Source organism: Geotrypetes seraphini, chromosome 12 (genome assembly GCF_902459505.1).
Source record: "Geotrypetes seraphini chromosome 12, aGeoSer1.1, whole genome shotgun sequence".
Taxonomy (NCBI): Eukaryota; Metazoa; Chordata; class Amphibia; order Gymnophiona; family Dermophiidae; genus Geotrypetes; species Geotrypetes seraphini.
Window position 1 is genome coordinate 55,666,635 of NC_047095.1, and position 53,222 is coordinate 55,719,856.

The following is a 53,222-nucleotide window of genomic DNA, read 5'->3' on the forward strand; positions in this document are numbered from 1 at the left end:
GCTTGCTTTCCAACCAATTTTGGAGATTTATCGGGGGGTAGAAGGGGGGGTGTTCCTTCTATTTATCTGAATCCATGCCCAGGTTAATGAGTTTCAAGTTTATTTAAAATATTTGATTTAATCGCATAATCCAATCCAATGCGATTTACATAAGTTAAAAGTTAGGTTAAAATAAAAGACAAACAAACATAATAATTAATACTAATTACAATAATACATTTAGGGAAATAGGAGACAGGCAACACTTGGCTTAAATACAATTCTAAAAAAATATAAAAAATGGAAGGTCTAGTGACCCAAAAGGTTGGGGAACGGATACCAGCTTAATTTTTACTAGATCTTTCTAGTCTAGTGTAACTTAGAATGAATCCATTAAAAAGCGTCCTTGAATAGCCAACTCTTTAGGAGACTTTTAAACTTGCTGAGTAATTTTTCTTCTCTTATATTGAGTGGGAGTGAATTCCAAGTTTGTGGGGCTGTAACAGAAAAGATCATATCTCTCCTTGAATAAATGAATTTTAATGAAGGGACTACTAGTAAAGATTTTTCTTCAGATCTTAAAGATTTTACGGGAGTATACGGTATTAAATATCTTTCTAAGAATGTAGGGACTTTGTTTACAAGTATTTTATGTGTGAGTAATGCTATTTTGTTTGTGATTCTGGAGTTTACTGGTAACCAATGTTTTTCCTTTAGATAAAATTTTTTCTTTTTCATAATTATTTTTATTGCGGTATTTTGAAGAATTTGCATTCTGCGTATTTCTTTTAGGGTAGAGCCTTTGTACAGGACATTGCAATAGTCAATTTTAGATATGACTAGTGAGTGTATTAATATATTCAATGATGGTTCGTCAAGGAAAGCAGATAATGACATGATCAGTCTCAACCTATAGAAGCAGGTTCTTACAAGTGAACTGATTTGCTCATGGTAACTAAGCTTTTGGTCTAATATGACCCCAAGAATCTTCACCTTAGTAACTGTTTTAAGATTAGTTATGTTCATAAATTATGTTGGTTCCTAATTCCTGCCCCTCCCTACATAGAAAAAGCATAGTTTCTGTTTTGGATGTATTAAGCGACAGCTTATTGTCGTATAACCATCTAGCTATTTTCAAAAGTTTCTCATTAATTTCTGTGATTTCTACATCTGAATTAGTATCTATAGGATACAAAAGCTGTACGTCATCTGCATAAGCAAAGGGTAAAAACCCAATTGACTGACTAAGAGTTAATAGTGGTGCCAGAAATATATTAAACAGTGGAGATCAATTCTGGATGTGTACCTTCACACTTTCTGAATGTAGCAGATGAAGCTTGTACAACATCTAGAAGAATGTCTTAGGCTGGGCATGAATCCTAGAGACCAGAGCAAGAGCTTGGTAAAAGCCTGTTGGCCCCCACCTGAAAACACCCCCAAAAAAGGTTGACAATATGAAAGGGAGCGTTTAAAGCCACAGAGTTTGTTAACCAGACTGGCTGGTGAATCTGCATCATGTGCGACTGACAACACACTCGAACACCACTCCACTCCTGAGGATAACAAAGAGCCCATGATCCATTAGAAGTACCTTCATAAACTTAAGGCTCAAGCGTAATCTAAGAAAATACTTTTGTACAGAAAGGGTGAGCGCTAGATGTGTGGAATAGTCTCCCGGTAGAAATGGTTGAGATGAAAACTGACTTTAAGAAAGCGTGGGTGGGGCGGGGCAGGGCAGGATTAACCAATAGGCCAAGTAGGCCCATGCCTAGGGCCCGAAATGGTCAGGGGGGCCCGATGAAGGAGGGCATCAACATTGTTTTTTTCCAAACGGCGATGGGCCCCTCCAGCATCGATCGCCAACGCGGGCCCCCCCCCCATTGACGGAAAGTAAGACAAGCAAGCAATGCGGGTAAGAAAGGCAACGGGAACTATAATTGTAAAAGCGGTGCTGCTTGCCCAAAGCTTCCCTCTGACGCAGCTTCCTGTTTCCGTCTGGGCGCATGGTGGGGTGGGGTGGGGTGGGGCAGGAGGCCCAGTGTACTTGTGTGCCTAGGGGCCCTCGATGAATTAATCCTGCCCTGGGAATGGGTGATTGCTTTTTTTTTTTTTTAATCTTTATTCATTTTTAAATCTTACATCAAGTGAATTATAAATAATACAACAATTTTCAGAAATCACTTGAAAATACAATCATATATTCTTATGAAATAAAAAATAGATACCCCCCCTATTATCAATATTTCAATTACCATATAATACAGTTTTCCCCCCACCCTAACCCAAAATATAAACTAACCATGTGCTTAAGACATCTGATCATTAGAGTAAGTAATCAATGGTCCCCATATTTTTTTAAAATTGTAACGCTATCATCTTTTCCATTTTGTATATGTGACATTGAATTCCACCAAAATGTATAATTTAACTTAGTATAATCTTTCCAATTTTGAGTAATTTGTTGCATGGCGACCCCTGTCAATATTAGTAAAAGCTTGTTATTATTAGCAGAAATTGGGCTCTGAACTCTCATTGCTGTACCAAATAATATAGTATCATAAGAGAGTCCGACATGATGGGTGATCTCTTAGCGAGAGTAGGAGATAGTAGATGGGCCATTTGGCCTTTATCTGTCGTCATGTTTCTCTGTTTAAGGAGCAGAGTTGGCTCTTTCAGAAGACTCAGCATTTCAACCTTTAGCTTAATTCAGCAAATTAGTGAAGCAACATGGTTACTTTTATTGGGCTAAGTACCGATCTCTGAGACTTCACTGACTGTCATGGGAGCTTTTCACTAAAAGTATGAACTATTGACTCTGGCTACACACTTGGCTAGTTTAAAAACTTAAGCTGCCAAAAAACCAGAAGCTAGAATTGGCACCTAAAGCCAGTCAAGGTTGTTTGCCACTGCTCGATCCTGCTGATGGTGACCTGGCTGTTGTCATTTTTAAGCACACTGAATGGGCGTTGCACTTGAAAATTCATCAGGAGGAACTAAAAACACTCGCTCTTCCAGAGGGATGTTGGTAGGCCTTAGGCGCTCCCTTTGAAAGAGAAGAAAAATATGACAGTGAATTTTAAAACTATCAGATGTAAAAGCCAGCCTTATATATATTTTTACCTTAAATAAAACTAACATCTTCAGAACATCAACAAGTTTCATTTCTAGTTTGTGCCATTGGTCTTATTTGTATCTGTTTGGGGGGGGGGGGGGGTTGTTGTTTTTGTCCTAATTCAGTATACAGTGGAACCTTGGTTTATGAGCATAATTCGTTCCAGAAGCATGCTCGTAAACCAAACTGCTCATATATGAAAGCGAGTTTCCCCATAGAAGTAACGGAAAGTCGCTTGATTGGTTCCACCTTCCCCCTCCATGAGGCCACCGGCACTGCTCTACCCCCCTCCCGCTCAAACTGGCATCGCTCCTGCTCGTGAAAGCCCCCCTGAGAACCGGCATTGTACCCCTGTGCTGGAAGCAGCATCCCCTGCTTGCCCAAACAAGCCCCTTACCCCATCTGGCACCGGCACGTCCTGTGCCGGTGCCAGTGAACGAAGATCCCACCTCTTTGTGTTTCACAGTGCAGTGCGTTAACAGGAGAATTTCACGCCCGTTCCATTTGATTTTGTTTTTCCTAATCTGGTTTTTTGATATTCTACATACCATCATCTGGGACCCCTGAGGAAGAAGTGTTTTTCAAAACACGGACCGTGTTGGGTCCAGTCCACATGAATACTAGTTTTTAGATATATTTATTAGATTGGTTTTATGTATGTTATACATGTTTTTATTATTTTTATTGAATCGATTCCTGCACCTTGTACATTCCACTGCAGTTTTGCTTTGGTCTTCTGTAAAGAAGTATTCTTTAAAATTTTTTTTTAGCAGTATTTAAGACATTTGTGGCAGAGTTTGGCCTGAGCAGGTGTGCCCCTAGTAAATCATATTGGTGATTTCCACAGGTGCCCACACACATTTGATTACTCTTCCCCTACAACTGGTTAGGATGGTATATACTAGGGATGGGGAAGAAAACCAGTATCTCCCTAAATCGGTGTTCTTCAACCGCCGGTCCGCAGAAATTTCCTGCTGGTCCGCAGGGCAGGCACGTGCATCGGGCCCCAAACAGTGCTCTTCAGCCGCCAGTCCACAGTACGATCAATGTGGCATTGTCTTCAGGCCGGCTCCCTCTGCCTCAGTGCTGCAGTGCACAAAGCCGTGGGCAGAGGCTTCTATGTGCGTCCTGCGCCTCATCTGGAAGCCGTCTCTCTGATGTTGCAACGTCAGACGGAAGGCTTCCAGATGAGGCGTGAGGAGCTGCTGCCCCCAGCTTTGTGCACTGCAGCATTGAGGCAGAGGGAGCCGGCCCAAAGATAATAATAATAATAATAACAGCTTATATACTGCAATACCGTGAAGTTCTATGCGGTTTACAAAGATTAAGCAAAGGTACAAATTGATTGACTTTAAGAGGGGAGGAAGAAAGAGGGTTAATAGGACAGGAAATCCATTTTTGAGGAAAGAGTGATCAATAGAACAAGTTAATCGCTATAGAGGGGAGAGAGAAGAGAGGATCAGTTGTCTAGATACTTTAGGAACAGGTAGGTGTGTTTTCAGATGTTTCCTAAATTCCTCATAGATAACACCGGGGGTGGGGGGCAGGTTAGAAGGCAAGGCACAGCATGGAGGGAGGGAGGAAGACAACAACGGTAGGGGAAATGATTTTATTTTTTAATTTAGTGATTGATTTACATCTGCTGTCTGTTCAGGAAGAAATGCACTTGTTTCTTTTCCTCTGGTGTTGTACTGCATGCAGAGTCTTCCACCTTAGGGTTTGTTTGTATATATTAGTACTTTTAGTCTTTCATCCCATATTTGCATGGGGTTATCTGTGTTCTGGTAGGAATGAATATTGAGAAGCATACAGTGTGCCTTGTGTAGTTTTATTTTGTGGTTAACCATTATGTCTTGTTAATACAATTATATTTTGTGTGTGTGTGTGTGTATGAAAAATGAATGGAAAAATGGTGAATTAGTACTATTATGGGGGTGGGGTCTGGGGCAGAGATTGGGTGGAGATGGGCAGGGTCTGGCCCACGACTTAGCCCAGTGTTCTTCAACTGCCAGTCCGCAGACCGGTGCCGGTCCACAAAATAATTCTTTTATTTCTGCCAGTCCACAGGTATCAAAAGGTCAAAGAACAATGCTCTAAATCAGTGGTTCCCAACCCTGTCCTGGAGGACCACCAGGCCAATCGGGTTTTCAGGCTAGCCCTAATGAATATGCATGGAGCAGATTTGCATGCCTCTCACTTCCATTATATGCAAATCTCTCTCCTGCAAATTCATTAGGGCTATCCTGAAAACCCGATTGGCCTGGTGGTCCTCCAGGACAGGGTTGGGAACCACTGCTCTAAATGACTGACTACTTGTATGTATGATGTCTGTGACTACTTTGCTATTGAATATGGAGTTCTTTTCCGTTTGGTTTTTTATTTAACGTATTACTAAAATCTGACGTATCAGTAATAGCGGTATATCAAGTTTACTAATAAACATGACTGAACATGCAACAGTCTAACTCAGTGGTTCCCAAACCTGTCCTGGGTGACCCCCCAGCCAGTCAGGTTTTCAAGATATCCCTAATGAATATGCATGAGAGACATTTGCATACCTGTCACTTCCATTATATGCAAATCTCTCTCATGCATATTCATTAGAGATATCTTGAAAACCTGACTGGCTGGGGGGTCCCCCAGGATAGGTTTGGGAACCACTGGTCTAACTAATTCAAGATGACCACCACAAATTTTCAAACCACTGGAAAACAGATGTTGCTTTACTAGCCAGAATAAAGAGAGCCAGCTCACTGGAAGGAGGTGGTAGCCCCTTATACTGCTCAAGTGCAGCTTTGCTGGATGTTTTCGGAAGTGATTTTTAAATGCAGAAGCGCCAGGCGGCTAAAATGGTGCAAGTGAGGCCACTATAATTAAGCAGAATGCTGCATCTGACAGCTGAAAGCTGAACACACAGATGCCTAATTGCACTCTAATCCCTAAATTATGTAAATTTATTTAAGTATTTATTATACCACTTATAGCTTAAGTGGTTTACATTCAGGTTCTCAAGCATTTTTCCCCATCTGTCCTGGTGGGCTCACACTCTATTGAATGTACCTGGGGCAATGGGGGATTAAGTGACTTGCCCAGGGTCATAAGGAGCAGCATGGGATTTGAACCCACAACCTCAAGGTGCGGAGGCTGTAGCTCTAACCACTGTGCCACACATGCCCCAATGGCACCTAACGTTATGCAAGTAGCAAATGTACATACACAATTAATGTGCAATTAACACATAATTGAAGCTAATTGGGACTAATTAAAAGTTACTCACACACAACTTGGAAAGTGTAATTCTATAAAAGTGCCGTAGCTCGGCTGCCAGCCATGAAAAAAATATGTTTACTTTTGGGAAATGCAATTTAAGTTATTATTTAGAATCTATGTATCTCCTTATAGAGCTTACTGTGCTAAATTTCGACCATCACCAGAGTGTGATAAATGTGGTTATTGGATCGCTGAGCTGGGCCATATGTTATGGTCTTGTCCAGCGGTTCAAATTTTCTGGGAGCAACTTTTTGCCTTTATAGAAGACTGTTTGGACTGTGACTATACGACCCTCCTCTCTTCTGTTATTTGGTGTTTCTCCTTCTTGTCATCCGAGGCCACCTGGACTGCAAGCTTTTCTTAAGTGGTCCATTTTATGTGCCCTCAAATGTATATTTCTCAAGTGGCGTACTCAGATGATTCAACTGCTTACTTGGGAGCGTCGAGATGTGCCTGATCTTTCAACTATGCGGGGTGAGCGTTTCACACTTATATGGGAACGTTCTTGAACTACCATGACTCCTGTTGCAAGAAGTCGAGTGCTGAATTGTTGACTGTGTCTTATTGATTTACTAGTGTTACTGACTGTTTCTGGGAACTCCGACCAGTGGGGGGGGGGGGGGGGGGGTAGGTGGTTGGGGGCGGGATAGGGTTAGGTTTATACAAAATGTTTTTTTGGGACACTGCTTATATGGTTGAGTCTTGGTATTTGTTTTCTTGCTTGTTCCAATAAAAATTATTTTACCATAAAAGTATGGCCTTGTGTGTGAATTTGAAAGGGGGCATGGCCATGGGCCTTCCTAAAAGTTTGCGCATTGTTATAAGATCCACCCGATCCACGTCAAGGAATCGTCTGGATGGGAACATCTGGAAGGAGTAAAAATGCAGTGGGCAAAACTGAAGAGAGTTATTGTAAGGGCAATGGACCTTTTTGTGAGGCAAGTTAAGTAAAATTAAGAGGGAAAGAAGGCCGCTTTGGTTCTCAAAAGTAATAGCTGACAAGGTAAGGGATAAGAGGTTAGCTTTCATAAACTACAAAAGATCGCAGAGAGAGGAAGGCAGGCAAAAATACCTGGAAAAGTGGAGAGGCTGCTCCTCTCCTGAATTCACCATAACCATACAGAGGTCTCTTTTCCGCTGCTGCAGCCACCATATTAATTTAAGCATCAGTGCTTAACTTAGTAAGTATATTCAGCATTGTTAGCAATATGAGTAGTGGTGCTGAATGTTAGGCTAGGTTAAGCGGTGACTGCATCAATGCTATCTGGATAGATTTAGGCCTGCTGAAAATCTCCACTCAACACATTAACTAAGCGTTTCATTTAAAAGTATTTATATTCCACCAATCCATTGCTCTCAAAGGCATAGGCAGTAGAACAGGGCCACAGTCTGACCAATATTTTATCCAACACATCAACGAGACAGCCTTTAGGGAAGGGCTGGAGATTGATTGATTTAGCTCTGCCAATCAAAAATGTTTTCCACTGCATAATAAGTTATTTCATCCCAACTTTGTATAAACTGATCCTGCTCCAATAAAAATGGATAATTCTGACATAGATTTGACTGAAGCAGAATCAGCAGTTGAAATTTGCCCATGCCAGTTCCTATTGCAAAATGGTTGCCAGGACCTACCCACTGCAGTACTGGCAGTCAATTTGATAAAGGAACTGGTGGGGGCAGAAGCAACTCAGGATGGGTTCCTGCCCAAAGACACCACTAGACTACTAGGGATTTAAAGGGAAGTCCAGGCAGGGCCTTCAGGGTTTTGGGAGGGGGAGGGTGGCCAACCCAGCTCCCTGCTGAGTGTGGAGGGTGTGAAGTTGGTGGCCCAATTTTGTGTATATATTTCATCCATTAGAGGGTGATCGAAATCAAATCTGCATCTAAAATTTGCCACTCAGCTTTGGTTGCAGCCCCTGAGCTGGAAAAGCTTCCACTCCATCACCCCTCGCTCCCAAACAGAAGGACCTCAACTTTCTTCCTTACCCCCCTGCCCCAAAAAGAGAAGCAGCCCTCCTCCTGGACTCACCAGAAAGCAACTCCCCCTTCCCATGCCTAATCTATCGCCCTGGTGGTCTATTGGCTTGTAGGGGAAGGAGTGATCCTCAGTCACTCCTGCCCGTACTGTGTCTATAGTCAAAATAGATGCCGCAACTTTCAGTGGCAATCTTGCGAGACTACCATTGGAAGTTGTGGCAGCCATTTTGACTGCACAAATGGCATGGACAGGACTTAATGAAGATTGCTCTTGCCCCTACAAGCTACTAGACCACCAGGTGGTATGGTAGGCTTTTTCTGTTTGGTGGAGAAGAAGGGAGGAGGTTGAGCTCCTTCAGTTCCAGGCATGGGGAGGGTGGAGGAGGAGAGCCACAAGACACAGGACCAAAGGTTTTGGTTTCAACCAAATATGCACTTGCATTTTCAACTGAAACAAGGCTGAATACTCCCCAGCCAAAACCAAGATTCAGTCAGCCTCCATCTTCCATGAATATCCAGTTACTGACCTTCCTGAGAATATAAGTGATAAATGACTTACTCCCAATATTTGTCCTGCTTTAAGTTGCTCAGATAGCGTCCAGACTTGGACATAAATTCAGCTTTACAGCATGTGTCCGATTTATCCAACATTGGCTTAGCAATATTGTAGCGACCGACTCCAACTGGATTCTGAAATGAAAAAGGTTTTCAGTAATTAGCACTCTGTCTTTATTAAAAAACAAACAAACCAAACAAACCCCCCAAATAACAGCAAGAGTATATCAGGACAAGTCTGAGGACAAAGGGAAGGTGGATAGGTTTAAAGGACTTTTAAAAAGGTGGCTCTACAAAGATGCTTTTGAATCCTACAATTCGGTTTCCAGATTTTGCGTAGTCATCTTTTCTCAGAGATCTACTAATCCTATAAAAGAAAATTAATGGGTAACAATTCCCTACCCTATTGTTTTGATCCTATATGTTTCTCCTTTTCTTTAATACGCTGCCTGCCCGATGTTTGTCGTGTAATTTACATTATGTTTTATTAATACCCTGATTTTACATTTGTAAATCGCTTTGAAATAGGATATTGCGAATGAATCAAATTTTTAAATAAACTTGAAAGTATAAGTGGGTGTCTGCGCTGACACGCCACTCACGCGTGTGTAAATACACAGAATAGTAAGTGTACGCTTACATCTGTGGCAGCAAATTGAATAAATAAGGATACATGCAAGTGACAGAGTATAAATGCAAAGGGGATATTCAAATTGGCCTGGGCAGGGCTGCCACTCTCTTGCTGTACGTAGGCATCCTTAGTTATAGCAGGTCTATGGCTGGTATAACTGCGGGCACCTAAATATTAGAAGCAGTGATGCCCTAATGTTCAGAATTTGGGTGCCCAGATGCTTTTATAGAATAGGCTCTCGCTGCATGGCATCGGGATGCCCACTTACAGAATTGCCCTCATAGTAGCAGCCTTGAAGGAGATCCAGGCTGCATTTCTACCGCTGCCTCATTTTTTTTGGCCTGCAGGAGATGGGAACCATGTGTTGGCAGCAGTGACCATCAGGGACATTAAATGATGTCACCTGTTGGCTAGCATTGGGGGCAGTCAAGGGCCACAATTTACGGGACCTGATCATGCCATAGAGACAAACGTGAAGGGAATAAGAAACATTCAAAACAAAGTATGGCCCCCATGGCCCTTACTCTCCTCCCTATATCAAGTTCTTCCATTGCTCTCAGTGGCACCAGCCTCATTCCATGTACCACCATGTGGCATATCTAGGTTTGATTCCCCAACCAGGCGTCTGGTCCCTACGCTGGTTGAAACGGGGGTTGCTGAAAAGGCAGTATAGGTGGTAGAAAGGAGTCCCAGGTTTCTTGAATTTGATTATTCTGGCACTGGGCAATTATGTTTTGCATGTTTGAATCACTAAATTAAAAATATAACCTAGCAAAATCCTTTTATTAGTTACAGGATGTACAAAATGATGTTTGTGGATCATTCCTGCAATGCACTCTAGGGCGCTAAGGCCCCGATTCTGTAAACTGCGCCTAACTTTAGGCGTCCAATTTAAGTGGATAATGAGTGATTTAAGGGTCTTAACAAGCGGTAATTGGGACTTGGATGGAGTTAGGCGTCCACAGAACACAGACGCGAGATAGATGCATATTTAGGGAATAGTCGCGTCCAAGTTTGTAGACATGGGCGTAACACGGGCATGGTTAAGGGTAGGCACCACATAGACGCTAGGTAGGCGACAGAGTGCGCCTAAACAGCGTGGAAAATGTAGGCGAAGGAAAAGCTGGTCTAAGTGTAGTTTTTGCTTCATTTTAATGCAGTTTCAGCTTTCTTAGTCGGAGACTTCCTATAGACGTAGATTAGGCGTGCTTTCTGCTTCAGCAATGATATTTCCTATAGTGAGTTTGAATATGGGTTGTTTTTTTTTTCCTTCTTTCTCCCTCCTAATAGATTTAATAAGCCACTAAGTCGGGCTGCTTTGACACGCAGCTCCTGATTGGATAAGGCCCGACTTAGTGCAGGAAGAGGCGGTTGGAGCGTACTGCGAGTGATTTCCTGCACTTGTGGCGCTTCGGCTGCTCTCCTGCTGCCTCTCCCACTGCCCTCTTAAGGCTCCCCCATGAAAAACCGTATTTGAGGTTTTTTGGGATTCGCGACCCGCGAATCTCGGGGGAGTACCTTACTTTTAGCTACAAAATTTTCAAAATTGGGAAAAAATAGGATTCATGTAAGCAATATCCCCAGACGCCTACTTCAGAAACTGAAGAATCATAAGGTGGAAGGAGACGTACACAGATGGATCAAGATTGGTTGGCAGGTAGGAAGCAAAGGGTAGGAATGAAGGGCCACTACTCGGACTGGAGGAGGGTCACAAGTGGTGTTCCACAGGGGTCGATACTCGGACCGCTGCTATTCAATGTATTTATAAATGATCTAGAAACAGGGACGAAGTGCGAAGTAATAAAATTCGCAGACGACACCAAACTATTTAGTGGGGCTAGGACTAAAGAGGACTGCGAAGATCTACAAAGGGACCTGAATAAACTAGGAGAGTGGGCGACGAGATGGCAGACGAAGTTCAATGTAGAGAAATGTTAAAGTCTTGCATGTAGGAAACAGAAACCCGAAGTACAACTATATGATGGGAGGGCTGTTATTGGGTGAGAGTACCCAACAAAGGGACTTGGGGGTAATAGTGGACAAGACAATGAAGCCGTCGGTATAGTGCGCAGCGGCCGCTAAGGCGGCGAATAGAATGCTAAGTATTATCAAGAAAGGCATTACAACCAGAACGAAAGAAGTTATCCTGCCGTTGTATTGGGCGATGGTGCACCCGCACCTGGAATACTGCGTCCAATATTGGTCGCCGTACCTTAAGAAGGATATGGCGATATTCGAGAGGGTTCAGAAGAGAGCGACACGTTTGATAAAAGGTATGGAAAACCTGTCGTACGCTGAAAGATTGGAGAAACTGGGGCTCTTTTCCCTGGAGAAGCGGAGACTTAGAGGGGACATGATAGAGACTTACAAGATCATGAAGGGCATGGAGAAAGTGGAGAGGGACAGATTCTTCAAACTTTCAAGAACGAGAGGCCATTCAGAAAAATTAAGAGGGGACAGAACCAGTTTATTCAGAACCAGTGCTAGGAAGTTCTTCTTCACCCAAAGGGTGGTGGACACCTGGAATGCGCTCCCAGAGGGCGTGATAGGACAGAGTACGGTATTTGGGTTCAAGAAGGGATTAGACAATTTCCTGAAGGAAAAGGGGATAGAAGGGTATGGATAGAGGATTACTACACAGGTCCCGGACCTGATGGGCCACCGCATGAGCGGACTGCTGGGCATGATGGACCTCTGGTCTGACCCAGCAGAGGCATTGCTTATGTTCTTATGTGCACCAAAACTTGGAAGAGCCAGATCTATGCTTTCCAGACTGAAAATAAAGCCAATTCAGATGGGGGCTGCGGACCGGAGGGATCGCCAGACTTGATGAAAGGCCAGATTAAGTTGTAGAGTTCATTGCTATACATATGCTTGACTCACATTACTTGGAAAGGACAGGCTGCGCTTAGCGGATGAGCAGAAGGGCATGAAGTTCTGTGTCTTATCGGGAAAAAAGCTTGTTATGTTGTGTGCAGCTGGTCCTGGGCCCTAGAAAAAAAAATACTATAGTTTACTGCACAGTTAACAAAAAAAACATTAGTTTCCAGTCAAGTGTTTGAGCCAGTTCTGTACAAAGTTGAAAGCTAAAAAATAAATTCCTCCTTTATAGGTCATTTCTTTGAGTGATGACCCAGAATGGAGAGCTTCCACATACCTTCTTGCATGCCTGCATTATAGTAGTCTCTTTCCTTCCTCTGAAGGAGGCAAGAAGAGAGAAGAATCTGGGAGGGGCAGAAAGGTTTTCTTTTCTGCTCCTGATGGTGATCAGCTGGAAGGAGAGCAATTGGGGGGAGATAAACCCTTCCCCTTTGTCACCTTTTGCTGCGAGACCAACAGAAAAATGAAAGGAGGGGAATTTGGGGGGCTTTTCCCAGATTCTTACCCCTTTGTTTAGGCAAAGAGGAGGCAACCTACTTTAAAAGAGGAACTGACAGCTAAAAATCCTGAAAATATATGTTTTCTGCCTAAACACAAACAGTGCCGAGTGGTCCCATCAATTAGTTTCAAGTTTATTTAACATTTCTTATACCGCCCAATCAAGCCTTCTAGGCGGTGTACAAAAACGCCAAAACAATGTGCCAAATAAAATACAATTTAAACAGAAACAGACCAGGGGAAATGACAATTTTTAAAGACATTGACGAACGGGCACAAAAGGGAAGAAGGGTTAGAACTACACTTGATAGAGAGAAAGAGAACAAAGAAGGGAAAGAATGACAAAGGGAGGGGAACAGAAGGTAAAACCTTTCTTGAATCTAAGTCGTCCTTAAAAGGACAGTTTAAGTTACAAAAGCATCAAGGAAGAAAAAAGTCTTTAACTTCACCTTAAAATATCATACCCTTGGGGGGAGGGGTTCTGCATTTAATGTACACTGTTTTACTACTTTTCTGGTTATATGCCATTTTGTTGTATGCTAGGGCGCAGTGTTTAAATAAAGAATTTTAAAAAAAAATCATACCCAACACTAAAAAGTAGATGGATAAAAAGACTTCAGAATGGGAGCTTGAAACAGTGCAACAACTGCATTCATTATATGTTCCTATAATCATTGTCAGGAAAAATGCCACCGTGCAGAAGGGTCAAAATCGTCAATTGTGCACGAACGACAACCAAAAATGCAAAACCGCAATGGCTAATTGCAGGAACCAAAACAGTACTCAGATCAGAAGTATAGGGTAAAAATACAGCCTACCGAATAGTCAGCGTTTCCAAATTTACAGAATATATGGGAAAAGGGGAAATTTAATAAACCGCCTTTCTGTAGTTACAATCAAAGCGGTTTACACATTATTATACAGGTCCTTATTTTGGACCTGGGACAATGGAGGGTTTAAAACCCTGGCCTACATTTCAGGTGCCTAAAGTTTTACATAGGCACCGCTAGCCAGGATTCTGTAAACGATGCCTAAGTGTGATTGACATGCAGTTGGTGCCATTTCTTTTTTGGTGCCAGCTGATTTAGGTGCTATTTATACAATCAGCCCCTATGTGAATTCCTGACATGGGGCCTTCTGTTTTGCAAAGAAGCTGGCACCTATTTGGCAGTAGAGTGGGGGTTTTGGGTGGGCTAATACTTAACACCATAGACGTTGTGGTTAGAGTGCCTTATGGGTCTGGCTCCTCCTCTCTATGGTTCACTAACCTACCCGCCTGGCTACTTAAGACACCTGTGTGATGCTCTGCTAGGCTTTCCCATACCAGATGCTGCTTGCACTTTTTCATTCAGGCCCAGATTCTCAAAACTTTTAACGCCGTCACTAAGCTGTTTTCCGACGGTTTAGCCTGCACGCATTTTAGCGTCGGATTATCAAAACGGCTTCTCTCTGTCTTTAGCGAGGTTACTAGCAGTCCCCGACACTGACATGCAAATGGGCTCTTCAATGTTGAAATGAGCACTCCGGTGGATTCTTAATAACTGCCGAGCCATATTCTAAGAGCGACGTCGGCTTCTGGCGACAAAAATCAGCAACTGGTCCAGGGGTGCCAGTACAGTGACAGCACTGTTTATAACCCTGGCATGGCAGTGTCGGAGACTGCTAGAAAGTCAACTGAAACACCCCCCCCCCCCACCCCAGTAGGGGGAGAAATACAACCATAAGGTTGGCCTTAAACAACCTGGGCCAATCAGAGCCTCAGGCCCCCCCTCCTCCGGATGCATCGACTTCAATGTTCTGATCCCTACCTAGTGTCTTGTTATCTAATGTCTTCCCCTGGATTTGAATAGTCTCAATACTGTACACTGCTTAGACAAAATTCTTTTAACTAACCTTTAAAACTAGACAAAATAGTCAACCCGAATTTATTAATAATCTTATTTGCTTTAGTTCTTCTAAGACTTTAAGATCATCTTCTATAAATCTTTTATCTATCCCGTTTTTGAAGTTTATCAATACAATGAGGTCTACCATTTTCTCTGTCAGCGCTCCATCTCTTTGGAATAATATTCCGGCCCACTGACAGGAAGAATCAACTCTTCACCATTTTAAGACGAAATTAAAAACATTTTTTTTTCTTGATGCTTTCGAGATCTAAATGTCCTTTTCAGGGCTACATAGTTTTATTCTACTTTTTAACACCCCTCCTTTTGTTTTTCCCTATATGTTCTTTCTTTTTACTTGATAATTGCAGTTCTACCCTGTTTCCCTTTTTGTTTCTGTTTGTTTTTAAATTGTTTTTAATAACTATTAAAATTGTTTTAATAACCTAATGTTATCTCATATAGGTTTTTAAGACAGTGTACACCGCCTAGAAGGCTGACTGAAAGGTATATGAAATTTTAAATAAACTTGAAAGCGGTATATCAAATTTTAAATAACACTTGAAAACTTACAACTAGACACATGTCTTTCTGAAGTACTGCAAAGAACATAGACTGAAATGCTTTCATTCAAACCAGGTGCAAACCAAGCATTCTCTTTCAGACAACTCTATCATTTTTAGGAAAACATATACACTTTTTTATTTGGATTTTTTTTGTCATAGGAAATGGTAGACATTTTTACTGCTCCAAAAGGAGAAAGGAAAGGAATGCATAGGGCACAACCTTGTGTCAGCTGTTAGAAACATACATTACCTCAGATCGAAATTGCTGATCTCGAGTGGCCTTTGCAAACTTCCCATGGATGCTTTTCTCCTTGCTTTTCATTTCGTCCATAAAATTTTTGAACTCATACGGACCACAATCACTCAAGCGTTTCTGAAGATGACAGGTTATGAAACATTTTAGCTTCAGTTTAATACAATAGAAAGGCCTAGGAAATGGCATATTTAAATCAAGATCTTCTATTCTGTCTTCACGATCGAAAGGTCATACAAAGCGGATTACAGATTAGCATAATCAAAAAGGAACATACAACAGGGACATTACAAAAAGTTTCTGAAGATTTGCAAGCCATTGCCAAAATTTTGCAAAGAGGGACTGTTGATTTTGCCCTTTGGTCATGCACGTCCAGGGTGGATGGGTAGGAGGGAGGGTTGGAAAATATTTTTTAATTCTTTAATTTGAGTGCAATATTTGAATATGAGTATGGGGGGTGATATATTTTTTTTGTCATGGATTACAATTTGATTGATTTTAAGTGCTTTTATAGTGTAATATGATTATAGAATATGTTGCACTTATGTATGGCTTAAAAATGAATAAAGATATATAAAAAAAAAAAAAGAACATCCCCCCCGAAACTTCATCAATGAAAATACATTAAAGTGCAGAATAAAAACTCATTTAACATTTCATAACTCCCACATCTCTCCCTCTACCAAAAGTAAAAACATTTTTCCTACAGCATTTTAAACCCCAAATCACATCAGTTCAACAAGTCAGGATCAAACATCAGGGTTTTACAACACTTTGGAATTTCTAGTACTCTCGTACTGGCCTTAATTCATCTGGCAGCCAATTCCAAACATCTGTACTGGCCCCTGCAAATGCCAGAGATCTCATTTTCACCAAGCTTAACTCTAAAGGTCCTGGAATAGCCATGAGAATATAAGAATTGCCGTACTGGGCCAGACCAAAGATCCATCTAACCTACTATCCTGCTTCTAACAGAGACCAGTCCAGGTCATAAGTACCTGGCAGAATCCCAAAGAGTAGCAAGACTCCATGCTACCAACCCCAGGGATAAGCAGTGCCTTTCCCCAGGTCTACCTTGATAATGGTCTATGGACTTTTCCTCCAGGAATTGTCCAAACCTTTTTAAAACTCGGTTTTGGTAACTGCTTTAATGACAGCTGAGGGGAGATATGATTGTTCTAATTGGGTATATCAGGGAGCCCCATTCTAATTCTTCATTTAAACCATAGGGGGCTACCGTATCCAATTGGTAGATCTACCTTTTCTCTCTAAAATTAATTATTTCTTCTATATTCCCCCCTTCCCTGCCTTGTATATTATCAATAATCCGCCATCTAATATCACTAATATGATTTGATAATATACAAGGCAGGGAAAGAAGAAATTCTTAATTTTAGAGAGCAAAGGTGGATCTACCAATTGGATACAGTAGCCCTATGGTTTAAATGAAGAATTAGAATGGGGCTCGCTGATCTAACCAATTAGAACAACTAACACAAAAACAACTAATAAATGAGGTTGTGGGATGGACAAAATTCGTTAAGCATAGGGTCTTTCGTTCAGTATAGGAAAATTTAAATGTTATAGAGAGAATTAGTACCTCCGTGCGACTTTTGAGTGAGGACGTCATTACGTATCCAATGCGTCCCACTCAGCTGTTTCGTATTGTGAGGCAACATAAAAGGGGAGTAAACCAAACCGCCGCCATCTTGATTCATTGAGAAGAGTGGTCTAGATGGAAGGCGTATAACTGTTTAGGTAACTATAACCAGCTAAGTTTAATGGATAAAGCTGTTTTAGTTACATGATTTTGTTTTTAATATATCATTGTCTTCTCATAGGGACCTGGCCTTGAAAAGGCTCTTTCCAGCGAAACATGTTGGCAAAGGTGAAGTCCCTAAACAAAGAGAGACCACAAACTGAAAGATAAATTTGAATTAAATATTTATAAAGTTAAAAATAAAGTAACAGATGTAATTATAATAGGATCCGGTGAAGACAATGCACATTAAGCTTAATGTTATGAAACTGAATTGAACGTGGAGTGGTGCATCTGAGGATCGAGTTGGCAATCTTTTATGACCCATTTCAAAAAAGGGAACAAGTTTGATGTATGGTTGTAGATGAACGATTGCTGAGTAAAGCTTATATCAACAAGGTCCAGTTAGTTTGATTACAGCTGTACATCATAGCACATTGAATGGATTTCAACTGCTGACAGGCCCCTGTTCTGAAGACAAAAGTTTTGCTGCCCTTGTGACACTGGATATCGTTAGTGGGTTGAGACAGCAAGATAAGTAAACTGACTTTTTTGTTTGGAGAAACGCTGAGGATGGCAGGCAGGGTGCGCTATGATGTACAACTGAACATCCCTGCCAGCGGCTGGATGTTTATTTAACGGAGCACAATATTTCACTTTTATGTTAACGTTCAGTGGAGTTATTTATTAAAGAGGATCTTAGTATGAGTCAACAGATCCTGGACTACCTTTGAGCAAGTATCCGATTCGCAGGTCCTCAAACTCTGCCTGAAACTGAAATCCTGTAACTGCACCTTGGATCCATTCCCATCCTATCTATTTGAGAAAATACCCACACAGGCCATCTCTTCTCTCACCATACTCATAAATTCTGCCCTATCATCGGGCCTCTTCTCCCCTGAAATGGGACGCATTGCACTGACCCCTCTACTGAAGAAAGCTGACCTAGACCCCTCCTCCCCATCCAATTATCGCCCAATAGCAAACATTCCGCTCCTAACCAAATTGCTAGAGTCCATCGTCTCCTCCCAACTCTCAGCCTACCTGGAAAGATTCTCTGTCCTCCTACCCTATCAATACGGCTTCAGACCCAACTTCAGTACCGAAACCCTCCTGGCCTCCCTAATCTCGAAGATCCAACAATTTCACTCTCACAAAAAATTTGCCGTTCTCCTTCAATTCGACCTCTCTGCTGCCTTTGACGTTGTCCACCATGACATTCTAATCTTCCTACTCTCCGAGATAGGCATTAGTTCTACAGTCCTTGATTGGTTCTCGAACTTCTTACGTTCTCGCTCTTACACCGTCACCAAACATGGTTCCTCTTCCTCCCCATGGAAACCGACTTGTGGAGTCCCACAAGGCTCCCCCCTTTCTCCCATCCTCTTCAACATTTATATGTCCTCCCTGAATCTTCTCCACCTATCCCCCCTAGAAACACTCTACACTTACGCCGACGATATCCTGGTCCTCATCGAGATCGACGCGAACCTCACCAATCTCGCAGCTAACATTTCTTCTTGCATAACCAAACTTCAATCCTGGGCTCACACTGTACAAATGAAATTGAACGAGTCCAAAACTAAACTACTTTGGCTCGGCCCTAAACTTGATCAATTACCCACTTCCATCCCACTGCCCACAGGCTCCTCTCTACAGCTGGAATTCTCTAGCAAAGTTCTGGGCATCACCATAGATTCATCATTATCCTTCAACGACCACCTCAACTCCCTGATAAAAAATGCTTTTGCAGCCTTCACATGCTGAGGAAAGTGAGATCTTGCTTCCACCAAAAACACTTTGCCGTCCTCGTACAATCCATTATCCTCTCCAGATTGGATTATTGCAATTCCATTTACCTAAGCTTAACAAAGAAAAGCCTCCACAGACTCCAACTAATCCAGAACACCGCGGCCAAACTTATCTTCTCAAAAAGTAAATTTGACCTTGTCACACCGCTCCTATCCAAACTCCACTGGCTTCCCGTTATTCCCAGGGTCTACTTTAAATGTGCCTGCCTAACCTTCAAGATCCTCCACGGTATCCTTCCTCCTTTTATCCCTCTATCCTGGAATTCCTCAAATCCAACCTCCACTAGATCCACTCAAAAATTAAAACTATCCTACCCCTCCTTAAAAGGCATCTCCCTTGTTGGTAAACTTGGCTCTTCCCTCCCTTTCAGAATCACTCAGCTCTGGAACAGTCTCCCTTCCCCTCTCCGCAATTTGAGCCCCCTTCTACCATTCCGTAAGCATCTGAAGACCTGGCTCCTCTCCAGAACGTAACCCCGTCCCGCTCCTGGCACTCTCACACCAACCTCTCTTCTCTCATACTTATATAATTCCACTGGAGTTCCGTTCCTTCCCTAACCATGTAAACCGTGTCGAGCTCCATCTGCGGAGATGATGCGGTATATAAACCCAAGATTTAGATTAGATTAGATTAGATTAGGTTGGGTTATTTTAGCAGTTTAACCAATAATCAATAAGTTAGGTTTTTGGTAAAAATATCTCTGGTGCGCTAAGGGGACATGATCGAAACATTCAAGATACTGAAGGGAATAGACTTAGTAGATAAAGACAAGATGTTCACCCTCTCCAGGGTAGGGAGAACGAGAGGGCACTCTCTAAAGTTAAAAGGGGATAGATTCCGTACAAACGTAAGGAAGTTCTTCTTCACCCAGAGAGTGGTGGAGAGCTGGAACGCTCTTCCGGAGTCTGTTATAGGAGAAAAACCCTTCAGGGATTCAAGACAAAGTTGGACAAGTTCCTGCTAAACTGGAACGTATGCAGGTGAGGCTGGACTCATTTAAAGCACTGGTCTTTGACCTAAGGGCAGCCGTGGGAGTGGATTGCTGGGCACGATGGACCACTGAGTCTGACCCTGCAGCGGCAATTCTTATGTTCTTATGTTTGCAGCAAATATCGAAAGCACGCCCCTGATGAAGCCTCAGAAAGTGAAACGGTTACGGCCTCCGTTGGGTTGAAGACAAGTTTCAGGTTTTATTTAAAATTTGATAAAAACGCTTATATAAACAAATTTCTAAGCGATTTACCATATAAAATACATATTTAGGACCTTTAAATGACAGATACACACCTAGACATACTTGAGGGTGAGGGAAAAAAAAAGGTAGAACTACAATTTTTCAAGTAAAGCACATAGAAAGGGAAAAACATTAGGGAGGGATTTAAAACCTGCCTAAAGAAATGGGTTTAACCTAAAAGAATGAATATGAAAAGAAGAGTAGGTCTTACAGAATAAGCTCATTATTTTTCAAAAGTGCATTTTTTTTCTATACATAGCTGCTGTTAAAGTGCAAATTATATATAAAAAACAAAAAATAAATATAAAATAAATAGTGTGTTTGTAGTGACATTTGCGTATTTACGAAGTTTTTTTTTTTGACCCATGATATGAACAGGTGCCCAAACAGTGTTGCTTCAACATATAGGCACTGAAGCTTCGGCTTTGAGGTCTTTTTTCCTCGTATTATTTTTCCAATTTTGCCATCTTTAGTTTCTGTGTTCATGTGTTTGGATACTTGTGATATCTAGACTGAGCACTTTCTGCTTGGGCATTTTTGCACTTACTATTGTTCATTTGGATTACCGTTATTTCCCCATATATAGGCCGCGGCCTATATATGGGTTTTGCAATCCAAACAGTGGGAGCGGCTTCCTTATATGGGGCGGCCTATCTAACGACATCGTAGATAAGCTGCCCCATTAGTAGACTTCCCCCACCCCCGTACCTTTTAAAATAATGCCGCTCCCTCACTTGCCTCCTGCTTCGTTGCGGCCGCAGTGCAGGGCAGGAGCGATCTTTTCAGCGTCCAACCGCCACCAAGCTGCTTCCTCAGTGCCTGCTTCAGTTCTCGCGGGACTCATGAGTCCCGCAAGAACTTACATAAGCATTGAGGAACCAGCGCGGTGGTGGCTGACGGCTGAAGAGATCGCTCCTGCCCTGCACCGCGGCCGCGACATTGGAGGAGGCAGGAGGCAGCTGGTGGAGGTACGATATTTACCAGAAGTTGCATCAGAGGAGAAGCTTCCGCCCACACACACGCGACTGCACGAATGCTCCAGCAGCTTTCAACAAGACCAAAACCTTAAACGCGCTGTGAAGGTAAGGGGGAGGGAGGGAGATAGATAGATTTGGATGGGTAAGGAGGAAGGGGGTCACGTGCGCTCCTTCCCTTAAATGCAGGGACAAGGCCATTCACCACTCCACGGGGCAGTGGATGGCCTTGTCCCCATACCTGCGGTGAGCACCTTTCCCCCCTCCACTACTCGCAGTTAGCCGCGGGTAACATCCACCGTGTCATTCTCTATGTAGAACTGAAACACTGATATACTGAAACATAGCAATTAGGGAATTGCTCCTCTCAAACGACTTCTCCCCTCATCTTTACTCTACAAAGAAGTCGTAGAGGGATTAGAAATGATTTCACAAGGCATGCTTTGTATGTTTTCCCTAGCACACACCCCCTCACTGCTGCCCCACCTCCCATCCCTATTTGCCTGACTCTTAGGGATTCTGATCTGTATTTCATTTCTTTGCTGCAAAATCTACTGTGAAACCTAGTGACTGAACCGTATAGCTTTCTTAATGGTTCCTAGGTATGGTGGCACCTGGTGATGGAACCGTGTAGCCTGCCACTGGTTGCTCTGTGCACTGCCAAGTAGGAGTAAAGTTAGCGGAACAGTGGCCACCTATGGTGAAAACTTTTTAATCCATTCACAGTGGCAACTAATGGTTAGAAATATTATCAGACTTATTTTCATACTTTTCAAACCTGCAGAGAAGCCAAATGAATAAGCTACACTGCTACACTATCCTTTAGAATGGCGCTTTGCTTTTGGTTTTTCCAACGCAGTAAGAGTTTTAGTGCGGAAAAACCATCACACCAAAGGTTAGTGCACTTGAAATGTTAACCTACTAAATCGGGAATTGATCCCAATGTAAAAGCAACTGTGCTGAATTTTGGCGTTTATTTTCTCATTCCCTTTACGCAGAATTGTTACTTCAGGTGAATGACAACGATGGGAGGAGGTGTCCAGAGCAGCGGCGCCCCCCCCCTTCTTCTCCACCTCTCCGCTCCTTCCATGCCCCCATGCCACACTCGCGCCCTCCCTTTCCCCCCCAATACCTCTTTAAATCTTTGGCAGCACGAGCAGCTTCTCCAGCCTGCTGCTTGTGCCACGTTGGCTTTCTCTCTGACGTTACATGCGCGTGACATCATTGCACCGCATCCACGTGCACTTGGTGGCCATCCAGATGTGGCCCTGAGCTCAAGGAAGGAGAGGAGACGAGGTTTATATGGGGGTGGGGTTAGGGGTAGGAGGGGGCATGGCCACATGTCCTCCTTTTTTAGGGTAACCCTATTTGCTATACCGTTGCCAATAAAGGGTCCTTATAAGCACTACAAACTGCTGCAATCATAAAGGAGTATAGACGAAAACAGGAAGAGAAGAGGCCATTAAATGAATTTCAATATAAACAGAGCAAGTCTACATACTGGTGCAGCAAAATAGCCATGCGAAATAGGCTTGGACCTGTCTTCTGTGAAAGTTTCATAAGGACCTCGTTTGCTGACAACACGGCTCAAGTACTCGTCCAGTAGATTCTTTAAACTGTAGGTGCCTGGTCCCAAACTGGAGCCCTAGAACCACAAAAGAAGTGATAAGAGAAGAGAGCAGTACAGTCACATAGCTTCAGAAGAACAAAAGGGGAGGAGCTACTACCGATCGAGCCCAGCAAAATGTCCAGGACCACACTTTGGTAGAGGTTCCTATGGAAATGTTCTTGGGGTTTTGTTTTGTTTTTTTTTCAATCAGCTGCAAAGTGGCAGGAGTTTGCTTCTTCATCCCCAGCGCTTTGCCTGTCCTCTATTAGCCAAGGTGGTCAGCACCAGGAAACTGTTGAAATCAAACAGCAAGTACTTCCTGTATGACGCAGGAAGTAGTTGCGCTCCAACTTCAACCCCTGCACAGTGCTGTTGACCAGAGCTGACAGAGGACAGGCTAGGGTTACCAGATTTTCCCCCAAAGGAAAATCCAGACCCATGGCCACGCCCTCAGCCCACCCCGTTCCACCTGTGTCATGCCCCGTTCCACTCCCCAGCCCTGCCCCCAGACAGCATCTGCATATGCGCGGATGTCATACAATGACATCATGCGCACATGCACGTGATGTCACCGTGTTGGGGCTGCGCATGCGCGGATACCCCTTCCCAACATGATTTTGAGGGAAGCTTTTAAGCTTCTAAGGACGGTAATGGAAATCTGTTCCTTGCCATTTTTTTTTTATCATTTTAGCCTATTTTACAAAATACTAGACTATTTAATTGTTCCCCTTCCTTTTGTTTTTGTCCTTCTCCCCCTCTTTTTCTTTATACAAATTGTATTTCTGCCCTTTTCCATCCTGTATCGGTAAGTCAATGTTTGTCAGTGCGTTTGATTGTAGCATTATTTGTAATTTGTTTTTATCGTACGCTCTTTTTATACTTTGTTTTTATATTATGTAAAACCGCTTTGAATTTTGATAAGGCGGTATATCAAATTTTTAAATAAACCTGAAACTTGGACAAAGTGCCAGGTTTTGAAAGGCCATCACGGACCCCCGGACATGTCCTCGAAAAGGAGGACATGTGCAGGGAAATCCGGACAGGCCAGGCAGAGCAATAGGAACAAAGACGTGAACTCCCAGAGCTCTGCAGCTTATTTAAGGGGGAAGAGGGCTGAAGGCTGATATAGGGGAAAGAAATGCCAGGAGGGATCTGGGAGTTGAGCCATTGTTGAGGATGGCAAAAGGGTACTCATACAGGGCTGGTAAAAAGTTCTGACGCTGGGGCTTGAAGAAGGGGGTTTGGAGCTAACAGAGGAGCTGAGGATGGGCACAGAGGCAGATACAAAGCATTGAGTATGGAAGAGGAGTTCTCAGAAGATGCTGGGCCTCAGAGAAAGGGCAGATGGCAGGGAGATGACAGAGGCAGGGGAGAACTTGGAAATGGGTCTGATGTTCAGACTGGGAGGAGGAGACTAAGGACTGATGCAGATACTGGAGATGGTGGGAGAAGGCAGAGGAGCTCAGAGTGCTGGTAGGGAGGGAGAAGACCAGATGAAAGGGGTTACAATGGAAGGAAAAAAGGAGCAAAGTGGTGAGAATGGATCTAAATGAAGAAAGAGGGTAAGAAAGAAGGGATGGAAAGGGTAAGGAGTCTGGAGGAGGTGGAAAAGGGTTGAAAGGCACTGGAAAGGAACAGATCTGAGAAGAGAGTGAATAAACTGGGTAGTAGGTAAGAGAAAAAAGGGGGCTGGATGCTAGGAGAGGTTGAATGACAATAACAGCTGAGATCTGGAGGAAGATAAATGAGGGTCCAGAGAAGCTCATGAGTAGGAGAGATGTGAAAAGAGGGAAAACAAAGACTAGAGAGGGAGGAGGAGGAATATGAGCAGCTGAGTTGAAATGTACAGAAGATAGAAATAGGAAAAGAGTGATGAAGAAGAACAATCGATGCCAGAGAGAAATGTAGAAACGAAGACAGGAGAAAGAAAGAATGAAAAGAAGATCCTGGAAAAGAACCGAGATGAAGATAACAAGTTCAAGTTCAAGTTCACTTTATTTTTGATGGATCGCCTATTTAAAACATTCTAAGCGATGTACACTTAAAAACAGATTATAAAAGAACATTCAGTCATATTAGTAAAACATTATAAAAGTAAAAACCAAAAAACACGTATTTGTTAATTAATTAAATTAAATAATACATTAAAAACAAACATGAAAAAGGGAGGAAAGGGGGGAAAAGTTACATATTTTCAATTGGTGAAAAAAACATATATTGGGAAAAAAACATAAAGTAGGGATGTAAAATTAAAAAAAAGGAAAATTATTCATTATTCATAAAAGCCTGGCTGTTAAGGGATGTAAAATAAAAAGCAGAAAAGTTATTCATTAAAAGCGTCATTAAATAAAAAAGTTTTTAAGAGTTGAGAGGAGAGACTGGGCCCAGGTGAATTAATAAAAGTAAAATGCCCACAACATATTTTATTTTCAATTGTGACTGGAATATGTCATGGCAATATGTCAGCTTTTGAAATGTGCGACCTTGATAACTTTATTTTTATATACCGCCATACCACAAACAGTTCAAAGCGGTTTACAGGGGAAGCGACTGTATACAGACAGCGACATTACAGAGAACATTCGAAGTTACATTGGCATGTTAAGGTTAGTCAAGTTTATCTGGAAGTATTTTGGAAGTACACTTCTCCCTCCGTATCCGCGGTTTCCATATCTGCAGATTCGCTTATTCATGATTTTTCGGCTGCTGACTCCGCCCCCTAATTTTCATCACTTAACCTGGCATTTCACCTTGGAAAATCGCTGTTCCCGGTGGTTCATGGAGGAAAATCGCTGCTCCTGGCGTTGTACGGAGCGAATCGCAGGTTGGATTATTCATGGTTTATTATCTTTTTCAGGTCTATTTTACCGAAAAACTGCGAATAACATGCAAAAAGTTATTCGCGGTTTTTTGGTATTCATGGATATGTTCTGCCCGCATCCCCCGCGAATACGGAAGGAGAAGTGTAAATCAAGGCTGAAGTGGGGTCAGAGAAATTTGTCAAAGAGATAAGTTTTGATTGACTTCCTAAACGTTTGGTACCAAAGTGCGTTTGAGATGAAGTTGGTTAAACATTTGTTCCATTTGCCTGCTTGGAATGATAGTGTTCTATCGAGGTATCTCTTGTAGGTGCAGCCCTTTAGGGATGGAAAAGCGAACAAGAAGGTACTGCATGTATTAGTTGTGCCTGAGAATTCGAATTGGTGAGACAGATAGGTTGGGGATGAACCTGTACAGAAGGAATTATATTTCTGTTTCTCCAGTACTGTTTTTTTTTTTTTTTTTTTTTGTAAATCTTTATTAGTTTCAATTATTAACAGTGCAATACAGTGAATTTAAACATAAACGAATCAAACAAAAGCACTTTAAATATACAAATGTGCTGTTTTGCATTCCGATTTCTTGGAGTTCCTAAATCATTTGTGGTTGCTTATTTTGCATTTGTGACGGTGACAGAAACATGATGGCTGATAAAGACCAACGGCCTCTTTTACAAAGCCGCGTTAGTGACTGCCGCTCGACAACAGCCCCGAAGCCCTTCAAACCTCTATGGGCTTCGGGGCCATTAGCGCATCGCAACTGCTAGTGCGGCTTTGCAAAAGAGGCCGCAAATGGCCCATCCACTATCTCCTCCATTCTCTAAGACAGGGGTGTCAAAGTCCTTCCTCGAGGGCCGCAATCCAGTCGGATTTTCAGGATTTCCCCAATGAATATGCATGAGATCTATTTGCATGCACTGCTTTCATTGTATGCTAATAGATCTCATGCATATTCATTGGGGAAATCCTGAAAACCCGACTGGATACGGCCCTCAAGGAGGGACTTTGACACCCCTGCTCTAAGATATCCTACATCAGTGGTTCCCAAACCTGTCCTGGGGGACCCCCAGCCAGTCAGGTTTTCAAGAAATCCCTAATGAATATGCATGAGAGAGATTTGCATATCTGTCACTTCCATTATATGCAAATCTCTCTCATGCATATTCATTAGGAATATCTTGAAAACCTGACTGGCTGGGGGGTCCCCCAGGACAGGTTTGGGAACCACTGTCCTACATGCTTGTCCCACGTTTTCTTGAATTCAGAGAGAAGTGAGTTATTCTGCTAGCATTTAGTTTCTGTGTAAAGTTATGCAGCAGTCTGACTTGTTCTGTTTTCCTAGGGCAGGGGTAGGAAACTCCAGTCCTCGAGAGCCGTATTCCAGTCGGGTTTTCAGGATTTCCCCAATGAATATGCATCAGATCTATTTGCATGCACTACTTTCAATGCATATTCATTGGAGAAATCCTGAAAACCCAACTGGAATACGGCTCTCGAGGACCGGAGTTCCCTACCCCCGTCCTAGGGTGCTGCCTTTTAAAGGTAGGATTGTTGCTATTTGAGTTTTAGAGATTAATGCTGCTTTATGACAGGTTTTCTATATATGTCTGGAGCATGTATTTTGCAGGGTTTGGTTACTGGAGTGCTGAAGGGGTCGTCCCACCCACCACCAGTTCCCACTACCTTGGAAGAGATGGTGTTAAAGGGGCCTGTCTTTATTTTTCCACCCGCAGCTCATACAATCCTAGCTAAGCCACTGGGGAGGGTATTTTACTTGCCTTTGTAAATAATTGACATTTCTTGGTTTTGGAGTCCATGATTCCTCGAGAGCTTCCAGACTGCATTGCTTTCTCCTCCAGTATCATGTAAGGATTACCGTATGTTCCAGGGCCTGGAATGCAGAACTACAAATGTATAATATAAATTAATTGAGAAAAACAATGTCCAGAGTACTCTGTGGTCATTCTATAGACACTAACCATCCCAACCCCCACTTTATCAAGCCGCGTTAGTATTTTTTTTATCATCGACTGCTGCGGTAAAAGCTCATACACTCATAGAATTCCTATGAGCATTAGAGCTTGTACCACAGCGGCCAGTGATAAAAGAACCCTAATGCGGCTTGATAAAAAGGGGAGGGGGTCACCTATTCACATATCCCAGGTCTGATTCACTCCTCCCTCTTTATTTGCGGTTTCGGCACCCACAGTTTCAACTATTTGCGTTTTTTTGTTCCAGGACCTCCCCGCCCCCCCCCCCCCCATGTGACTCGACCTTACCTGGTGGTCTAGCGGTGATGCGGGGCAGAAGCGATATCCCTACACTTCTGCCCCTTGCAGAGCCGTCATCAAAAATGGCTGCTGCGAGTTTCCATGGTCTCACGAGTCTACAACAGGAACTCAGGCAGCCATTTTCGATGATGGCTCTGCATGGGGCAGGAGTGTATGAAGATCGCTCTCGCCCCGCGTCACCGCTAGACCACCAGGAGATGCAGGAGGGAGGCAGGGGTGGGTCAGAGTCGGCCCAAAAGTTATTCTCAAATTTTCAATATTCGCGGGCCGGCTCTGCCCCTAACCACCGCGAATGCGGAGGGAGGAGTGTAGTTCATCTTAGTTATAAATATCAACAGGCTTTCAGTGACAAGTATAGGAGGGAGCAACTTACGATTCAATGTGATAATTGTGTCTCATGTTATTTAATATTATTTTATGTAAGTACCTCGAATATGTTATGTCTGATATGAATGTTTATTGGACCTTGCCTTGAACTGTAGTGATGGGGCAAGTCATAAACACATAAATGTGTATATGTCGCAAACAGCAGCTTGAATGAAATTAGAAAGCAATTTGTGGACTTCTAAAAATTCAAAAAGTAAATTGTTTGATAGCTACAATGCTCCAGTTATTCTTTTGAAATATTACATAGTGCATGCTGGGGGAACTTTTGGTCCACAGGAGACCATAAACTCTTTGGAGCAGAGACTCTTGTACCTATATAACTTGTGTAAAAATATTGCAATTGCTGTATTAAATGAGCTATGTTAACTTTGTATAGCATAATAAACTTCATCAGTATGATACAGCCATAAAATAATAGGTTATTTCCCCCATCACAAAGCTTAAGGCATTTCGCAAAGTGGTTTACTGCAGTGTCCCCTATTACTCTGTGTAATTGCATGCCCATACATTACAGGGCTTCTGACAAATGTGTCCATTAAATTGTGCCAAAAGGAACACAAGCTATCCCTTCTGTACCACAGCTAAGCTGTGGAAGGGAATGAGATCATTTCAGATTTTCATGCAATTACATAGTTGGCCTCTACATGTCACTATTGCTTCAGCCGCACACTGTCATTTGCATATACTATATGTTATTGTTCTTCATGTGTATTTATTGGGCATCTATTGATGCGGCCGATGCATTGTGTCTGGTGATCTATGATTAGAAGCGGCTGAAGTGACTGCGACCTAAAACTGGGACACACTAGAAAAGTACTAAGGTTATCAAATATTGATAGCGTCTAAGATTTAGAAATGTGCTTATTTTTAGCAAGTGTTTCTCATAAGTAATCTCACGAGACTTGAAGAAAAGAAATATCGCTGATAAAAGAGACCGTTAATACTGGCACCCCGAAGAAAAAGATCTAATCTAATCTAATCTAAACCTTAGGTTTGTATACCGCATTATCTCTACATTCGTAAAGCTCGACACGGTTAACAAGAGTTAGGGTAGAAAGGAACTCCAATATAGGGAAGAGGAAAAATGAAGAGAAAATTTAGGACTAGATTAACCAGAGAGGGAGGAGGAGTTACATTTTTGAGAATAGCCAGGTTTTCAGATGTTTACGGAAGAGTTGGAGGGAGCTCAGATTCCTAAGAGGGGAGGGGAGGTGAGGTTGTTCCAGAGCTCAGCGATTCTGAAGGGGAGGGAAGAACCTAGTTTTCCTACATGGGAAATGCCGCCTTTTAGAGAGGGAAAGGAAAGTTTCAGTTTTTGGGTGGATCTGGCGGAATTGGGATTAGAGGAGTTCCAAGAAAGAGGAATGAAGGGAGGGAATAACCTGATATGTTATTGATATTAATTCAATTTAAAAGAAGTAAATATTTATTGTTTTAGAAATTGTTGGGAGTTTGAAGAAGATAAAAGATAATATCATTAAAATATTAAGTTGATAAGTTGATAAAAAAAGAATAAAGAAAAAATAAATATAAATAGCTTTTTTTTTTTTAAAAAAAAAGGGAGGTTTTGGGGTCGGCGGTGGTCTCCGACCCCAGGAGCGCTTTTTGGTTTCTATGATGTCGTCTCTCCAAAACCTAAAGGCCTTTCAGCCTTCTTGGCTAGAGCTATATTACTTGGTAAAAAGGCTATACTAATAAAGTGGCTGGCTAGCGATGCCCCGACTTACAGTCCATGGAAATCATTGATGATCATCCAGGCCTCCTTGGAATGTAGACATTTCATTGATCTCGAATCGGGACTGGGGCGCAGATTTACTGTGATTTGGGAGCGATTCTGGATGACCCTTACCTCGGTGGCCCGGAATAGATTTTTGAACTCATAATTTATTTATTCTGCACTTTCTTCTCTCCAGGGATTTTCTGTTTGGGTTTTTGTTGGGGGGTGGGGGGTTGGGAGGGGCGATTTGGATATTGTGCAAATATGTCTGTATTCTGCATTCTTTTTACTATGGTGGTTGTTGTTTTCTGCACGTTGAAATTGAATAAACACATTTAAACATAAAAAAGGGAGGCTGGTGGCTGGTGGTTGGAAGCCAATGATTACAAATAAGAGCAACTAAAAAGTGGAATACTAACAGCCTTTGATGGAGATGCTCTAACTCAGGCTATTCCTCCACCTAGTGAATAGATAAAAATAAAGAAGATAGTTTAAAGGACATTCTGGGGTGGCTTTCATGGTATTTTTCTCAATGGAACAGTAATTTAGGGCTCCTTTTACAAAAGGTGCGCTAGCGTTTTTTAGCGCACGCACCGAAATAGTGTGCGCTACACGAAAAATGACCGCCTGCTCAAGAGGAGGCGGTAGCGGTCAATGCGCATGCTTTTCCGTGCGTTAAGGCCCTCACACACCTTTGTAAAAGGAGCCCTTAGTGTGTAGTGGTTATTCCATTGCGAGTGAATTGCAATACTGTCCTTCATGTGGCCGGGCATCGCTCCTGAATCTGGAAATGCTGCTCAGTGAAATCCAATGAAGCTGCGACTAAGTTCTTAAGTACAAATCATACTTAAGTCGGGCGTCTGTAACTCGGGGACCGGCTGTACTTGACTCACACATGAGAAGAGTTGCCATACTGGGTCAGACCGAAGGTCCCTCAAGCCCACCATCCTGTTTCCAACAGTGGCTTACCTAGGTCACAAGTGCCTGGCAGAAGCCCAAAGAGTAGCAACATTCTAGAACTGAGATTGTGATGTCATAATGCCTCATTCCGCCAATGTCTACGAGCTAACCTCATCAGTGATGTCACAATGGCTTGATTATTTCTATACAGGCAGTCCCCGGGTTAAGAGCGAGTTACGTTTTTAAAGCTGTTCTTAAGCCGGATTTGTATGTAACTCAGAACCTGTAGATTTTAAGATTCTTGCTGCTTCCCTCTGCTCCCAGCGGACAAAAGGGCCAATTGTCCGTGTTCCCTCTAAGATACAGCTTGCACAACCACACACTGTGCTTAATGTGGCCAGGCATTATTCCTGAATCTGCTGCAGGAAAAGTGTAGGAGTCTCTGCCACTGGAAATACTGCTCAGTGAAGTCAAAAGAAGCCGCAACCGCGTTCTTAAGTATGAGTCGTACTTAAGTCGGGCATGTGTAACTCGGGGACTGCCTATATATACTATATGCAGGTACATTTTTCTGCCCCTAATGGACTCACAATCTAAGTCCTGTACCTTGGGCAATGGAGGGTTAAGTGGCTTGCCCAGGGTCACAAGGGGCTGCAGTGGGCACTGAACCCGGTTCCTCAAGATTACAGTCACACTGCATATACCATTAGGCTACTCCTTCACTCCAACCTTGCACGAAAACGTGCACGCAAGATTACAGAATGAAGGGGCTAGTGCTGTTGAAAAATCATCGATAAGTTCTTCTGAATCTGTAGGTTGTAAATCAGGCTGTACCGTCCCCCCTGAAGGCCTCCACCCCACCCCTGAAGGCCTGCCTGTCCCCCCTGTAAATGGACACTTTCCCTCTCCTTTCCAGTTACCCTGTTCCTCTCTCCTTGAACTTCTCTTTTGAATATTGCATTTCCTTTCTGCTCTGAATCTGTATCTTAACCATTCAAAAGGCGATAAAAGGCAACCAAAAAAAAAAACCAAAAATACATTCACACCACTAACATAAGTGCAATGTGAACAACTGCCCTTGGTCAGATCACACACCTGATAAGGTTCTCTAAACCTCTCTTCTCCAGCACTACACAGCCCTCGAATGCTAGAAGGTCTCGTCTTCTGCAGCTCCAGGAAATCCTTGAACTCATATTTTCCTGGACCCATCTTCTCTTTCTGGTTCACAAAAGAAAGATTTTTCACGTTGCAATAATATTCTGTTACACAGAGCACATGCACTGTTACAATATTCACTTCATTCCTTTTCAGAAAGTGTCATCCTAGTAGCCCTGCAGGAAGTTGGGGAGCCAGGCTGGTGCAGGTACAAGATCCTTTAGCTGAAATTCCGAAAACCGAAAAGCTCCGAAAACCGAAATTTTGACATTTCATTTATGTTTGAAGGTACTGTTCCAGTCCCATAGTTTGGAACATGTTTGTGTTTGAAGTGTTTAATGTTTGCCTTATTTTGAAATTAAAAAAAAAAAAAAAGTCCGGTAGCAATTTTATGGTCTTCTGGTCTGTCTTTTTCTGACTTAACATTTACCATTTCAAAATCTGAAAAATCCCAAAAATCAAAATGTGCCTGGTCCCGAGGATTTTGGATAAAGGATCTTGTACCAACAGGCTTTAATTTCCCAGAAACCAACCAAGTCAGTACCAGAAGGCTGGTAGTAGCTAGGTCCTGACCCATAGGTCCAAAGGGATCTGTGGTGAGAGGGGAAAGTCTCATTGGCTTTGGTAGCTGTTTGGGTGGGGCGGAGGGGGGGGGGGGAGAAGACTCACCAGCTATAACATAACATGACATATTTATTTGTATACCGCAATACCTTCCAAGCGATTCACAATTCAAAAAGACTAAACAGATTCAGGAAATTACATATCTTAATCTTACAAAAATTTCCCCCATGAATATGCATGAGATCTATTAGCATACAATGAAAGCAGTGCGCGCAAATAGATCTCATGCACATTCATTGGGGAAATCCTGAAAACCCGACTGGATTGCGGCCCTCAAGGAGGGACTTTTGACACCCCTGTTAGTAAATGAAGCAGAACATTCCAACATGTAAGAGTCAAATCAGGTTGTTGGTTTTTTTCACTCCATTAGTGATGTACACAATGGGTCCTTTTATCAAGCTGCAGTAGGGGTTTTAACGTGCGTAATACCGTGCGTGCCCTGCTAGCCGCTAACGCCTGCATTGAGCAGACGTTAGTTTTTTAGCCGGCCGCGGGGGGGTTAGCGGGTGATGAAATGTCCGACGCGCTAATCCCGCTAGCGTGGCTTGATAAAAGGACCCCAATGTGTCAGGGGCGGCATTTCCATCCTCAAATACAAACTGTGTTTGCATGAAGTTAAAACTCTTTTCCTAAAACAGGCTGCTAGTACACCTTGCAAATCTTGTCCAAGTGTTTTCATCGCACTATAAATCCCTAAGAGCTTACCAGAATCTGTTGTTTTTTCCACATCTCCCGGTACGATGCGTAGGCCAACTGTACCGATTTCATAGATTCCTCGTCCCTCCTTTTCTCCATCTGCAGGCCGATCCCCTTCTGTGGAACACAACATATAAAATCTCCCGTGGCAACATTGTATAACCCAGGAGCGAAACATTTCTCCTTAATAAAGAGAAGAAGAAAAAAAAAAAGAAAGAGGAGTCAAAATCTTGCCTTTCTTTCGTAACATTTGCATTGCCAAGAAAGCATTGGATAATGGAAATAAAAACGCAGCCATGCTCGACTGGTGGCTTAGGCCCGGGAGCCCTATGAGTGGGAAAAACAGAAGAAAACAGACAAAATGGTGAATAATCAACACAGCTATAAAAAAAAAAAACAAATTCAGAATTTGTTTGCGCTATGTATGCTATACACATTCGTATACAAGAGAGATATAGGACCAGTTTACTTTTCTCACACTTTTCCACATAATGTGTCCGACACAAAGGCAACTTGCGTTAGAAGCATTCCCATATCGAAATGGCAACCTTTAAAGGTCAGGAGAGGCTCAGAGGTTTAGATTCAAACAGTTTTACTGATGCAAACATCATCAAATACAATAAATACAACATCAAAGCCCATCAATAATGCATCAATTTTATAATATAATATACATAATAAAAGACTAATTCCAATTTCAATAAACCCCCATTTTATCTATATGTGTTTGAACCCACACCGTCCCTCTTCACACCCACCCCTCCCCACCCAATAGTACCTTCTACCCAATGATACTCTCTTCATTTAACTAAATATAAACCCCAATTAAGAGATCCAACTTAAAATGGCACTACGGCCCTTAGGATGTAAATCTTGCAAATATGAATCCCAGATTTGTATAAATAACATCTTTCGTTTTCTTACCATTCCTGCATCTCTAGCTTCCCAAATGGCCAACTGATGTAATTGGTTCCGCCAATGCCAAAACCTCAGAGGATCAGGGATCGTCCAATATTGTAATATACATTTTCTAGCCAAGAGACTCATTTTCCTACACAACACCCTATTTCCTTTAGGTAAATGGCCAAGAGCTTCTGGCAAATCCAAAATAAAGAAAGAAGGAGAACAGCACAATGATCTACCAATTATTTTTGACATATAATTTATTATTCGCTTCCAAATGCCATTAGAGAATGGGCCCATGCAGAGGTGGGGAAGCTCGCTTTGTCTAGGCTGCAATGGGGTGTGTGATGGGTGGAAAAAGGGCCTGGTCTGGGTAGGACAATGATACAGACCTACGTTCACTTTTTCATAGCCATGGCTGCATGGAGAAACCTGGACATGGGAATTTAAACCTGCTCTAAGGCATAATTAAATGTCTTTTGTAGGGGCAGATGTAAGGGGTTCCCTTTAGTAAAATCTGGACCCCCTAGACCCGCCCCCAGTTCCACCCATCCCCGCCCTGTTATGCCCCAGTCCTGCCCCCAATCCGGCCCCATCCAAGCCCTGCCCCCCCCTGCATGCTCTCATTGGGCAGGAGGGCGTCCGCGCCTGCACGGAGACCCTCCTGCCCGACGCAAATTCGAGGAAGTTTTTTAAAACCTGGACAAAGTACCGGGTTTTGAAAAGTCGTCATGTCCAGGAACTCTGGACGTCTGGTAAGGCCTTAAGGCCAGCAATCCCCCATCCCCTCTAAACAAACACACACATTCCATTCCTGATGCCAGCCTTGAGAATCCTTCCTCATCTCTGATGGCGATATAACCGCTAGAAGTCTTAGTGGCCAGTTTTAAGACCCCGCAGACACAAGGTGGGAGTGGGCATCGCTTCTGCCCTCTTAAGACACTATGAGACCCTGGTAAGGCCAAGGACTGAGTCAGGAGGTAAGAGAAGAGGGCTTGCAGCCCAACATCAATTTGGGGGGCACTGAGTCCCAAGGAGGGGGGCAGCGGGTGAGGCTGCAAAGTGTTGGGCTGATGCCCACATGTGGGGGGCTGTCGGTGTGGTGATAGCATTGTTGGGGGGGGTCAGGTGATAGGGGTTTCACTGTGCTGTCAAGGACTGGGATATGGAGAGACCTGCTTTTGGATGGAGACCACCTATGGGGGGGAATCAGTGCCCTTTGCAGAGGGTGCTGGGAATTTAGAAAGCTGCTCCTATGATTATATGGGGTGGGGGAGTACATTTGTTTCCCCTATGTCCAGCTGCCTGCATTCAGTGCTCCCTGGAAGCAGGGAGTCTTGGATATGCCGTTCTTCTATTTTATAAAAAGCCTTTACATTTGCAGAGCCTCTTGTCAAAGTGTGAGAATCCCACATATCTTGACTTGGACACTGGTGTTCCCCTCTGCCCCGCCTTTCTAAAATACACCCACAAAATTAAATCAAAAAAAAAAAAAGGGGCGGCGATAACCATCCAAATTAAAACAATTCTTGGCGTTCTTAAATGTAAACATCAAAAATGCCCACTTGATCATAATCAAATTCAAATTCAAATCTGCACCCACATCTAAATCTAAAGGAGGGAGAGGACATCATAGTGAATCGTGGATCAGCTCAAAGAATCTCTTACGAACACAAAGCCATTCCAGATCTCCACTCCATCGACCTAGCCGCCTCCACCTGGCGCTCTGGGATCCACCTCCCTAACAGCAAAAGACCATAACATAACATAACTTTATTTTTCTATACCACCTTAATCAAAATAATTCTAGGCGGTTTCCACAAAAGAGAAAAACTGGACAATCAGTGAAATGCAAAATAATAATGATAAGAATACAGCCTATTATTTAAAAAGACATTAAAATTTAAACTGATACAGTAAAATTATTGTTCGCAACCTCGGAGTGATACTAGACGGCCACCTATCCCTCTCAGCCCACATCTCTCAAGTGGTCTCCACGTCTTACTACTACCACCTTCACCAGCTCCGAAAAATCAAACCTTACCTTTCAAAATCAGATCTGGTCCAGCTCCTCTATGCCTGCGTGTTCTCGAGGATGGACTACTGCAATGCTATCTTCAACGGACTCACCTCGAACGATCCGAAACACCCTTCAACGGAATCCGCCTCCTACACAATCTCAACTTCCGTCACCCCATTACTCAAGCCCTGCGTGATGCGCACTGGTTACCAGTCAACAGACGTTGTGCCTTCAAAGCCCTAGTAATAGCACATAAAAGATTCCACCACAAAACCCCCAATCTACACAGCAGCCAAACTACAACCATACTTTCCCCATCGCTCCCTCCGCTCTGACTCGGAGGGACGACTCTGTATCCCCGCAGGAAGATCTCTCAGGCTAGAAACAGCAAGCAAACGCTCATACATCCTCGCCTGTGGAACCAACTACATACTCAGATCAGGTCATTGGACTCGCTAATGGCCTTTCGGAGAGCGACCTTCCCTTTTACCAAAGATATTGGCTCCTTCTAAACTGACCCCTTTGAAAGCTTCTATCTGCATCCTCTCACCCACATATAGTTAGGAAATTGTTTCCTTGTATGCTTCCATCAGTATCCCCTCTTCCTTTTTAATACTTTTGTCCTCTGTGGACCCCGTCTTTAACTTCATGTCCTCCTCCTACACTGTGAATGTCAATTTGTAACCCGTTCTGAGCTATTGGGAGGACAGAATAGAAATCTAAATAAATAAATAAATCCTGCTAAAACAGGCTCTGATCATTTGTCCAATTCCTCCTTTCTAAAATGCCACTCCATGTCTGTCGTCAATCAGTCAGCTTTCGTGCTGGTTGCTATACAGCCAGGCAACCCCACTGCCAGCCAATTTATTCTTTGGGTTGCTGGAAGGAGCTTCTCCTAAACACAAACACACACACAGAGGACGGGTGCTGGATTTACCTATAAGCTGAATAAGGTATAGTTTAGGGCCTCACAAAAGTTCAGAATTTTTGGTGGGGCTCTGAAAATTTTATGTGGCTTTTTATCAGCCTTATTTACCGTATTTTTCGCTCCATAAGATACACTTTTTTCCCCCAAAAAAGTGGGTGGAAATTAAGATGCATCTTATGGAGCAAATATACCCCTTACTCCCCCCCACCCCGTACCTTTTTTTAATTCCGCTGGTCCAGTCAAGCAGACACACCCTCCCCCGTACCTTTTTTAAATTTCAGCGGTTTCTCCTACCACTCCTTCGCTGGACGGATGCCTCTATGTCTTGTGGCAGCGGCTGAGCGGCGCACAAGGCAGGCGCGAGATTTTCACGCTCCTGCCTGGTCCCGCGCCGCTCCCTGAATGGCTGCCGTCAGTTCTTGCGATTGGCCACCGTGAGAACAGGCTACTGGGCTTGATGGACCATTGGTCTGACCCAGTAAGGCTGTTCTTGTGTTCTTAGGACACTGAGGATGAAGGGTGCCAAAATCCCAGTTCGGCATCTATCCCTTTAAAAGTCTGAAGGTAGACCAGACTGGGACTTCAGTACCCTGAGCTAGGGCCTCATCTGGTTCATAGGTGGAGTGAGCCCTGAGGAAATAAGGCTTTGGGAGAGGACATCTGAAGTACACTGAGGAAGCTCGAAAGAGGGACTGATGATCCATTTTGCTGAGATAAGGACATGAGCTGTCCAGGCAGTAACAAACTGGGGGCACAAAATTAAGGCCTGAGGAGAAGTTGAGGATGGGGGAAACCTAGCTGAAGGAGATGGGGATTGCTTTGGAGGGGTCAATGAGGGAGCAGAGGAAGTAGCGATAAGGCCAAGGATTGAGTAGTAGTAGGGATACCAGATGTCTGGGAAACCCGGACATGTCCTCTTTTTAGAGGACTGTTCAGGTGCTCGGATGAACTTTCCAAAACCTGGCAGTATGTTCTGGGTTTTGGAAAGCCCCGAACTCCGGCCGCATCTGGAGGGCCTCCGAGCATGTGTGGATGATGTCGCACGCTTCCGCACATGCTCAGAGGCCCCTCAAGACATGACCTGGAGGTTGAGGAAGAAGAGACGAGGCTTTGTGACAGCAGGGCTGGGGGCAGAATGGGGCTAGAGGCGGAATAAGGCAGACGGGACGGGTCCTTGTGTCCATGTTTTTACGTCGCTAAATATGGCAACCCTAAGTAGTGGTGGAAGAGGAAAAGAAAAATCTGGGGATTGAGCAGCCTCATGCAAGACAGACAGACAGACAGACACACAAGTAAAGAACTCATTGTAAATTTTGTGCATGGGGCACACTGTCCCAACCTTACAAGGAAGGAACACTCAAATCCTGTCTTTTAGATTTTAAATAGAAATAATGCCGTATTGCAGGGGTAGGCAAACTCTTTGGCCTCAGGACACCATGGTGTTGTTTCAAGGGGCTGAGTGAAGAAGCAGGGAGAGGACCCTGTCTAATCATCAACTCCTTACACTTACTTATAATGTTTACAATGGAGCCAGCACTCGTTGGATCGCTGGCTGGATAAAATAACCATGTAAGTGTAACTGGATGTTCAGCAGACAACCACTGCCTGTTGGGCTCCATAGCAATAAAGAAACCCTAATAAATAAATAAAATAATACATTTTAACACTGTAGGCACTTTTCATTCCTCCTTTTCTGTGGGTAAACAACTGTTTAGCTGTGGAAAAGCCTTATTAAAGGGACCAACGTATTGTAAATTTATGAGCGTCGGAGCTTTCACTGCTGTGGCCGGCGATAAAAAGAACGCTTTAACCCGGTTTCATAAAAGTGGAGGGCGAGTGCATCGTAATGAAGTTGACGTGAAATGTGGTACATATTTCCCACCGCACCACAACACTACCTTGTGAAAATGCATTGTTGCTATGGGATACGCGCAGAAGCAGACGATTGTAAACAGTCTCTGTATTAAAATGGTTTTCACCGAATTCTGACAGAGAACTTGGTACTAATAAGAGGTTTCAGCAGTCGAGGATTGTTGAAAGGGTTCCCACAGAAAGGTTGGAACAAAAACGGCCTCGACGTGCTGCTGCGTAAGATCCGAGCAACAGGCACCGAAGACAATCACGCTCGATTCGCACACGAGTACACTGACGCTGTACGTGGTCTTATCCCGAACCAGGAGGATATGCTGCAAACACACCAAACAATTTGCCAAATAGCAAGAGAAGAAGGAATACGCCAGACAGCTGTGTTTAGGATAATTCACAATGATCTGAAATTAAAGTGTCTTAAAAAGCATCGTGCCCAAGAGTTAACTTTACACAACAAAGACACACCTGAAACGGTGCAAGCAGCCTTTGACCAAGTACCCAGAGCACAGCGTGAGCTTCATCTGGTTTACAGATGAAAAGATGTTTACAGTAGCTCCACCGATCAACACACAGAATGAACATAAGAACATAAGAAGCGCCATCTCCGGATCAGACCTTCGGTCCATCAAGTCCGGCGATCCGCACACGCGGAGGCCCTGCCAGGTATACACCTGGTTTATTTTATAGCCAACCATACTTTATATGCCTCTCTCAAGGAGATATGCATCTAGTTTGCTTTTGAAGCCTAGGACTGTCGATTCTGCAATAATCTCCCCTGGGAGAGTATTCCAGATGCCAACCACTCTCTGTGTGAAGCAGAACTTTCTGGCATTAGTCCTGAACTATGTACCTTCAACAATACCGAAGTGAGAGGTTAATGCCAAACGCCTACTACGGACCCGCCCAACCTTCAGCCAATCAGTTATGATCCTGGTCGCAATCTCAAAATTCACAAATCTGTCCTTCATCAATCCTGGGATTAAGATCAACGGCGCATACGACCGGGATGTCCTCTTGACATAGAAGCTGTAGTCGCATGTCGGGAGACTACTTTATCTTCCAACAGGACAATGCCCCAGCATGTCGGGCAAAGGACACCGTAGAACTGCTATATCGGGAGTCCCCAGACTTCATTGGTCCAGACCTCTGGACTGCGAATTCACCAGACCTACACTCAGTTGACTACTGGATCTCGGGGCTGATACAAGGATGCGTCTACCAGACAGCGATGCCCGACGTCAAAGACTTTAAACAGTGCCTCATCTCTGTTTGTGCTGAGCTGGAGCACTGTGCCACTGACAAGTCCATAGATCAGTGGCGGCCAAGGCTGAGGGCTTGCCTTCGCGCAAAGGGAGCGCACTTCGAACATCTGCTTAATCGAAACATTACTTTTGGCCTTACATTTTTCTGCATGAAACACCATAAAACTTTTTGATGTGTTTTTACTCAGTTCACAATTCATTTTTCAGAAGGTAGTGTTGTGGTGGGAAATATTTACATCAACTTCATTCAGGACATGACGCACTAAATTTCATAAGAATCAATTGAGTTCTGTGGAAGATACGACAAAAAAAACATTTTGGTGTGAGTTTTTTTTCAATTCAAAGTGTATATATATATATATATATACATACTATATTTTTATTAATATAACTTTCAAACATTCTCTGAAATGTCTGTTTGCAGAGGAAATGCCCTACCAAACTAATCAAAAGACCACTGAAAGACAGTGCAACTCCTGATAAACCCCCAAAAGAAATTACACAACTATTTTTGTAACACAGACCGAGACCAGGGCTGACAGATTTCAAGGAGGTGTAGGGCTAGCCCTGTTTTACCTTTTGGAGGCTTGAGGCCTGACTTAGGCCATGAACCATCTTCTCTCCAGGAGCATTATGGACTTGTTTACAAAATGTGTGTGTTCACAGCCAAGGTCATCTACCAGCACAGGGCCCCTCTTACTGTGTGAAGATGTGTAGGAGAGCGAGCTTTGCAGGCTATGTTATGAACTGTGTCTTGTGCTCTTATCTTGGCAAGACATGATGTCTGACCAGCGGATTTTACAAGCCTATTCACTGTTCTTCTGTGTGTCTAGACAGGTCCTGCCGGGGGCTAGTCAGAAGCAGCCTGTTTATGGCACTTCCTCTGCTCACCGGCTGCTGCTACTGCTTCGGGTAAGTGAGGGAGGGAGGGGGTTGGGGTTGTCAGGACCGGCTCTGCTTCGGGGCCAGAGGGAGGGAGGGGAGTGTCAGGCCCATCTGCCTGCTGCTTCAGGGGCCAAGGGAGGGGGTGGGGCTTATCAGGTCCGGCTGCCTGCTGCTTCAGGGGCAGGAGGGAGGGAGGGAGATTTGTGGCTGTAAGGCAGTGGTCTCAAACTCAATCCCTTTGCAGGGCCACATTTTGGATTTGTAGGTACTTGGAGGGCCTCAGAAAAAATAGTTAATGTCTTATTAAAGAAATGACATTTTTGCATGAGGTAAAACTCTTTATAGTTTATAAATCTTTCTTTTTGGCTAAGTCTTGATAATAATATTGTCATTTATAGCTAAAGAGACCTATGATCAATAAACTGTTTATTTTACTTTTGTGATTATGATAAACATGCCGAGGGCCTCAAAATAGTACTTGGCGGGCCACATATGGCCCCCGGGCCGCGAGTTTGAGACCACTGCTGTAAGGGAAGCCAGATCCATGCTGAGGGAAGGAGGGCAGACCTGTGGAGGGAGGGAGGAAGGGACATAGATACTGGTCCTGTAGGGTGAATGGAAGGGGAGATGGATGGATGCTGGACCCATAAGAGAGAGGGGGAGAAGGGACATGGATACTGGTCCTGCAAGGTGAAGGGCAGGTGAGATGGATGGATGCTGCCATAAGTGGGGGGAGGGGGGAAATGTGGGGAGAGAGAAGGAGGGGGGAGAAAGAGAAAATGACCCAGAAAGAAGGAAAGAATAGATGCTAGACCTACAAGCGGGGGTGGGGGATGTTAGAATGAGGTGGGAAGGGAAACAAAACTATTTTTACAGGAACTCTCAAGCAACCAGAAACTACAGTTATCCGGCATCCACCAATCCCGATGGGTGCCAGATAATGGAGAGTCTACTTGAAGAAAATGATTTCTTTATTAACTTTTATTTGAAAATTTTGCTTCTTTCTCATGCTGTATATTATAAAAATTTTAAACTTACTAATTTAAAAAAAAACCAACTGAGTTGCAGACCTCGAGGACCATCATTGAATAACCATGCCCTTTTTTTCTTAAGAGGGTGTGTATTACATGTACATTTATAATTCAAACCTTTGAATATCAGAATATTCGAGTGCCTCAGATTCAGAAAACTGCTTCTGTTTGTCCTACTCACCAATTCTGCAATCGCTTTCAGGCAGTAAGGAGGTTGTAAGTAGTAACAATTCTTACGTTTTGGATGCAGGGATGAGTGAAATCTAGTAGAAGAAGTTCAGAAGGTGTTGTTATTTCAGAAGAAAACAAATTGCTTCTGTGTCAAGAAACGGATACTAAAAGGGCTCCCAGGGCCATCAAGGCAAAATTCAGCAGTTGTACCTGAACCCAGAGGTAGAGAATGACATGGGGACAAATTTTTCCCCATCCCCGCAGGAACTCAATTTCACCGTCCTCGTGAGTTTTGTCGCTATCCCTGTCCCTGCCCCATTCCTGTAAGCTCTGCCTTAAACGCTTATGATTTTAAAGTGTTTGAAGCTTGTGCAGATGAGGACAGAGCTTAGGCATTGGTGGAATGAGGCATTATGACGTCACAATCTGAGCTCTAGAATGTTGCTACTTAGGATTTTAAAGTGTTTGAGGCTTGGGCAGATGAAGACGGAGCTTAGGCATTGGTGGAATGAGGCATTATGACGTCACAATCTGAGCTCTAGAATGTTGCTACTTAGGATTTGAAAGGGTTTGAGGCTTGGGCAGATGAAGACAGAGCTTAGGCATTGGTGGAATGAGGCATTATGACGTCACAATCTGAGCTCTAGAATGTTGCTACTTATGATTTTAAAGTGTTTGAGGCTTGGGCAGATGAAGACGGAGCTTAGGCATTGGTGGAATGAGGCATTATGACATCACACTCTGAGCTCTAGAATGTTGCTACTTAGGATTTTAAAGTGTTTGAAGCTTGTGCAGATGAGGACAGAGCTTAGGCGTTGGTGGAATGAGGCATTATGACGTCACAATCTGAGCTCTAGAATGTTGCTACTTATGATTTTAAAGTGTTTGAGGCTTGGGCAGATGAAGACGGAGATTAGGCATTGGTGGAATGAGGCATTATGATGTCACAATCTGAGCTCTAGAATGTTGCTACTTACGATTTTAAAGTGTTTGAGGCTTGTGCAGATGAGGACGGAGCTTTCAGAAAGTAATAAGCAACGGTCCTGGTTCTTAAAGAGCATAAGAGCACAAGCAAGCAGCACTTGGAACTAAAAGAGTTTACAGCACAAATGCACTTTTGGTGGGGGATGGGCTGGGGAGGGCTTCAGTGGCTGGGAGGGTGTAGATGGGCTGGAGTAGGTTTTAATGGAGATTTTGACAGTTGGAACCCAAGCACAGTACCAGGTAGAGCTTTGGATTCTTGCCCAGAAATAGCTAAGAAAAAAAAATTTAAATTGAATCAGGTTGGGCAGACTGGATCGCCCAGACTTTATCTGCCGTCATCTACTATGTTATATGTATGTTACAGTTTATTACATCATCTCTTATGTTGATTCACAAACCCAACATATTTATTCATGCTTTAATGGGAGGGATGGGGTGAGGCAGATGGAAATCTGTAGGTAGATTCAATAAAAAAAGGAGGAGACTGGGAACTGAATAGCGGGAAAAGGGGGTACCTCTGAGTGGATAAAGAATCAGAAAAATAAATGGAAGAAAGCTATAAGTGAAAGATCAATGTCAGAGATGGATGAAGGGAAAACAGTAAAGTGACAAGAGAAAAAAAGAAAAGAAATGGCAAATGAAGTGAAGAGAAAAGCAGAAACAGAGAATGGGAATGAAACAATCGGAAAAAGAAAATAGCCGGAAAGTAAAGTCAGAAAGAATCTTATTTTCAATGTCGTGATTGGAATAGGTCAGTTTGGGGGGGGGGGGGTCTAAACCCGCTGGTTTTCTATGCTGTTTCCGATTTGGTTTACAGTTCAATTTTTGGCTACATGTTTCTATTTTCACTTTTTAGCCCATTTCCGGATCTAGGGTGCTTCCCTTTCCTAGGGAGGCTCCTTGTGTGAGTTCTAGTCATAGGTTTTACATTTTTTGCTCTGGATCTAAAGTACTGGGAAATATAAATTTGATTTGCCAGTACAAATCCAGAACAAATATAGATACAGTATAAAATTACCATATATTATAATGCTGTAGGATATTATTTTGAGATGTACTAACTCCAACTACATAACTAACCCCCCCCCCCCCCCACACACACACACATACACACACACGTAAGACGTCCCGGTGGCAGCTGGAGGCATGCTGCCAACTTCTACATTAAAGAATCAGCGCCAGGAAGACAGAAGCAACTCAAGAACTTGCTGGCGGGGCTTCGGCATTCCAACTAGCCAAGTGCACATGAGGGAGGCGGAGAGGAATGTATCGACGCCCCAATACATCCCCGGGCACCCCCAAATTGGAGGGCTGGCTACGCCCCTGCTTTGGCAGCCATTTTTATGGAGCTGCTGAGGAGGTGGGGGTCAGTAGTATGGCGAGGGAGGTCGGCGGCCAGCATCGCCATGCTGTGTGCGCCTCCCCCCTCTCCCACTCTGCCCCGCCACTTGAGTACCTCCTCACCACGTTCCTCTTTAAATGTTCACTGCACAAACAGCACCTTCCACCGGTGCTGGCATCGGCTCCCTTCTGGCGTCATGTCTCGGTCTCACGAACATTTAAAGAGGTATGGGGGGGCAGAGAGGAGGCGAGGAGCTGGTGCCCCCCCCCCCCCACAAAGATGGTACCCAGGCATTCCGCCCTCCCCTTACTATGCCACTGGGTGGGGTTCATATGAAGGGTGCCAGTGAGACACAGTTTGGAGCTAAAGCTGTCCCTTGCTCCAACTGACCCACCTGGGATTTGGCCCCGTGGAGTGAGCCTGGCCCCAGGGTTGTCTGACCCCTTTAAATTTTGATGATCCAGCAGAGCCTGCATCCTGCCACACCCAGCAGTTATCATTTGTCTTGCAGAAAGGGGCCTGTGAAACCTACTGTGCATGTCCGTTTTCACAAAATCAACATTAATCGTCTGCTCTGAATGATTTTGCAACTCATTAATCATTAATCATTTATGAATCATTAATGTTGAATCATTAATGTTGAATTTACATAAACCTTTGTGCTTAGGGAACTATCCCCCTCCTTTTACTAAACCACGATAGCGGTTATTAGCGCAGGGAGCAGCGATGAATGCTCCGCGCTGCTCCCGACGCTCGTAGGAACTCTAGGAGCGTCGGGAGCAGCACGGCTCCCTGCGTTAATAATCGCTATCGTAGGGTATGCAATAAAGTTTATAACGAAACTGGCTGACTTGCAAAGTTTTCCACAAAAGCAGCTTTGCATGGTAAAATGGTGTGGGGGGGGGAAACAGCACAGGTCAAAAAAGCAAACAGAACAATGTCCCTACATGTACAGCAAAACCTCAATATCTATAGGGGTCAGAGCCGGCCTGCGAATAGTGAAAAATCACGGATAATTTTTAGGGCCGGCTCTGACCCACCCCCCGCCTCCCTCCTGTGTCCCAGACCTGCCCCAGATGCGGGGCAGGATCGATCGGCCTATGCTCCAGCCCTGTGCAGAAGAGCCGTCATCAAAATGGCTGCCATGGGTTCCCGTTGTAGTCATTTTGATGACGGCTCTGCACAGGGCAGGAGCGTAGGACGATCGATCCTGCCCTGCGCCACCGCTAGACCACCAAGTAAGGTTTGGGGAAGGTACGATGCAGAGTTTTGTTTAAAAAAAAAAAAAAAAAAAGTCACGAATAACCGAATCCACGGGTACTGACACCGCGGATTCAGAGGGGGAACTGTATACACAAAACAAAAGACAAAAACGTAGGGGCAAAAAGATGACTTTTCTTCCTGGGTTCAGTATCCAAATTGAAAAACTGAAGTTCATTACATCATCTTATGTTGACTCACATAAAATCTAGGCCAAGTTTCCAATATCAAGGACATTCGTAAAATGTCATAAAATCATCGACAAAACAATATTCATTATCTGCATATCTGTAAAAAAAACATAAACTTAAGCAATAGTCATGATTTACATGTACCTTGGATTGCAAGTAACTTGGTTTTGCAAGACAAGCAAAACATTTGATTAAATTTTAACTTGATATACAAGCAATGTCTTGCAATACAAGTACATACGGTATATGCACATCGCAACTGAGCTGATGGTTCTTCTCTCTCCGACCCGCAGGAGTGTAGTGACTGTTCTAAATGAGCAAGGTCTTGCAATACAAGTATGTATCGTATTTTGTATTAAAGTTTTGGGGCTGTGGAACAAATCGTCTGAGTTTCCATTATTTTCTATGGGGAAATTCGCTTTAATATTCGAGTGCTTTGGATTACAAGCATGTTTCCGGAACTAATTATGCTCGCAAACCAAGGTTTTACTGTATTTATTTATTTATGCTTTGATATATATCTTTATAGTTTGTCCATATCTACCTTAGGGCTCCTTTTATCAAGCAGCTGTAGAGCTGGCGAGGTAAATGCTACAACGCTCATAGAAATTGAATGAGCGTTGGACCATTTACTTCATCGGCCCGTGGTAAAAAGCTCTACCACTGCCTAATAAAAAGAGCCCTTAGTTAGTTTATATTGTTGTATCACGGGGTTTTTTAAATTATTATTATTTCTTTATTAAATTTTAAATTGAAATATAACATATTCATGCATTAGGTAATAGAAATCAATAAGCCATATCAAAAATTACATAACAAAAGTTAGATAAAGAGAAACTTCATACAATACAAAATTTAAATGGCTATAATTCCCCCTATAAGCCCACAATATTGGGGAGATTTCAGGTAAGGAGACATCTTCCAAGAGATCAAACATAAGAAAAAATTACAAAATACAAAAATGAAAAAGGCATCTCAAACTGATGAGGCTTTCGCCAGAAGACGTATGAGGAGAGACTGGAAGCCCTGAATATGTATACCCTAGAGGAAAGGAGAGACAGGGGAGATATGATTCAGACGTTCAAATACTTGAAGGGTATTAACGTAGAACAAAATCTTTTCCAGAGAAAGGAAAATGGTAAAACCAGAGGACATAATTTGAGGTTGAGGGGTGGTAGATTCAGGGGCAATGTTAGGAAATTCTACTTTATGGAGAGGGTGGTGGATGCCTGGAATGTGCTCCCGAGAGAGGTGGTGGAGAGTAAAATGCTGATTGAGTTCAAAGAAGCGTGGGATGAACACAGAGGATCTAGAATCAGAAAATAATATTAAAAATTGAACTAAGGTCAGTACTGGGCAGACTTGTACGGTCTGTGTCTGTGTATGGCCGTTTGGTGGAGGATGGGCAGGGGAGGGCTTCAATGGCTGGGAGGGTGTAGATGGGCTGGAGTAAGTCTTAACAGAGATTTCGGCAGTTGGAACCCAAGCACAGTACCGGGTAAAGCTTTGGATTCTTGCCCAGAAATAGCTAAGAAGAAAAAATTAAAAAAAAAAAAAAAAAAAAAATTTAAATTGAATCAGGTTGGGCAGACTGGATGGACCTTCGGGTCTTTATCTGCCGTCATCTACTATGATGTTACTATGTTACAAACTACTTGTCTCATTATTTCCATACGTCACATTAGATAACTATTATCCAGTTTCTTTCCTCGCATCCTTAATCTGGACGTGGACCTTACGCTTATTTTCAAGAAAAGCCTTTACTTTGGGCTCGTAGAAAAGATATCTGTTAGATTCCAAAAGAATTAAACACTTGCAAGGAAACGCAAAAAGAAATGTGCCCCCAAATATTATTACAGGGTTTTTTAACATATTTTTTAATATATTATTTAATATATATATTTTAATATATTATTTATGTTTTGATTCATTGTTATTTACGACATATATTTTTCCTCTTTTTAGAGTTTTTGATTTCTTAACCCTTGAAGAAGGTAGTCCACAGCCAAAACATGGCATCGTGTTGTGTTTATGAATCAATACGAGACAATGTAATAAGCATCACTTTGGATACTGAACCCAGGAAAAAAGTCGTCTTTTTGCTCCATCTTTTATTTTTGTATATGTGCCATGGTGTGAAACACTCAAACCTATATAAATGCACTAAACTTTCACTGTCCAATATTCAAAAACAGTCCACCAGTGCATATAAGTTCAAATCACACGTTGTTCCTCAGAATGCCACACGATGAAATTGTGTGGTAGCCGTCCTCATTGGAACTTTTTGCAGTGTGATATTATGAACAAGTGTGCAACTATTTGCAATTTATAATAATATTTTAGCACAAGTCCAAGGCCGGCTCAGCCTCTGGACTAGGTGAGGCCCTGGGGCGGTGGCACCCCCACGCCCTCCTCTCCGCCACCCTCACTATACTCAAGCCCTCACGTATCTCTTTAAATCTTTGCCAGTGCAAGCAGCTTCTCTGCTACTCGAGCTGGCGTTAGCTTTCCTTCTGACATCACTTCCTGGCCCTGCGACCAGGAAGCGATTTCAGAGGGGAATCAGGCCGGCACGAAGAACCGGCCGGAGAAGTTGCTCACGCTGGCGAAGATTTAAAGAAATATGGGAAGAGGGGAGGGCATGAATGTGGCATGGAGACGGAGAGGTGTCGGTGCCCCCACCAAGATGGCGCCAGGGATGGGCTGCCCCACCCCCTTACAAACTTCTGGAACAGGGGTGTCAAAGTCCCTCCTTGAGGGCCGCAATCCAGTCGGGTTTTCAGGATTTCCCCAATGAACATTCATGAGATCTATTTGCATGCACTGCTTTCATTGTATGCTAATAGATTTCATGCATATTCATTGGGGAAATCCTGAAAACCCGACTGGATTGTGGCCCTCGAGGAGGGACTTTGACACCCATGTTCTAGAAGAATACACTTCTCCCTCCGTATTCGCTGTGATAGGGGATTAACAGAACTGCAAATACTGAAAAACTGCAAATAACTTTTTTATATGTTATTTGCTGTTTTCTATTTAAACCCATCGTGAATATGGTGAAACCGCGAGTAGCATGGTGGGAGACCTGGCCTGTTCCTGAAGGAGAGGCAAAACATGGTGAAGAAAGTTCTGCGAATCAGCAAATTTGTGCAAGCTGATGTAATTTGGGGGGAGGAGCCAGCAAGCTAAAAACCATGAATAATCGAAACCGCAAATACGGAGGGAGAAGTGTAGATACTGGACTGGGATTATGGCAATTCTCATCATCAGTCCCTGAGCCAATGCCTCACCTGATCCAGCAGGAAGGAGAGAATTGAGAGGGGGGGGGGGTATCGGATCACAGGTGGGGGAGAGAGGAGGAAGACATTCAGCTGCAAAGCATTCCATATATTTTTTTCAGCACAAGAAAACAATAGTGATCTGCACAAGGATATTTAATTCTGCCCACGAGTTTTGCACCCTTACAAAGTCTGAAGAGTGGAGGCCATGGGGATGCAGTGCCGTTCCCCAACATGCAATATGCAAGCTATTTGTTCACAATAATCCCCAAACTTGAAACCGATCCCAACTAACTGCGCCTCTGGCCACACAAAAAGCGAGGTGTATTGAAGCTTCCCTCATCCAGCAGCAACAGCAAGAAAACCCCACCCCCTTTCGACTTTTGATCGGGTAACTCTGGGAAAGTATTTCAGATCTTTTGCCCCAGCTCTTGCCTAAATCTGGTGCAGATTACACTATGAGCACTGCGGGAGGCAACTGCTCCTCTCGCCTCACCTCACCGCCTGCGTGCCGAATGGAGCCCCCCTGAAGCGCTTCACCTCCATAAAGTCTCATGCTGCGCGGCCTCTGCCCTCCCGCAGGGTTCACAATGCACCCCGGTTACACGCCCCGCCCGCGAGGGCGGGGCTTAGAGGGAGGGGCGGGACCCGTGCCCATGGCAACCTAGAGACGCTGGGTGGAGGCGGGAGCTAACCTGTAGAGAAGGGTGCAAGGAGAGGGCGTGGCTTTAGGGTAATCTGCTCACGCGGAAGAGAAAGTTGCAAATGCTAGGTGCGCGTCTAATTAAAGACGGCTAGCGCAGATTTAGGAAGCCCTGCTGCACAGCAGTTTCCTTTATATCACGTGGAATTGCGCTCCACAGAGGGAAAAGGAACGATTACTTCTGTCCCACTTTGGAAGATAATTAAGCTAGGCCAGGGGTAGGCAATTCCGGTCCTAAGAGCCGGAGCCAGGTCAGGTTTTCAGGATATCCACAATAAATATGCATTCAATACTATTAAGGGACGTATTCAAATACAAATCTTCCCCTGTTTTTTGTTTAACCACATAACATACATTTAGAAGAGAAGAACTAATACATATATGCACACAACATTAATAATTTATTAATCAACCTTACTTTTTTCATAAATATATTGAATATATCATCCTCTGACTTATAACAAACACCCTTTTCAGCAGACAACCCAAGCAAATGCCCTTGTTGCCCCGAAAACCTGGATAATCAGTTCCACATTGTCCAGTGTTTTATTTAAAATGTCCTTGCCAAAACACTGGACAACATGGAACTGATCCAGGTTTTCGGGGCAACAAGGGCATTTGCCTGGGTTGTCTGTTGAAATAGGTGTTTGTTATAAGTCAGAGGGTGATATATTCAATATATTTATAATAGTTATGAAAAAAAAGTATATTTTTTCTTTTTTTTTTTCTAAGGGCACAGATGTTGTGTGGGCAGGGCCTTAGGCCCCTCCCCGTGCATCCCAGGATGCACTGAGAAGGAAAAGACCTGTCATTTTGGAGAGGTGGGCCTGCAGGCGGGAAGGAGGTACTGTACTTGACATCCCTCCTGCTGTCTTCTTTAGATAAGAGGTATTGGGAGGGGGGGACTGGGGCAGGAGGGAGTGGGCATGCTTCCTACCAATTTCTTTTCTAAGTACAAGGAGTAGGGAAGGGGAGGGGGGGCAGTTCTGCTGTTGGTTTTAATTCCCACCCACCTCCCAAAGATCAACTTAACATCACAGGACATTTTTCCTAAGTTCCCAGAGTTGCAGCAGCCACTATTACAAACAGGAAGCAAGGGGCTTTGAGTCCGCTCCTACACAGAAGATCAACTACATTGTGCCTCCTATGAAGATTTTCTCTTTTTGTGAAGGCAGGACGAGGCTCAACCTTCGGCACAAGCACAGGTTCAAGATGGGCAGACTGGATGGGCCATTTGGCCTATATCTGCCATCATGTTTCTATTTATTTATCTATTTCATTCATAGCCCACCCATCCACCATGTTCTGTAATTATAGCTGCTTTAAGACCAGAACTGGGGGAGATGTCCTGTGATCATTCTTGAGTTGCCCCTTGAATGGTGAGGTGAAGTTCATGCTGGAGTGGGGGCGATTGATACCAGGCAGGGGGGATACTGGGCCAAAGGGGCTATGGAAGGAAAGATTAGAGGATAGACACATGCTGGAGACAGGGGAAACATTAAACAGGATGAGGGAAGAAATAGAATGACAGAGGGGAAATGCTGGAGATGGGCATCTAGGAAAATGGAGGGAGATTCTGGACTTGAGGGGGACTAGAAAGATAGAATATTCTAGGCATGGATAGGGACTAGGGGGACAGGAGATAGTGGACACTGGGGACCTAGGAAGATGCTGGATGGAGAAGGGAGAGAGAAAATGTTGCACACAGGGAAGGGAAGAATTAGTGAAAAACTGGGGAATAAGAGACTTAGGAAAGAGCACAGGAAGTATAGAGAGATGAAGAATGGAAGGGCTAGGGTGAGAGAAAGAGGTAGAAAGCTGTAGGTAGATGAAGTAAAAAGAGGAACTGAATAATAAGAAGGAGAGAGGCAACATCTGGATGGAGAATTTGAAAAATAAAGAAAACTGGAAGGAAGAGATCAGTATTAGAGATGGATGTAAGGAAGGAAGTGAAGACAAGGAGATAAGAGAAATGGCAAATGGACAGGAGACCCTGGAAAATAATTAAGAAAAGACAGAAGAAAGCAGAAATCAGAGCCTGGGACCTAGCACATGATTAGAAATATTAAATGACCCAACAACAAAGGTGAGAAATAATTGTATTTTATACTGTATATATGAATATTTTGTGATTGGAATATGTTCATTTTTGGAATGTAGATTTGCCCAGACTGATGTTAGACTGGTTGGGGGCCCAACTGAGGGCAGAAATTTGAAAGAGGACCCTAAAGCCTACTAGTAGGCTGTGCTTTCTTCAATTTCAGGCAGGTTTGGAACTGTCTCTGGCCTGAGGGCTCAATGCAATTGCCCTGATATCTGCTGTCTTTATATTTTGCAAAGTACAGAGGGAAATACATCTTTCTATTTCTCTGGTGTCCTCCATACATCTGACTTTGTGGTTTCAGTTTCATTTTGTCTACACATTTCTGTGGTCCTTTATTCCTTCTTTGGTAATGGTCTATGTAGGTTCTGTGTGTATGGCTAAGGCTAGGTATTCTATTAGCATGAATTTTCTCCATAGTGATCTGTACTAATCTGGCTTGTTTTGTTTTCACAAAATGTGTACTTATGTTCTAGGACCCACTACAATGTTTACAGTGCTGCTTTTTCTGAGGTACGGTCAAGACAGTGCTAGCATGGTAAATTCTCTCTTGGTCCTGAGTAACTTCTACCAAAAGGGTTTATGATGCTCTTAGTGAGATTTTAAACAATAATAGGAGTGTAAAGTCTATATTGCTGGTATGTTTTATAACTCTTATAAATTGATCACCAGCTTCTTTAATTAATTCATCCAGAATTCTAGCTTTTCTT

General features: G+C 43.4%; 1 protein-coding gene across 3 annotated transcripts; it reads right to left on the minus strand.

Moving 5' to 3' along the window:
• Positions 1-2,414: 2,414 nt before the first annotated feature.
• Positions 2,415-50,904, minus strand: LEXM (lymphocyte expansion molecule). Of its 3 annotated transcripts, XM_033915371.1 has the most exons (11): positions 50,205-50,258; positions 42,664-42,745; positions 33,819-33,911; positions 33,594-33,701; positions 32,205-32,327; positions 27,593-27,718; positions 22,888-23,031; positions 15,605-15,727; positions 12,411-12,518; positions 8,901-9,031; positions 2,415-3,022 (listed from the first exon to the last, which is right to left on the minus strand). In XM_033915371.1, exons 3-11 carry the CDS (start codon positions 33,852-33,854, stop codon positions 2,926-2,928), a joined length of 996 nt encoding a protein of 331 aa, XP_033771262.1. In that variant the 5' UTR covers positions 33,855-33,911; positions 42,664-42,745; positions 50,205-50,258; the 3' UTR covers positions 2,415-2,925. The 3 variants fall into 3 exon arrangements, with proteins under 3 accessions (XP_033771262.1, XP_033771263.1, XP_033771261.1); XM_033915372.1 differs by lacking the exon at positions 42,664-42,745 and having other exon boundaries at positions 50,205-50,904; XM_033915370.1 differs by lacking the exon at positions 33,819-33,911 and having other exon boundaries at positions 33,594-33,767; positions 50,205-50,904.
• Between the last annotated feature and the right edge of the window lie 2,318 nt (positions 50,905-53,222).

Excerpts from the sequence above, each read along its gene's own strand:
- LEXM (XM_033915370.1), bottom strand. The coding sequence starts at position 50,254 with ATGGAGGTGAAGCGCTTCAGGGGGGCTCCATTCGGCACGCAGGCGGTG. Across the intron at positions 42,746-50,204 it reads TTCGGCACGCAGGCGGTGAG|ATTTCACTCATCCCTGCATC; the intron begins GTGAGGCGAGAG and ends TTCTTCTACTAG. Across the intron at positions 33,768-42,663 it reads TGAAAGCGATTGCAGAATTG|GAGAAATGTTTCGCTCCTGG; the intron begins GTGAGTAGGACA and ends CTCTTTATTAAG.